This window comes from Diaphorina citri, unplaced genomic scaffold (assembly GCF_000475195.1).
Source record: "Diaphorina citri unplaced genomic scaffold, Diaci psyllid genome assembly version 1.1 scaffold634, whole genome shotgun sequence".
In the NCBI taxonomy this organism is placed as follows: domain Eukaryota; kingdom Metazoa; phylum Arthropoda; class Insecta; order Hemiptera; family Psyllidae; genus Diaphorina; species Diaphorina citri.
The window spans coordinates 26,338-85,883 of NW_007378067.1; the positions used below are offsets into that span (position 1 = coordinate 26,338).

The 59,546-nt window shown below is 37.5% G+C and overlaps 8 protein-coding genes and 1 long non-coding RNA gene across 12 annotated transcripts; 4 read left to right on the forward strand and 5 right to left on the reverse strand.

Annotated features, from left to right (window-relative positions):
- The first annotated feature begins 8,140 nt into the window (after positions 1–8,140).
- On the forward strand, positions 8,141–12,301 carry LOC103510695. Of its 2 annotated transcripts, none has more exons than XM_008475379.3 (3): positions 8,141–8,577; positions 8,926–9,225; positions 11,076–12,301. In XM_008475379.3, the coding sequence occupies exons 1-3, from the start codon at positions 8,320–8,322 to the stop codon at positions 12,267–12,269; spliced, it is 1,752 nt and encodes a 583-aa protein (XP_008473601.2). In that variant the 5' UTR covers positions 8,141–8,319; the 3' UTR covers positions 12,270–12,301. The 2 variants fall into 2 exon arrangements, with proteins under 2 accessions (XP_008473601.2, XP_026680490.1); XM_026824689.1 differs by having other exon boundaries at positions 8,440–8,625.
- Positions 12,302–13,764: 1,463 nt separating this feature from the next.
- On the reverse strand, positions 13,765–16,096 carry LOC103510696. The gene is made up of 3 exons (XM_008475380.3): positions 15,732–16,096; positions 14,920–15,116; positions 13,765–14,713 (listed from the first exon to the last, which is right to left on the reverse strand). Exons 1-3 carry the CDS (start codon positions 15,851–15,853, stop codon positions 13,770–13,772), a joined length of 1,263 nt encoding a protein of 420 aa, XP_008473602.1. The 5' UTR covers positions 15,854–16,096; the 3' UTR covers positions 13,765–13,769.
- A 4,212-nt stretch (positions 16,097–20,308) lies between these two features.
- LOC103510698 (vacuolar protein sorting-associated protein 54-like) lies at positions 20,309–21,282 on the forward strand. Its single transcript, XM_017444695.2, has 2 exons — positions 20,309–20,489; positions 20,718–21,282. Exons 1-2 carry the CDS (start codon positions 20,404–20,406, stop codon positions 20,830–20,832), a joined length of 201 nt encoding a protein of 66 aa, XP_017300184.1. The 5' UTR covers positions 20,309–20,403; the 3' UTR covers positions 20,833–21,282.
- Positions 21,283–23,158: 1,876 nt separating this feature from the next.
- On the forward strand, positions 23,159–30,093 carry LOC103510699 (protein croquemort-like). Its single transcript, XM_026824693.1, has 4 exons — positions 23,159–23,368; positions 24,721–24,892; positions 25,240–25,403; positions 29,718–30,093. The coding sequence occupies exons 2-4, from the start codon at positions 24,773–24,775 to the stop codon at positions 30,091–30,093; spliced, it is 660 nt and encodes a 219-aa protein (XP_026680494.1). The 5' UTR covers positions 23,159–23,368; positions 24,721–24,772.
- A 1,078-nt stretch (positions 30,094–31,171) lies between these two features.
- LOC103510700 (guanine nucleotide-binding protein subunit beta-5a) lies at positions 31,172–35,838 on the forward strand. The gene is made up of 8 exons (XM_008475383.3): positions 31,172–31,180; positions 31,290–31,408; positions 32,004–32,130; positions 32,586–32,729; positions 33,999–34,139; positions 34,384–34,480; positions 34,669–34,835; positions 35,583–35,838. Exons 1-8 carry the CDS (start codon positions 31,172–31,174, stop codon positions 35,592–35,594), a joined length of 816 nt encoding a protein of 271 aa, XP_008473605.1. The 3' UTR covers positions 35,595–35,838.
- A 3,130-nt stretch (positions 35,839–38,968) lies between these two features.
- On the reverse strand, positions 38,969–40,196 carry LOC103510701 (guanine nucleotide-binding protein subunit beta-2-like). Its single transcript, XM_026824694.1, has 3 exons — positions 39,969–40,196; positions 39,448–39,571; positions 38,969–39,150 (listed from the first exon to the last, which is right to left on the reverse strand). Exons 1-3 carry the CDS (start codon positions 39,972–39,974, stop codon positions 38,969–38,971), a joined length of 312 nt encoding a protein of 103 aa, XP_026680495.1. The 5' UTR covers positions 39,975–40,196.
- A 783-nt stretch (positions 40,197–40,979) lies between these two features.
- On the reverse strand, positions 40,980–45,846 carry LOC103510702 (protein croquemort; the record flags this gene model as incomplete). Its single annotated transcript, XM_026824690.1, has 7 exons — positions 40,980–41,906; positions 42,318–42,487; positions 43,180–43,253; positions 43,520–43,668; positions 44,398–44,549; positions 44,983–45,197; positions 45,460–45,846. Coding segments are annotated over 7 exons (1,263 nt in total), but the record flags the coding sequence as incomplete, so codon positions are not given.
- A 3,751-nt stretch (positions 45,847–49,597) lies between these two features.
- LOC103510703 (protein lethal(2)essential for life-like) lies at positions 49,598–53,479 on the reverse strand. Of its 3 annotated transcripts, none has more exons than XM_026824691.1 (4): positions 53,327–53,479; positions 53,008–53,155; positions 51,110–51,344; positions 49,598–49,885 (listed from the first exon to the last, which is right to left on the reverse strand). In XM_026824691.1, exons 2-4 carry the CDS (start codon positions 53,037–53,039, stop codon positions 49,613–49,615), a joined length of 540 nt encoding a protein of 179 aa, XP_026680492.1. In that variant the 5' UTR covers positions 53,040–53,155; positions 53,327–53,479; the 3' UTR covers positions 49,598–49,612. The 3 variants fall into 3 exon arrangements, with proteins under 3 accessions (XP_026680492.1, XP_017300177.1, XP_026680493.1); XM_017444688.2 differs by having other exon boundaries at positions 53,008–53,259; XM_026824692.1 differs by lacking the exon at positions 53,008–53,155 and having other exon boundaries at positions 53,327–53,478.
- Positions 53,480–54,590: 1,111 nt separating this feature from the next.
- Positions 54,591–56,415, reverse strand: LOC113468053. Its single transcript, XR_003391922.1, has 2 exons — positions 56,140–56,415; positions 54,591–54,803 (listed from the first exon to the last, which is right to left on the reverse strand). It is a non-coding gene; the product is annotated as an uncharacterized LOC113468053 (long non-coding RNA).
- Between the last annotated feature and the right edge of the window lie 3,131 nt (positions 56,416–59,546).

Consider the following 59,546-nt stretch of genomic DNA (forward strand, 5'->3'; position numbering starts at 1 on the left):
CTAGGAGCTACTTGAGACCATAATTTTATAGGAGCCTTGGAGCAGTCATGAGTCTACGTTTTATTACAAGCTCATTTATTGGATTATTGGCTACAAATTCCGGAAATGAAAACCTCAACCTAGTAGCTACTTGAGACCATAATTTTATAGGAGCCTTGGAGCAGTCATGAGTCTACGTTTTATTACAACTTATACTCCTTTTCAGTTTGAAGTGTTAAAGAGGAAGGGGGTGTTCTTTCTCTTCGTTTCCCTGTTATGAATAATCTTTTTTGAAATAATTTTGGGCTCTTGTGGTCTGCGTAACAGGATGTTACTCCTTTTCAGTTTGAAGTGTTAAAGGGGAAGGGGGTGTTCTTTCTCTTCGTTTCCCTGTTATGAATAATCTTTTTTGAAATAATTTTGGGCTCTTGTGGTCTGCGTAACAGGATAATAATCTTTCTGGTACAAGCAATCAACATTACCGTGTTCCAGTCATCACCACTTGGTTAATATGTTGCCTCCTTAACCACACGTCTCTGGTGATAGTGCTGTGGTTTGTGGTATCCTAATAGAACATCATAACCTGATGGCACTGTAATGCACGGGAACAATGCTGTGCCGAATCAAGTGTACGCTACCAAACTATGCTGGATGCTATAAATGGAATGCAAGTACAAGTATTTAAGCCTCGGAAAGCATTGTAATGCAAAGCAGGCTTCCTAATAGAACATCATAACCTGATGGCACTGTAATGCACGGGAACAATGCTGTGCCGAATCAACTGTACGCTACCAAACTATGCTGGATGCTATAAATGGAATGCAAGTACAAGTATTTAAGCCTCGGAAAGCATTGTAATGCAAAGCAGGCTTGGTGTAGTACAAGACATTCTGGGACATGAGTGTACTTTGTATTGTTTTATTTGTTACCTACTCGTATTTCTTTCTGTAACCTGTGCAGGTATTTTTTGGCCATTACAGTGTGTGGTCAAACGATTCAAACTTATTTTTAACCAAACTCGCTTTACTTGATGAATTGTTCATCATTCAATTATGTGCTTGTAAGTTGAACATCTTCCCCAAGGAGAATATTTTGAATAACTTTTGTTCCGCTTTGAATATCTTTCTTTCTAAGTAGGGTACTAGGTATGATGTGAATTGAACAATAACTTCGGAGCTTTTGTATGAGTACTATTGGCATACTTTGAAATTTTGAATTATTGTAAAGGGTTGGTTCCTTGCCTGTGCTGTTTGGTGTTTTACCTCTATTCTGATATGTGTTCTAACGTTGTTTTCTTGTTCATTTTGTTTGCAGACACACCTATAGTTTCTAAGTAGGGTACTAGGTATGATGTGAATTGAACAATAACTTCGGAGCTCTTGTATGAGTACTATTGGCATACTTTGAAATTTTGAATTATTGTAAAGGGTTGGTTCTTTGCCTGTGCTGTTTGGTGTTTTACCTCTATTCTGATATGTGTTCTAACGTTGTTTTCTTGTTCATTTTGTTTGCAGACACACCTATAACCAGCCTGGTTGACAACATGATTGGGCAGCAGCTCAGTTTGTGTTTTCTGGCGCTCAGTATTGCCACAAGCACTGCCTTAGGTAAGCTATTCCAGTTAGATGTAAGTACATAACTAGTATGGGAATTTTTTTTTTTACTGTTTGACTACAAATTTAAAAAAAAAGGTCTGAATTTTGATAGGATATCAGTAGAAGTTTAGATTAAACCAATGGAATAGGTACTTGTCAGCTTGTCACCCAGCGCTACTTTCTATTGCAAAAAATCTTGTGATGTTCACACCATTCCCTCCGTTCTTTCGTACTCTAAAACTTTATCAATTGATGTTCTCATTATTTTGGACTAATAAAAGAGATTAGATTATTTTTGAGTGAAAATGTGTGTCTATTAATTCTTCTCCCGAGAACTAGACCAGAGACCACCATGTATGTACACATATTTCAAAGTCGTTGATATAAATTCAAAACGAATAAAGAATGTGCTCATTCATTTGCATTTCTGTTTTAAGCTTTAAACTGGAAAACGATCTGAAATTAAAATGTTCGTTTTAATTCTGCTACATTTACTTTCTTCACTTAGAAAAAGTACGAAGAGCTTTGTTATTAACTTTCGATGTTGTTTTTACAAAAGTCCTGTTGTACGTATTAAGTATATTTGTTTTGAACTCATTGAGAGCACAGTTTGCCGGTGTTAACGCTCTTGCTTGTCATCAAACTGGTATGTTTTTATTTGTTTTGAACTCATTGAGAGCACAGTTTGCCGGTGTTAACGCTCTTGCTTGTCATCAAACTGGTATGTTTTTATATGTTTTGAAGATATTACTTCTGAAACACTTAGATGAGAAAGTTATCTTCAATTTTAATATTAAGTCTTTTTCTGACGTTTGTCTACAGTGTAGACTCTACATTTTACATTTATGTATATCCTTCCAGAATTACGGCCCAAATGATCCAAAATGTTCTTTTAATTTCGAGAGATTCTGATAATAATGGGTTCGTAAGTGTTTCGTAGACCTTACTCCTATAGCTCCTACTCCTAGTTTAACTCCAAGGTTCAGCCCTAATTCTCCTGACAAAGTTCCCTTCCCTTCTTCATCTTAATCAGAGTTTTATTTATTAGCTCTTCACTGGAGCAATTGAACATTACCAGCAAACAAGATTCCATTTCCCTAATGAGATGACGAGATGGGAAAAAAACAGTAAGTGTTTCCTGATCAATTTAGTCTACTGCGTTTATTGTACATATGTTGCAAGAGTGTCTATTCTGTCTCAATACGTATAATTACTGCATAATATTTATTCAAATCATTATCCAACTTTGATAAGAAAAGCTCTGACCTTTTTATCGCACATTTTGAGCTTTGTTTTTATCATTTTGACTAAAACATCATTACTACCTTGTGTTATTGGCTGGATGACTCATTTTAGATTTCGACTTTGTGGAGGTATAATCTTTATCTCGCGTGCTGTACTTTAGTTCCGACGTTACAAGAACCTCAACTTTGAAACACGTCACGAGGGTTAGTTCCTTTAGAATTCCGCCCTGAGCAAGTGTGTTTATAGTTTTACGCCGGTGATTCGATGTGTTTTGTATGTTTTGACGGTGTTGAACAATATTATCCACGAGTTTTAATCAAGTAAAGTGTTGCGGATGATATGTCAGGTCAATATGGGTGTAACGTGTAAAATTGTAGCTAAGGGCGTTTTGTACACATTTAACGATCGTTCTTTCCCCCTTTATTGAAACTCGGTTAACTGACCCAATACTTTTGCTTTTTGTTTCCCTTTAATGGTTAGAAAAAGTTGATAAAAAAGTTTTTTCCGTTCCCCAAAAATTTATGCCTTTGAAGTTTGATATCAGCAAATCAGTTAGGAAAGCAAATGGTGGAACTTTTTCGTGAATTAGTTTTTTTTTCTATACCAAGTAAAAGTGTTAAGCACTAACTTTGTTAAATAATAAACTTAAACTAATGTTTATGTACTTTTGGGAATAAAGAGGAAAACATTAATTAATTATGGGAGTTACATTGTTTATATCACGAATGGGTTCTACACAAAAAAGAGTACCCAGGATTCAAAAAAAATCTACATAGCCCACAAAATATGATATTTAATTGTTCATTGGAGATGTATCCGTTCTGCAAGATTTCTATCGAAATTATCTTGAACTTGGAGCATTTTAAATATGTACTGAGCTACTGAGTCCTCTAATACGTTATACGCTTACGCTCGTAATAACAATGGATATAAAGCTAAGAGGAATTGCATAGGGGTGGTTTTAGTTCTGGTATTGCTATGCTAGACTTAGTACACCTGAGCTTCTATTAACCTGACACTGACAGGAAATAGGAGAGGAAAATTGGAGTTTTGTTTGTGTTTTAAGTAATTGTTATATTTCATTTCTTCAGGATAGGGACATACTGTGGATGATGGTTGGTTTTCCACCAACCGCATGTTTAGGAAAGGTTCTGTATTTTCTGAACGGACTGTACAGTAAACAAAAAATTCTGTTCATTTGGCTTGTCCACTAATTTGGTCTATTGGCATTGGTGTTGTTTTTGCAAGTTGTAAATTCCATGAGTCATATGAGTTTCCCACGTATGAAAGAATATGCAAGATTTTCACGTAGATAAGAGCAAGATATCAAGATAAGCATGCAGTAGAATTTTCAAGATAAAGATTTCCTTTCCCTACATTGAAAACAGAAACCTTACCCTCATAAAGAACACTTGGAGGCACTATGCAGGATGAATTGGAGGGAGAGTTTTTCTTTCTTTTATTACTTTCCTCTGTGGTATTGAGAAGAAAAAAAACTAATAAACTTGTGTCAATATTTTCTCCTCACTTCACCTCAAGTTTTTCCTTTCATCCCGAGTAAACACGGACTATCTTCATTTTTCCTTGAGGACAGCGGTCTTCACAGAACTCTTCATATTGCTTCCTTGAAAAGGGTTTCTTTTGGTACACACTTTTGCTAGCTAAGGGGAGGGGGAGTTTTTCTTTCTTTTATTACTTTCCTCTGTGGTATTGAGAAGAAAAAAACTAATAAACTTGTGTCAATATTTTCTCCTCACTTCACCTCAAGTTTTTCTTTTCATCCCGAGTAAACACAGACTATCTTTATGTTTCCTTGAGGACAGCGGTCTTCACAGAACTCTTCATATTGCTTCCTTGAAAAGGGTTTCTTTTGGTACACACTTTTGCTAGCTAAGGACGTAATCGTACATACATGGAGGAGAAAATATCACCATTGTTTTTCACTGAGATTAAATCGGAAAATTATTCAATCTGAGAACATAAGAATCAAGTCTAATTAAAAGACATCCACACATATTGATTTTTCTGTCGAGTAGTACATGGAGGAAAAAATATCACCATTGTTTTTCACTGGGATTAAATCGGAAAATTATTCAATCTGAGAACATAAGAATCAAGTCTAATTAAAAGACATCCACACATATTGATTTTTCTGTCGAGTATAAAGAGACCAAGCCTCGGTTTCTCACATTGAAAAAGATACATATAGGTAATATCATATGTTCTTCACTTCCTTGTATTTCCTGTAGTTTATGTTTGATTCTAGAGCCCAAGATTTCTCATGTGATAATAAAACCACTCCTCACAATTCAAACAGAGCATTGAAAAAGATACATATAGGTAATATCATATGTTATTCATTTCCTTGTATTTCCTGTAGTTTATGTTTGATTCTAGAGCCCAAGATTTCTCATGTGATAATAAAACCACTCCTCACAATTCAAACAGAAAAAAGTAAAATGGGGTATTTGCCAGAAAAAAAGCCTTTAATTTAAAGTGCCCGAACCTATTACTCCTCCCCGTGCTATTCTCTTACTGCCTACGTGTACTTAGCATACAAACATCTTCACTCAATCTGCCTGGCTCTAATTGTATCGATGCATTCACTTGCTGATTTACCGTGGGTTGGGCCGTGTGATGTCACTCTTGGAACATTTCTTGCTTAGAAAAATCACAAGACACGATGTGTCTCTCGCTCGCCAAGTAAAAAACTGGGGTATTTGCCAGAAAAAAAGCCTTTAATTCAAAGTGCCCGAACCTATTACTCCTCCCCGTGCTATTCTCTTACTGCCTACATGTACTTAGCATACAAACATCTTCACCCAATCTGCCTGGGTCTAATTGTATCGATGCATTCACTTGCTGGTTTACCGTGGGTTGGGCCGTGTGATGTCACTCTTGGAACATTTCTTGCTTAGAAAAATCACAAGACACGATGTGTCTCTCGCTCGCTATGTCCTGCTGATTAATTTAGATAACCTACCAAGGCGAGAGTCGCGAGAAGGGGGATATATGATGTCTTATTTTAGAACCATTAATAAAAGAGACCACGTCTTGTAGTAGTGATATCCTGATTCCCTCATGTCACTCATTCCCAGTCGCGTTGTAACTGTGCATTAAATTGGTACTCGTTCTCCTATTATTTGTATTATTGATTTCTTGTGCAAATTATACGTTAACCGGCAATACCGGCATATAAACGCTTTGATGAATTGTTCATCATTCAATTATGTGCTTGTAATGACTATTATATTATATCATTGAACAATAGAAATAATTGGCGACATGTCCTGCCGTGGCAGACTTGAAATTGGAATGAAATAGTGCAGTGATGCGGAGTAGGGGGGATGTTGGATTGAGATACCCTGAGGGAACGATTCTTAGTCCGTCCTTCCTTTATTATTATACAATAGTAATAAAAAGGTATAAGGGACGGACTATTGTATTTATTGAGGACTTTGCTTGTAAAATGGGTTTCGGGCAGTATCATTATGATGCTGCTCGCTGGTCATTATGTTATTTGGTTGGTCCCCAGCCTAATGATCAAATCTCCAGCCTAATGAGTCCTCTTTCCCCTCTAATTATCTCAGGCTCTATCATCTCAAGATTTACTATCATGAATCATGTCCTGTTGAAGATTTGACTCAAAACGGACTGTTATTCTCATTTCTCACTGAATTCGACTAGCTTGTGTTCTCTCTATCTCGGCCTTACTTCTGTGCAGTTCTTCTCAATGACTGTGCTCGAAATATCTGGCAGTGATTTTTGACGATGCGGAAGGAAACTCTAGAACCAGAGAACCAAACAGTAGAGAGAGCAGAGTCATTAGGACTGGAAAATCATTCAGTGGAACCTCAGGTCGACTGTTTGACTACAAATTAAAAAAAAAAAGTTCTGAATTTTGATAGGATATCAGTAGAAGTTTAGATTAAACCAATGGAATAGGTACTTGTCACCAAGCGCTACTTTCTATTATTGCAAAAAATCTTGTGATGTTCACACCATTCCCTCCGTTCTTTCGTACTCTAAAACTTTATCACAACCGTAGACCTTACTCCTATAGCTCCTACTCCTAGTAATACTCCAAGGTTCAGCCCTAATTCTCCTGACAAAGTTCCCTTCCCTTCTTCATCTTAATCAGAGTTTTATTTATTAGCTCTTCACTGGAATGTGAGTAATTTTACAGTCGAACTTGTCTGCAAATTCTTATCGTTTTCATATGCATTTGGATCATATAACCTTTTATAGAAAACCATTAGTTCAGTAGACGATTGAAAGATCACATGGCGTTTCCAGTTGCCTTCTTTTGCAGCTGATATCAAAATTACCAAACTTGTCTGTGGATTGTGCTAAACACGGTTGCATTCATTGTTCATCCTCCGTTGGGTTAGATTAGATAAATCCCTACTCCCCTCAAAAGGAACTTTCAGATTGTCATCTCTATTAAACGTGACTTGGCTTCTGCGAGACTGTTAAACCGTTACTACCGGGTTTTGTAGATCGTGTGGCACAGATTTAGTGCGCAAGTGTGAACTGTGACCTCTCTGGTTGACATCTGAGAGAAGAATAGATGTGACTGACGAATAGAACAGCAAGATGAATTGGAGATGGAAGAGAAAGTCATTTAAACTGATCCGAACCAAAGTCCTCTTTTGTCATATAGTGGTGTTTCGGTTTTGGGTATACTGCAGGTGTCAGGATTTCATATTTGTTGGATTTTTGCATAGTGCATAAATCCCGATGTTTTCAGAATTCAAATACAGAACCCGAATCCCGATGTTTTCAGAACTTTTGAGCTTTTGACGGGTTTTCGCATTTTGGGAAAACAGGTATGAAGTTGTAGACGACAGAGCAAACTTCGGAAGTGAAGGGAACTTTTGTTTACGGTCAAAAAGTTTCACTGCAACGAAAGTTTAGGGGACATAGCTTTCATCTCCCTTTACCATTTCTGTGTACAATGCATGAAGAGTAACTTCTAAATCCCAAGGTATTAAGTACGTCAGGTAAAATTCGAAAACTGAAAGCGAACTGAAACTTTTCCACAATTCTTTAAGTCTTTCATTATCTTTTTTAATCTCCTTCTCCCTCGTCTACTTCTTCGTTTTTCTGATCCTCCTTTTCTTTATCTCTTCCATTTCTGCAAGGTATTAAGTACGTCAGGTAAAATTCGAAAACTGAAAGCGAACTGAAACTTTTCCACAACTCTTTGAGTCTTTCATTATCTTTTTTAATCTCCTTCTCCCTCGTCTACTTCTTCGTTTTTCTGATCCTCCTTTTCTTTATCTCTTCCATTTCTGTTTTTTTTCCGATCTGGCAACAGCGCTGACGTCACCGTAGCTACAAGGTACTACTAACACACTGGCGGGAGCTTTAATCATTCAAATTTGTGATAAATATGCTATTTTCTTTTTTTCAATAATATGAAACAAAAACAATTACTTACCTAGGTACAACAAATAGGTCTACTATCTACATTTAAAGTATTATTTTTCCTTTAAACATGGATCTGATGGATCATGATTATACGCTCAATGAGCTACCACCTGTGATTCAAGTTAATCAAGTTACTGATTCTAAGAAAAGCATCAAGGAATGGTGCTTTGTACCAATGTGCAGAAATACTGCCAGAAATTCATCAAAGTATTTCTGTAGAGTCCCCAGTGACAAGAAATCGAGAATGGCATGGTTTAAGATAGCAAGGAGAGACAATAAAGTGTCTGAAAAAACGCACCTCTTTGCTTGTGAAGACCATTTTGATGTGAGAGTTTTCATTATTACATATTAAATGATATTATACTCCAGATAGGTACATTTCTTTCTTTTTCATATGACAGCTCTCTAAACTTACCTAGGTACCTACCCATCTAGATTCTAAAAGAACACTTTGCTTCTTTATATAGTAAAGTCATTAGGTACCTAATGTTTTTAACATGTATGCCTGCTAGCTAGACATATTAATTTTACCATTCTTTAAAAAGTGTACCTACTACTGTTAAGATTCCCTCTTAAGGATTGGCAAGATGGGATTTATTTCACACAGTAACATTATTAGGTAGGTACCTATACTTACATGAGTTATTTTACCTATAAATTGAACTTTTTCCAGATTGAAAATGATTTTGAGAATCTCATTGCTGTAAGAATGGGCTATAAAAAGTACTTGGAACTGAAACCTAATATTCTACCCAAAAATTTTGACTGTCAAGTGAAGAGGCCAGTAGCTCATACATCATCTAAAGTGAGATCATTGATTAAAAAAAGAAAGCACAAAGAGCTATTAGATGCAGCTTTGGATGAGAGTGAAATAGCTCAAATAACTGAACTTACTGAGGAATCTGGGGTTGATTTATTAGAAGAAGTTGAGGAATCTGGGGTTGATTTATTAGAAGAAGTTGAGGAATCTGGGGTTGATTTACTCATAAATTGAAGTTTTTTTACAGACATTAAAAGCTACTGAATGTTTACAAGAAAAAGAAGTAATTTGTAACTTTGTTGCCTTATTAGGATAACATGGATAAGAACATACGACGAATTACACAGGCCCGGTACTATAAACTCATGTTGAAATATTGGTCTGACCTTTGAATATGCTCGATGACTGTTCGAATTCGAACTGATTTGAACATGGTTTTCGAGTACATATTTCGAACGTCATACATCTGCATAGCAGCTGATGTTATTTATGCCTTGGGTCTCTCTCGTCCTAAATTCGGAACTCTCTCCTTCTTACCCGGGACTATAAACTCATGTTGAAATATTGGTCTGACCTTTGAATATGCTCGATGACTGTCCGAATTCGAACTGATTTGAACATGGTTTTCGAGTATTTCGAACGTCATACATCTGCATAGCAGCTGATGTTATTTATGCCTTGGGTCTCTCTCGTCCTAAATTCGGAACTCTCTCCTTCTTCTCTCCTTCAAGTCTTTCTCTCTCCCAATCTAACCCCATAAAAAATGAGGCTTTATATAAATCTGAAAAATTCCTCCCCCTCTTTGTTGTCGCGTCGTCGTTCTTATAACACAGACGTCGGGTACACAATACCCAGATACACATCCAATAGGTACACCTACTGCAAACGTTGAAATGTCTGTTTCCAAAAGTGTAACGTAGGTAGTATCTACGTAATTCCATTGCCTCAGTCAGACGGTGTATAGATGTGTAGGAAGGAGACCAGTGGATTTATTACCCAGGAAAGGCTGGATGGCGCCTCTGTCGCTCTATTTCGTTCGTGTATAAGTTACTGAATGTGATTTTTAAGTATTTTGAAAGTACGAGCGCACACTGGCCCACATAACTTTGGACGCTATAGGTATAGGGAGCATTGTTTTTTCTATCCCTCGCTCCTAATCTAGCTATTTCTCTCGTTCCTCCTTCTTAGCTCTCCCTCCTTCTGGCTTCCTTTCTTTCTCGCTCTCCCTCCCCCTTCCTATGTCCCTCTCTCCATCCTTCCTTATCTCTCCCTCTTTCTTCCTTCGTTTCTATCCCTCTAGCCCTCTCCCTCCCTCCTCGGTCATTCTTTGAAAGTGTGGTTTATATCTCCTTGCCACATGGTGGAAGAGAAGGACGCAAGCAAAATGGAATATGTAGGTATAGGTGAAATTTCGAGATAGAATACCATCCTGTTGTGTGTCCTTATTGTCCTATATGAGATACGAGATGAGATACTGAATTCAGCATTGGAAAAGCATCCTGTTTCAATATTTTGATTGCCTCAGGCGACAATACCTTTAATCAAAAGCGGTAAAGCGATATAGCGACAGTATGACATTGCCTGTGGGGTTTGGCCGTTTGGCACACCAACTACATAAAACAACATGTAATAGCCGCACACTCATTTCATCTACAGCCATGTCTTATCTCAAGGGGCATTCGTTTTTCTTTCTCTTGTTCGTATCAGAACGGATAAGTGAGCGGAAGTAAAAAGGCAAAAAGACCTTGACTTTAGAGTTCAAGACTACGACAGTACTTTGCTTCCCCCTGACAGGCCAAAAGTATGATATGACGTATCGCCTAGGTGTCACGCATTTTAAACAAAAGCCTACCCAATCGATTTCGTTCTCAAATCAATTGAATAAGTGAGCGGAAGTAAAAAGGCAAAAAGACCTTGACTTTAGAGTTCAAGACTACGACAGTACGTTGCTCCCCCCTCGTAGGCCAAAAGTATGATATGACGTATCGCCTAGGTGTCACGCATTTTAAACAAAAGCCTACCCAATCGATTTCGTTCTCAAATCAATTGTTGAGGAATCTGGGGTTGATGTATTAGAAGGTAATCTACCAGAGCTTCTGGGCTCTTATAGATTAGAAACAGAAGTTAGTACACCCAATACTGAGTCAAAGTGTACTCAAACTAAGATTAAATCAAAGAACAAAAAAAGTCAGTGTGATATAAAAAAGAAATTGAAAAATAAATCTACCAACACAGATGTTCCTTCCCATATTCCAAAGAAATCAGTGTACTCTATGGTTTATAGTTCACTTTCTGAATCTTCTGAATCCTCATCTGATGAAGATTTTAACTGTGATCCTGATCTGAATATCAGTGAAGTATCATACCCTTCAGACACAGAGCTAGATGATATAAGATCAAGAGAAAATATGATGAAGAAAATCAAAGAAAAACCACTTACCTTTTTGGGGCTTCCACCAGAAAGTATGTTTGTTTGTGAGAAACTCAGCAACACTCTAAAGATAGATTTAATTTTTGTTTTCATTTGTCTTGTGAAGATAAGGTTGGACTTGTCCTTTGACATATTATCAAGCTTGTTTGCCTACAGCTCAAGTCACCTTGCTCGTATTTATAATAATAATATAAGGGGAATAGGAACACTACTCAACTCATTAGTTTATTGGCCAGACTCAGAACTAGTAAGAATACATTTACCTCTACCCTTTAGATTAAGATACAAGACTGTGTATTGTATAATAGACTGTCTAGAGATAGAAATACAAAAATCATCAGACCCACAATTTCAAGCTGCTACTTGGAGTGAATATAAGAAATGTAATACTGCTAAATACTTAATATCATGTACACCTCAAGGACTTATCAATTTTGTGTCTATTGGGTATGGAGGTAGAATAACAGACAATAAAATCATTCAAGAAAGTGGTTTTCTCAACCACTTACAATCAGGAATGTCTGTTATGGCAGACAGAGGCTTCAAAAATGTGGATGCCTTATTCTTAGAGAAAGGTTGTTCATTAGTTCGTCCTCCTTCTGTCTACGTTAATATAAAACCAACCAAAGAAGAAGTCAAGGAGACCAAGAACATAGCAAGTTTGAGGATTATTATAGAAAATGTTATTGGTAGAATAAGACACTTTAAACTTTTAGCTCCACATGCTTGTGTCCCAGTAAAAAACTTTGATCAACTTGACTATGCTGTACAGTCGGCTTGTGGACTTATTAATTTACAGAACCCTGTACGTCAAAATAATTACTGAATATAGCTAATAGACAAATTTAATTTACACACTTTTTTTCAGCTAGTTTTTACCTCTTGCTTTATAAAAAAGGTAGATTTATTTGGAACCATTAAAAAAAAAAAAAAAACATAGTTTGCTTTTTGCTAATTTGCTTTACTTTTTGCTTTTTTTTTTCTTCTCGTCTCGTTTGTTGTGAAGTTGTGATGCTTTGCTTTTTGCTTTTGCTTGACAAGTTGATCAGTGTTGCCAGATGAGCAGGAGAAACGTACGGAAATTTTTTTTGTACGGATTTTTTGATCTTTTTCATCTGGCAACGTGACTTAAGTGGCAACATTGCATCCCCCTTAATCCCCGTTCTCCACCTCGTCCCTTATCAGGTGGTTGATTGGTTTTTTGTTTCAGATTTCACAATTGTGTACGAGTCCATTACCTAGGAGAGAAATAGCTATCATGGTATCATACAATTAACAACAAATTTGGCAACAATCTGGCATAAATGAATTTCATAACTATGTTAAAAAAAGGCATTTGATCAAGCTTCCTAGTGGTCAACTGCTAGCCTGATAATCCTGTGATCATGGGTTTAAGTCTCAATCAAGGCAGTTTTATTCTCAATTTTTCTTTCCTTCCTTGTGAATATTATACCCACCCAGACAGTGGAGAGTAACTCCCAGGCATCTGACTGACTGACTGACTGAGTAGTTCACTGAAAAGAGTGGTTCTCTTTCTTAACTCACTCACTCTTTTGGCCATACTTGATACTTACAGCTCTCACTGTAGCATCCACATTCAAATGCAAACCATGAGGCCCGTTCATATGTTTCAACATGACAGCATTTGCAAAGTGTTCATAGGGTAGAATGATTTTACCATTCTCTCGGAGAATCAGCCTCCCTTGTGAGTCTAATGTTACTCTGGATGCTAACATTCTGAAATGAAAAAATTTCCAAATATGTATTTAGGTGGACATCAGAACTGTATTCCTAAGAGTGGCTTTAGAATCAGAGACAACTCAAACAACATTAGCTTGTAGCCTAGGTTGAGGTATACCATTTTCACAATTTTACAAGAGACAAAGTTGTTTAACAACTTTCAACACTAGGTATTTCAGTAAATTTAGAAAATCATTGTTGACAAAAGAAAATTACCCTGTGAAATCACATAGGACACCTTAGTAACTGGCAGTTCAGCAGATCTTTATCTAAAAAAGATGATGATCCACCCTTTGTGGTGTTGAAAGAAGAGATACGAGACTTCTGTGGTATGTACTGATTAGTTGAGTACCTACTTGACAAGTGCCTATTTACAAGTCAAATCATTCACAACTTACTGCAAATAACTTAGTAACTGGCAGTTCAGCAGATCTTTATCTAAAAAAGATGATGATCCACTCTTTGTGGTGTTGAAAGAAGAGATACAAGACTTCTGTGGTATGTACTGATTAGTTGAGTACCTACTTGACAAGTGCCTATTTACAAGTCAAATCATTCACAACTTACTGCAAATATACAAACAACTTTATTTAAGAAGATGAGGGAAAATGCACTTTTTGTAATATCTTAATACCTTGGCCTCATAATCTTCAAAAAGACTTTGACAGAAAAGTACTTCTACTAGAGTAAAAGTTTTGTTTCTTTCAAAACTAGGATCGGCTACTACAAAGTATCCTTTGGAGCGTCTCGACATAGACATTTGCAACTGAAGTTGTAATAGATATTGGTTTCCTATTTTCCCATTTCTGAGGTAATTGCCCTCAGTTTTCTTTGAAGAGGGGCACTTAATTTCAAAAACAGCCTCGTTGGTAATGCCATCAGGGGAAGCACCAAAGAGAGGGTATTTTTCATTTAAATGAATACCACTTTTCTTCAAAGTGGGGAATTTGGTTTTTAACAAATCAAACACACTCTCTTCTAGTTTACAACCTCTCTCCATGGCAGCAGTGGATTTAAATTTTTCACCCAATACTGATTTGAGAAGAGACCCATCTTCCGTCTGACACCGCGCTACATTATAAAATTTGGATGCAGTCACCCTTCCATAGTGAAGAAGGTGCCATTTAGGATTAGAAGCCTGTCCCTTGGTCACTTTCTCAATATGAGTAATTGCCCCATCTGTTAATAAGGTTTTTAATTTATTAATAAAAAAATCAAAATTATCACAGTTGTGAACAACTCGATTTATGTCCAAACTTGCCTCAATGGAGTCAGATGACAGTGCTGACAAAGTTACAGTCTTAGAACACTCTCCTAGCACTGAATTTTTAAAATCTTCAATATCCTCAGAAGAAAGTTGTCCCTGAGTTTCTTCCCCTTTTCTTGAAGAAATATCTCTCAGACGTAGTGGTTGCAGGCCTGACGTTGACAAAACAGACTTCTTCCAGTAGGAAACCACCTCGGTAGGAGATGGTTCCTCTGATCGTCTGTGCACCCACATGATGAAGGCAATTCTGTGCTTACAGCCACCTGAAAACAAGTAAACAATAAGTTACTTCATTAATAAAGTGAATACAACACTGATTAGTTTTTACTTCAATAAATAAATTATCTTGTTTTAAATTTAAATGCTGTGAACAAAGTGATTATAAAAACTTACAAACTTATTACCTCTATATATATACTTTTGGATTATGTGAAGATTTTTTTTTTAGTACAAATGAATAAGTATTTACCTTCTGATGCTGGGCAGTCTTCACACCGAGCATTTAAAATTTCTTCGTCTTGTTCATTTATCACACATATTTGACTGTATGGTGTGACCCGTAGCTTGTGTTCTGGGGTTATCTTCCCCTTTATGGTGCATAAACTGCCTTCCCGCTTTATCTGTACTTTTCCAACAGCTTTGTCCCCATAAGTGGATCTGGCAGACCTGAAAGACCAATAAAAATGAAAATGATATGAACATACCTATTTAACCCTCTTTCTACATATAACAAGTAGGTATGTAAGCTACTTTCAGTACATTACAACACAGTTTTTGTTCTTTACGTAGCTACTTACATAAAATATAGCTAGGTAAAAAATAAAAACCATGTTGTGACAAACCATGTAGTTTTTATTCTTCACCCTAATCTGTACCTAGGTGCTAAAGTGTATCCTTCCAACAAGATCATCATTTGGCAGTCCCTTCCAAATCCCAAAATAAATGAGAAACAAGTCATGTTTGAACACTTCAGTTTAATAATACCAGAAAATTTTAATCAACTAAGAAATTTTTAGGGTACTTTTTCTGTGAGATTTTTATTTACAACTCATACTGAGTAAAGACCTTTTGTTTTAATGACACAAAGTAACTTAAGCTGTTTTAAGCACAGTCATGTAGATAGGTAGATACCTATTTGGAAACATGGAGAGGTTAGTGACATTGGCACCAAAGTTCCAGTAGGTAGGTAGGTACTACTAGAATCATGGATAATGGATGTACCTAAAGTCCCCAAATGAAAAAGAATGATTTTAGGTAGGTAATAGAGGCCTTTCTTCTTACCTTTCTTCCTTAGAAGTTCCAGCTACTTCATTGTCTCTTTCTTTGAGCATATACTCATACACCATATTGACATCAACCTTGGGCAAATTTGTAGAGTTGCATTCCACGAAACCCGGCTCCATTTCAATTTAACAGCGTTTTCAAAGTTTTAAATAATAAAATGTACTTTATGCTATACTAACTTAAATCACTTGTAATATTTGGGAACAAAAGATGACTTCAAAATTAAATTCCAAAAAACAGCGAAACAAACACTTCTGGAAAACAAAATGGAATAAACTTGAACCTTGAACTCTAAGCTATCACGTCACCATAGCTACAAAATCCGCAAGAACAGTGTTGCCAAACTGCGCACTAAAAAAAAAAAATCACCGGGCTCCCTTGACACGACTTTCCTTATCCTATCGAATGATGCTTATTTGAGTGTTCTTTTACCCAAACTTTTACAATATCTCTAACCGTTTTGTCCTATAGCTGAAAACCGCCAAAAAAAACGGCCAAAAAGCGGTCAAAATACCGCCGACCGCAGCAACCATCTCAACCAAACGTTTTGTGTTGCATCCTTGTCACATTTGTGAACTACATACCAAATTTCAAGACTCTAGCTTATACTGTTCCCGAGATATTGTTAAATCACACCAAAAACCGCCAAAAAGCGGTAAAATGCCGCCAACCGTTGCACCGATCTTAATCAAAAGTTTCGTGTCGCATCCTTGTCACATTTGACATTAGATGAGGTTTTTAAATGGAAAAAATACAACTAGATGCCTGCTGTATACATATTTGTATAGTAGCAAATCAAAGGGACTGGAAAAATTTTCCCCACTTATCATTATAAAGTTTTATTTTTGTCCCCTGATTGCTTCAAACACTGTGGACACCTACCTACTAAGAAAAGGGAGAGTAGGGTGAGCCCTTTGAGCAAGATTTTTTTAATATAAGTTTCATACCTATAGGTAGATTTGTAAAGTTGATGAGGGATAATCCATTATGTTGTGTAGAATCTCTTACCTTGGGTTTTTAGGCTACTGAAAGTTGAGAGTTCCTGTGAAAGCTAGGTAAGTAGCCTGAGGGCACACAGGCAGACACACACGGACCAATGGCTGAAACTTTGGATTTAGGCTCTAGGGACCTCAAAAAAAACTGCCCCGGGCCCCGCGGGGGGCTAATCCGGTTCTGCATTATGTTGTGTAGAATCTCTTACCTTGGGTTTTTAGGCTACTGAAAGTTGAGAGTTCCTGTGAAAGCTAGGTAAGTAGCCTGAGGGAAATTGATTTCCCTAACCAGAAAAACGACTAGTGCACCTCGATCCTTTCTATGAAATATGTAAGAAATTAAAAATGTCACAAGTCACATACAGAAATCCACTAAACCGGAACTTTTAGAAAAATTTCGATATATTATAACTACATCAATATGGTTGGTTGGTTGGTTGGTTGGTATCAAATGCTGGGAATTGACTATCAGGTCATTTTCCTCCTCGCGTCCTAATATTTTGCGATGATGTTGTCTTTATCCGGAACTTTTGGAGGTTGGCAGGTTGGAGGAGGATGGAGGTTGGAGGTTGGAGGTTGGAGGATGACTGATGACTGTTTTGGTTTTGCTTTACTTTTTGCTTTTTTTTTTTCTTCTCGTTTGTTGTGATTGTTGTGAAGTTGTGATGCTTTGCTTTTTGCTTGACAAGTTGATCAGTGTTGCCAGATGAGCAGGAGAAACGTACGGAAATTTTTTTATGACTGATGACTGTTTTGGTTTTGCTTTACTTTTTGCTTTTTTTTTTTCTTCTCGTTTGTTGTGATTTCGGTTAAAGTTTGGTGATACGCACTATACCTATGTACCTATTATGTTTGTTAGAGGACGACAATAAAAATCCCATGTAATTTCACTCGTCCTCAGGGTATTTTTTTCAATGGTGGGATTTATAGCAAAATTCCCACAAAAATCTCGTCCTCAACACGCTCCCCTGTGCCAGATCCTTTCAGATTGAGATTTCAGAACTTTTAACTTTAGGTTAAGTAGGTAAAATTAAAAAATAAATTAATAAAAATGATAAAATGAAGTTCCTTGATCTTTTTTCATCTGGCAACGTGACTTAAGTGGCAACATTGCATCCCCCTTAATCCCCGTTCACCACCTCGTCCCTTATCAGGTGGTTGATTGGTTTTTTGTTTCAGATTGAGATTTCAGAACTTTTAACTTTAGGTTAAGTAGGTAAAATTAAAAAATAAATTAATAAAAATGATAAAATGAAGTTCCGTGATCAGTGAGTTTTGCGGTTGTACCTACCATTCCTTTAAGTATTATTTCTTTTCAGAAAATGAGGGGATCTTGCTCTTCTGAACTCTTATCAATACAGGGCTGCTAAATCTGCCGACTCTGTGATTTGTCCACATAGCTAATGGAAGAAATATCAAAGTTTCACATAGCTCCAGCTTGGAAGTTCTGTCAGTATTGCAGAGGCACTGAGTTCAAATATCTACACCTCTTTCTAAGGTAAAATACACAAATCCGAAAATACCTACCAAAGAAATTAACATTACCTACAACAAGTGACAACCCAGCAGGCTGTCTGTCAATTTTTTGGCATAACTTACATGGGAAAGTCAATTCAATTAAGGGGAGAAGAAATTCAAGTTTTTCTTAAGTTATTGCAGACATAACAAGTTTAGAAAAGGTCTGTAGGGATGGGTAAATATTCTCTGAGTCGATTCAAAGAGTCGAATATTTCAAAAGAATCGTGAATCGCGATTCTTAAATTCAAAGATCCGCAGTGTGCAGGGATCCACTGGAAAGCAATTTGTTTGTTCAAAGATTTCAATTGATTCATCATTTGATAGATGTCGTAGGTTTCTTTTGTTGGTGAGTCTCCCATATTTGCTCTAGATTGAATGGCTGCCTTTGAATCTGATAGAAATGAATGCCGCAGTGTGCAGGGATCCACTGGAAAGCAATTTGTTTGTTCAAAGATTTCAATTGATTTATCATTTGATAGATGTCGTAGGTTTCTTTTGTTGGTGAGTCTCCCATATTTGCTCTAGATTGAATGGCTGCCTTTGAATCTGATAGAATAATAGCTCTGGAGAAGAGATTGGTCTTGTATAGGAGTTGTTGGACGGCAATTTTTATCGCTCCCTTAACTTTTGCTACTGATGGAGCAACATCTTGTTTTCTGAAGTTGTCTTCGATGGTCAGGGAGTGGTCTATTTCAAAGCTTTCAGTTGGGTTGATGACTAGATTTAGATGTTCAATTTTGCTTGGGATATTAAAGCTATTCTTGATTTCAGCTACTTTTTGGATAAAGCCTGACTGGGTCTTTAGGGTATTTGATTTTTCGTTGTGTATCCAGGATTTTGAAGTTGGTAGTCTTGCGATTTTCTCAAACTGGATAAGTGCCTGTTCTTCAAGTGTTTTCATAATTGGTTTGGTGTTCGTAAGGGCGTACATTGCGTTTATGGGTGTTGTTTTTACCGCTCCTGTAATTAGTCTTAGCGCTTCATTCTGAACTCTTTCGTACTTGGTTTTATTTGTTTCATTTGCCGTTATCAATATCTCGCCACAATATGTGAGGGTAGGTTTTATATAAGAGTTATATGTAGTGTTGAGCGTTTTCCTTGAACACCCCCATTTTGTACCGGCCAATCTTTTAAGGAGTTTAAATCGGTTTCTAGCCTTGTGGGTTGTATTTTCAACGTGTTTATTCCAATTTATCTTTCTATCGAAAGTAATACCCAGGTATTTTGATTCGTCCGCTTCTTTTAGATATTTATTGTTATACTTTATTTTGATGGGTTCCATTTTCCTTGCTAGTGAAAAGACTTGGTACTTTGTTTTGTCTTCATTGATGATCATTAGATTTTCTGCACACCATTTTTTAAGGACCTTAAGGGCAGCTTCTATTTTGTTTTTTAGGCAACCGATTTTCTGTTTTCTTTGGGAACTCCATATAACTATATCGTCGGCAAAGGCCGCCACATTCACTCCTGTTTTCTCTAGTTTTATTAGGAGGTCGTTGATAAAGATGTTAAAAAGCGTCGTGCTGAGGACTGCGCCTTGTGGGAGACCGGCTTTAGTTTGCTTGTATCCTGAGATGACGTTTTCATATCGTGTTGCGCAGAATCTCTGCGTGATGAAATTTGTGATAGGTACATTGAAACATGTTCCCAGCAATTCCCATTTTTCTCATTTTTCAAACAATTTGCATCTCCAGATGGTATCGTAAGTGCCTTGGAAATCTACGAAAACGGCTATTATTGTCTCTTTTTTATTGAATTTGTTTTTGATGTCTTGACTTGGTCTTATCACTAGCTCTTTTGTTGATCTATATTTCCTGAAACCAGCTTGATTTGATGACAGACTATGCGAGGATTCCAAAAACCAATTTAGTCTATTTATCGATCTACCACGAAAGCCAGCGTTGATACTGTGGCAAAAAAAAAGAAGAAGAAAAAAAATGGAATTTTAGGGAACAAATCATTTCCGCATTTGTAAACATCAACATCGTATACAATACTTACCGAATTACCGATGAAAATTTAAAATATTGATATATCTCAAAAATCAACATCCCTAATCTGAAAAGGAACTTTTGTTATAGGTGATTCGTCAGAAGTTGTGCAATCTTCACGAAGCCATCAATAGTGTTCTACCCAGGAGTGAAATCCATGAGTTATACATGCAAATCCATCGCTTGGTCAAGTCTAAACTGAGAGAATTACTTGTACAAATGAATATCAAGAATGATGGAGGACCTCAGTATGGGTAAGTTAGATTTCAGAGAGCCCGCCGTTCCGAGAACAAACTCGGGCGGTAATCGAACCCGCTTATTGTCGTTTTATCTTAGGATAGAGCCACTTTGTGGGTCTCAATACTTATGGAGCTGAAAATGGTTAAATTAAATTCGATCCCCACGAATTTTGATCTCGAACTTCCTGGAATATAGGTCAAAGTGATAACCACTACTTTATTTCATGTCTCTTGTGATTACAGGCTAGTGGTACAAGAACTGCTGTTCTATCTGGAAAATTTGAAGCAAATAGACGCCCTTCCTGTGGATGAACTTAGCCTGTCATCCATGGATGATATATGGACCAATGAGAAGTAAACTGGAGCTTGCTGTTACATGTAATGTGATACACTAAAATAAAGAAAACTGTGACAAAGGGTCATACAACACAGAACACAATTGGTCTGTAACTATGTGACAAATTATGTAATAGTTATTGGAATTAGACAAATTTGATCAAATCGGTTCCACCGTGGTTAAATACAATGATATAATTTGAAAATACACTATAATAAATAAAATTAGTGTTAATAAAATCAAGCTTGCCGGGAGGCGTGTGAACGTCAAGAAATTCAAAGTGTTGTCCAGCCTATATTAACACCAAATAGAGTTTCATTATTTTTTGACATTTTCATCTCAACTTTTCCCCCACTTCCCTTCAACTTTAATCAAATTTTATATACATCACATTCTTGGTTAGACGTGAGATATCAATATCTTGCAAAACATTAGGCTAATGCAGGCCTAATAGTGTTTCGTACCTCAATTATCCAAATCCTCCCTCCACTTACTTGTAGAAAATCTAGTGGACTTTTAAAGGTTTGTAAAAAAAAAAAAAAAAAAAAAAAATAACATTAATTTTACACACACAGATAGGACCTGTGTAACATAATGTCACATAAGACAGTTAAAGTGTTAAGATTGGATGATGACAATATTGGGGGCCAAGTTGGTTTTTTAACATTATTTACCACCTAACAGGTATGTTGTTTTGTGTTCCTGAACTGGTATCTTCTATCTTCACTTAGATGACCTGTGGATTTGTTTTCCAGGCATTGTACATCTCTCAGACTCCAATTCAGCTCAATAATCATTAAAAAAAAAAAAAAAAAAAACTAGATGTCCCGAGCAAAGCTCCCTTGCAGGCAACGCATTAATGTGTTTGTGCGCATACGTTTCTGCGCAGTTCTGCTCCGCCGCTAGCGTGCTGCGTTAAGTCTGACGTCACAAATCTTTGAACTTTTTCATTATAAAAATTGAATTTTCGACCTTTTACAGTTGTTTTTTCGGAGTTTTGACCTCAGATTTGGATTTTTCCCAACTTTTTACATAGGAATCGACCATTTATTTATAATTTTTACCCACTTGCAATTCCTCCATTATACCTATTTATTCAATTAGTATTGAGTTGTTTCACAAGTAGCGAGTAGGTAATATTAAAATGTATAAATGTAAATATACCTAATTAAAAATATTGTATACTTACCTACCTATTTACTAGATATTATAAATTTGTTGATGCGATTTAAATCCTTTTTTATCTTGTCCTTTAAGTGATCTTTATAATGAAGTTTTAGTCAGCCCGTTTTGTGACCTTTGCTTGTTGGAGACAGAGGCTTCATTTTTTTAAAGATGTTTGATAGCGGTAACTGCTAAGGCTAATTTATTATCCCGAAATCAAAGAAAGAATTAAGACTGGGTAGGAGAAAGCCAGCTGGGGTAGGAGAAAGCGAAGCGCGATCCTATGCTCAACCCCGCGAAGCCCCGGGAGCGCAAAATGCGACCATATGCACAAAAAAATCCCGGAGGGACGGACCCAGCTTGTTTTGCTAGAACCAACAACGGTTTTCGACATATTTGCAAAAATAGGAGAAAGCGAAGCGCGATCCTATGCTCAACCCCGCGAAGCCCCGGGAGCGCAAAGTGCGACCATATGCACAAAAAAATCCCGGAGGGACGGACCCAGCTTGTTTTGCTAGAACCAACAACGGTTTTCGACATATTTGCAAAAAACTGAAAAAAGTCAGGAAAAATGACACGTCCTTCTAGTTCTTCTAGCCGTAAAGTTTCGCTTTGAGACTTTTGACCCCTTATTCAGGACACCATCCCTGACCTTTTGGGCAAACGAAAAATGACACTTACGTCCTTCTAGTTCTTCTAGCCGTAAAGTTTCGCTTTGAGACTTTTGACCCCTTATTCAGGACACCATCCCTGACCTTTTGGGCAAAAAATCAGAACTACGTCATTTTTGTCCCTCAAACCTTAAATTTATTTCGGGCTTCGTTACCTGGACTATAAAACTCACTTAGTGGTCCCAACCCCGCTGCCCCGCTCGCTCAGCTCTTCTGTGAGCTGAGCTCGTCATAGGTCATAGAGTGTAGAGTGTAGAGTTCACTGATCTATGTCATAAACATAACATGAAGCGGAATTTCCGTACGTGTACGGAAATAAACAGACTGTACGGAAACAGGGGTGGCCAGACTTTTTTCGTTGCGGTTCCCTTCTTAACTTTCAAAAGTGTTCGAGGTTCCCCTCCCCCATAAACAGACTGTACGGAAAAAGTAGGTAGGGATTTTATTTACATTTTTCATCTGGCAATACTGTATTATTTTACCAGTGGAAAAGAAAAGAAAGAGGGAAGGAAATAGCAAAGTACCAAAGTAGAAAATAGGTACCTAGTCAGAGTAGCAAAGTACAAAACAGCAAAACTACTGAAGTACCTACCCACTTATCACTATCAGAGTTATCAGTAACACCATTGAAATTAAGAAGTACCTACATAAGAATTTTCAGTTTCTTTTCATCTTTTCAAGCATAATCATCATCATACAGGCAAATTTGATATCAACTCCAGGTAATAATAATGTACCTTAGCTTAATCTATTATTTTTATAATAATTTGATTTCCAGCTGGATTTCAAGTAAAGATTGAATGGGTTGGGTGGGAATATTCTGATCTACGATTAGCTCTATCACCACTCATGTAGATAATCCCAAGAATGTGACTATTTTGCAACTTTCAGAACATCCAGAAAACTCTATAGGTATAAAGCAGTAAAGCTGGCAGCTGGTCAGTCACATAACATAACTAGTTATATGTCATATAAAATACACTGTGTTACAGTATTGTCACACATAAGGTTTGAATTTGCCTCCATTTGTGTAACATTAATTTTACACACAGTCATATAAAATACACTGTGTTACAGTATTGTCACACATAAGGTTTGAATTTGCCTCCATTTGTGTAACATTAATTTTACACACACAGATAGGACCTGTGTAACATAATGTCACATAAGACAGTTAAAGTGTTAAGATTGGATGATGACAATATTGGGGGCCAAGTTGGTCTTTTTAACATTATTTACCACCTAACAGGTATGTTGTTTTGTGTTCCTGAACTGGTATCTTCACTTAGATGACCTGTGGATTTGTTTTCCAGGCATTGTCCATCTCTCAGACTCCAATTCAGCTCAATAATCATTAAAAAAAAAAAAAAAAAAAAAAAAAAAAAAAACCTCCTTTGTTTTTGTCTTTATCCGTGAGTTCTGGGCATGTCTGCAGGTGGTCTGCATTCATGACAGCTTGTTGAGTGCAAAGTGGACAGGTAGGGGATTCTCTGCAGCCTCTACGGTTGAGATGTTGAGCAAAACAATCATGACCTGTCATCAGGCGGAAGGTGGCGACCGCTGCTTTTCTAGGGGTCTGAGGTATGATTTCAGGTTTGTCAACTATGTCTTTCCATTTTTTCCCCCAAACTTTCTCTTTTTAAAAATGCTTTATGTTTGTGATAGCTTTGTATTTTTATTAATCTCTTAACAGAATGGAAAGGGACGTTGACAATCATGACCTGTCATCAGGCGGAAGGTGGCGACCGCTGCTTTTCTAGGGGTCTGAGGTATGATTTCAAGTTTGTCAACTATGTCTTTCCATTTTTTCCCCCCAAACTTTCTCTTTTTAAAAATGCTTTATGTTTGTGATAGCTTTGTATTTTTATTAATCTCTTAACAGAATGGAAAGGGACGTTTCGTATAGAAGTCGCAATGATTTCTGTTCCTTTTTTGGCTAATGAGTCTGCTACTTCATTACCGTGAATTCCGTTCAAAATCCTGTCTGGGAGGATGACGAACTAGTATTATCAGTTGAGTTGAATGTTAAGGCTTAGTGATGTTACCTAATATTATCTTCCTACATTTGTTTCAGATGAACAAAGTGACCTGAAGAAAGTTGGCAAGTTAAGTTGCAAGTCAACACTATGGTTACCATAGGCTGTGTCAAAAAGACTCTGTATTTTAGTGTCTTTGTTTTGATCTCAATATGTGGTGTAATGGTAGCAATCCTATGGCCTACAGTTTTTCGAATGCTTATAGAAAAAGTAAGTTGATATCTAAGTAAAGATGTACTTAGGTAGAAATAGAATGTAAAAAAAAAAATGCAAGGTGCTTTTTTTTGTGGAATATTATCTAGATTCATGGTGTGGAGTGAACCTATGTGTTTCTAGAAGGTAGTGATCAAAGGTGAAAATTCAAACAATATTATCACTGTCACAAATACTGTAGGTATACTCACATTTCATCATTATTGTTTGGCTTTGTTTCAGGATCTGACTTTAAGGGAGAGCTCCAAGTCTTATAGAGCTTGGAAGCATACAACACTTCCATTGTATTTGGACTTCTACATGTTCAATTGGACAAACCCTATTATTGTTTGGCTTTGTTTCAGGATCTGACTCTAAGGGAGAGCTCCAAGTCTTATAGAGCTTGGAAGCATACAACACTTCCATTGTATTTGGACTTCTACATGTTCAATTGGACAAACCCCCAAGAAAGCCTAAGCAATCCAAATGTGAAACCTATTGTAGTCGAGGTGGGACCTTATGTGTTCAGGTACGTGAAGGTTTAGGTGTATTTTCCTCTCAGGATATGGTTGGAGTTGGAACTATGATTGGCTTGATTGGGATTCAAACATGCAAACTCCTAAATACCATGTGAGTCAGTTCCTGTATTCAGGGGAGGGGGGGGGCTGCCCCCCCCCCCTCTTGAGCTTCATTTTTCGCAATTACTGTTGGCCAGGCTTCAAAAATTTGGAGCCCCCCCCCCCCCATACATCACTCTTGCCTTCCTCCTCCCCCCTCTCAACAAAATCTTAGTTACAGCCCTGATGTGGTTGTTTGACCACTGAAAATTCTTGTTTGATGATATCAAGCCTCTTGGAAAAACTCAATAATCAAGGAAGTTTTGTGTGACCATAGCAAGCTACATGGGTATTTGATGATTCATCATCATCATCATCATCATCATCATCATACCTACGTAGTTTATTACAGGTTGCTGCAAGATATTCATTTCTGTAGATAATATTACTCAGGACGTGTAATATGGCACTAGTACATGCAATTTAATGCCAGTACAGGTTCTAATAGGCATACTCCACTGTTGAGTCACTCGACACACTTGTTATCAGAAAACAATACCTAGCTTATCTCTTGTAGGGCCTCTGAATTTCCCTTTTCTAAGTGATGGGTAATCTAAGCCCCAGGCAGTGTGTCAGGTCAAGTTCCAACCTTAGCACACAGTGTAAATAAGCCGTAGGTATTTTGCTATGGGACTTTTTTTCATAGTCAATATGGCTGAACCAATGAGATTCCGCTTTGGACGTCCACATTTGCTCCTCAAACCAGAATCTCACAATCTCATTGGTTCAGCCATGTTGACTATAAAAGTCACATAATGATGAAATACAGCATTACTTATTGCTACGTTTCCACCTTTGCGACACTTGCCGCGCGGCACGCTAGGCTGTAAAAGCCGCCTAAGTGGAAAGGTTCCGCGCGACACGAGTAAAATATCGTGCGGCCTTTAAAGGATTTCAACCTGCCTAAAGTCTTTTCAAATCAAAGAAATGTCGCTCAGGATTGCAAATGGAAATGTGCCACAGTTTTGAAAAAATCTGAAATATTAGTTTTGAAGGAAACTGAAATTCAGCATTGTCAGTAAATACATACGAAAAACTGGGAATGCCGTTTGAACGGATTAGAATTCTGATCTCACTTCTGGTATAGGCCGACATTTTTAAATAGAAAGTTGGCCTTATTTTTCATATTTATGTTTTTGAAGGTACGCTATCTTCATTGTCTTAATATTTGCATTATTCTTCAAAACTCACTTGATAATAAGTACAAGTATGGTTTTCCATGATACCGGAAAGACCTCCTTTTCTCTAGGCTTGCATGAGGTCCTGGGTTCAATTCCTTAGTCTTCGGTTATATTTCGGGATTCTTTCAGCCTCGTTCATTCTGAAAGTTAGAATGGGGTTAAGCATGACGATTTTTAAATTTTAGCTAATCGAAAGCGTCCTGTTAAATGGTTGTAACAAAATTATTTTCTCAAGTTTCCATAGACGCGAGATAATCTCCAATGTTACATAAACATAATATGTAATTCAGGACACGTGGGTAGGAAAAATCTATACCCAGTCAGGAAGATAATGAGTGAAGTTTTGTAACATAGCAAACTTGTACATTGTTCCATTGTTGACATGTTGGACTTTGTATCGAGAGGTACACACTGGGGTGTTGACTGGTGACCAAATATCGCTAACTGTTGACGTGAATTTTTTGATTGGTCCTTGGGAAATTAAAAAAAAAAAAGATTATTCATGTATATCTTATCCCAAGGTTATCGGTAACCGCGACCTTGGAAAAATGGAACATTTCCGCCACCTTGACTTAGAATCGTCAGTATTAGTTCATGATTTTGGCTTTAAGCGTTTAACGCCACTTGAAACTGCAAAGGTTTTGAGTCACAGGGTTTTTCAAATTCGAAATGGGGGAAAAGAAACTTTTTGAAAGTGTTAAAAAAAAGCTGACGTAACCCACCATACGATTTATTTTAGTTTTAAAATGATCTTCATTTTCTATTATAGGGAAATACGGAGGTATCTACTTCTTTAGGTAGGTACATATTTCTGAGCTTTGCCTATATTCTTTTCATTATTATTTCTTCTTCTTTTGTATCATACTTCTTCACATAGTGCCTAAATTTCGATTTATTTTACTCTCAAAATAGCTGGCCTCTTTTTTAATGTGTAGAATTCTTTAACCTAAGTTACCCTCCTATATTGTCAAAGTAAAAATGTGCCATTCATAAAAAGAAGACGGAAATTTGTAAAAGTCAAGAGTTTAGCGGTTGATATGGAAGTATTTAATGTATAGTTGATTCTTGCTAATATAGGCCGGGTGGTGCTTCGAACTCTTGACGTTCGCGCGCTTCCCGGGACGCTTGTAATCTTGACTCTAAATTGTATGTACAGAATAAATTTGTATCCTGTGTACTTAGTAATAAAATTACCTTACTGCTCTTGCAAATTTGATTTCAGGTAATAGGTAGGTTTGTGTCATCACAAAAACCCCAATCTGAGGCTTAGGTGTAGGGGATAGACAGCCCTAAAGAATGGGTTAAGCTTCTATGAAACACTGGTCTTCAAAAATCAAAATGATCTTTCAGCCTCGTTCATTCTGAAAGTTAGAATGGGGTTAAGCATGACGATTTTTAAATTTTAGCTAATCGAAAGCGTCCTGTTAAATGGTTGTAACAAAATTATTTTCTCAAGTTTCCATAGACGCGAGATAATCTCCAATGTTACATAAACATAATATGTAATTCAGGACACGTGGGTAGGAAAAATCTATACCCAGTCAGGAAGATAATGAGTGAAGTTTTGTAACATAGCAAACTTGTACATTGTTCCATTGTTGACATGTTGGACTTTGTATCGAGAGGTACACACTGGGGTGTTGACTGGTGACCAAATATCGCTAACTGTTGACGTGAATTTTTTGATTGGTCCTTGGGAAATTAAAAAAAAAAAAGATTATTCATTCAAAACTCACTTGATAATAAGTACAAGTATGGTTTTCCATGATACCGGAAAGACCTCCTTTTCTCTAGGCTTGCATGAGGTCCTGGGTTCAATTCCTTAGTCTTCGGTTATATTTCGGGATTCTTTCAGCCTCGTTCATTCTGAAAGTTAGAATGGGGTTAAGCATGACGATTTTTAAATTTTAGCTAATCGAAAGCGTCCTGTTAAATGGTTGTAACAAAATTATTTTCTCAAGTTTCCATAGACGCGAGATAATCTCCAATGTTACATAAACATAATATGTAATTCAGGACACGTGGGTAGGAAAAATCTATACCCAGTCAGGAAGATAATGAGTGAAGTTTTGTAACATAGCAAACTTGTACATTGTTCCATTGTTGACATGTTGGACTTTGTATCGAGAGGTACACACTGGGGTGTTGACTGGTGACCAAATATCGCTAACTGTTGACGTGAATTTTTTGATTGGTCCTTGGGAAATTAAAAAAAAAAAAGATTATTCATGTATATCTTATCCCAAGGTTATCGGTAACCGCGACCTTGGAAAAATGGAACATTTCCGCCACCTTGAAAGACTTTGGGTTTAAAAGCACGTGCCGTATTCGTTTTAAAAGTATAGGTACATTTCGACCGTCAGCTTTGGACCTTAGTATCTACATTGAAACAACATACTTTTTAGGAAAACAATTAGACGGAATATTTTCATAATCAATTAATTTACTAGGTAATTAATTTGTATGTGCCTTTAGGGTGTTCAAACAATGCCTCAGCGCGCCTTACAAATAATCAATCAATCAATCCTATCTCTATTGAAACAAACAAATAATGGAGGATATGAACGTCACATCCTACTATGATCTCAAGAGGAAGGCCTATCTCTATTGAAACAAACAAATAATGGAGGATATGAACGTCACATCCTACTATGATCTCAAGAGGAAGGCTAATGCCTCAGCGCGCCTTACAAATAATCAATCAATCCTATCTCTATTGAAACAAACAAATAATGGAGGATATGAACGTCACATCCTACTATGATCTCAAGAGGAAGGCAGAAGATAGGGAAGCATGGCGTACTGCAGCAAACCAGCCTTATGGCTGTTAACCAATGATGATGATCTCTATTAAGTCTGTCTTAAAACGGTAAAGAAATAATTTCCTTGGTGTATTTGCAGGGAAGGTATCACACTAGGCTTGCACTTCGAAGGTCCCAGGCTCGATTCCCGGCGGGGTCGTAAGAATGCTGTGATACCCACTTGTGAAAAGGCTCTGCTTCAACACAAATAAATTCACGATTTGATTTTGATTTTTATTTGCAGGGAAGTTCACGAGAAGTTGAATCTGACTTGGAATGCCAACAACACTGTCAGCTACTGGCAGAGACGCACCTGGTACTTTGAACCAGAACTATCCCGAGGGAGTCTCTCCGATGAAATCACCAATGTCAACGTTGTAGCCGTAACTATAGCAACCATGGCGGATCAGATCCACGTCAAGTACAGCGACTTGGTCAAGAAGATTATCAACATGTTCCTGAAGAACACAGAGAAGAAGTTGTATATTAAGAAGACAGTGAGGGAGCTATTGTTTGATGGCTATGACGATGGTGTGCTGGACTTGATGAAGAAGTTGGAGAACCTCATCAAAATCCCCGTGCAGGATAGATTTGGTTGGTTCTACCCGGTAAGTTTATGAATACATCGGTCTTCCTCTTCTTTACCTTATTGTTATTGTAGCGGCTTCAGCTGTAATGGCGATGACAGAATAAAGAAAGGATATATTTTTTTTTTTCTGCCATACATCAAAATGAAACGACCTGCGAGTTGCAAGCCAGCTTTTAATCCATTCGGGGGTTTTCGTTTATCTCTAGGTGACTGTTGAGCAATATATGAAACGACCTGCGAGTTGCAAGCCAGCTTTTAATCCATTCGGGGGTTTTCGTTTATCTCTAGGTGACTGTTGAGCAATATATTTACGTGCTGCCTTTTCCCTTGAGCCCTAATTTTTGATTACCTACCTAGGTATGTATTTTTCGAAATCGGAAAGGACACAAACGAAAATTTTAACGGTACTAACTTAAGTAAGTAAAACGCTTTTAGTTCCTCACCTAATAGGTATGTATTTTTCGAAATCGGAAAGGACACAAACGAAAATTTTAACGGTACTAACTTAAGTAAGTAAAACTAAGAATAGGATGGAGCATCATTAAGAAATCTTACCAGCTCCTAACATCTTTAGTAACAAATTGATTCTGTGTGATTCCTATAATCGGCAATTTTCCACATAAAACCATTAAAACCTACAACAACACAAGTGTTGGCTCTACTTAATTGCATGATAACATTTTAACGTACAATCGGCAATTTTCCACATAAAACCATTAAAACCTACAACAACACAAGTGTTGGCTCTACTTAATTGCATGATAACATTTTAACAGGAGGTAAATAAAGTAATTAAATTGTAATTTATCACGAAGGTATTGCGATATTGCCTCGTTTTTGGTTCCAACAGATGTTGTATCCTATGTACCTGCAGATTGCCTGACAGCGCGTACCTGCAGATTGCCTGACAGCGAAGAATTTCATAGCTTTTCTTTTCCGTGGAGTTTTCCTCATGTATTGTACATTTCTGTTCTAAAAGAACGCAACACTTTGAAATAATACACGGGTTTCTACTTTCTTTTGAATTGCACGAGTATATTAGTTGGGATTCTGCTGAGTCTAATATAAAGAATGAGTAGATCATTTATGTTCTGTTGACTTTGAGGAGCATGTTTAATGTAAGTCAACAGTCTGACGCTAGCCATTATCTCTCATAATAGCGAACAACAATGATTCCTATTGCATTAATAAGGTCCACTCTGTTCTGACTCTGGTTGTATGATTTAGGATGGTAAGATGATAATCTGGGATGGGCTTACACAGACCAAGGAGCACTCGGTCACCATGCCTGCCACCTGGGTGATGGCCTGTGCATATGCTCCCTCGGGAAGTGTGGTAGCTTCTGGGTAAGGGTGTCCTCTAACTTTTGTGTACTGTTCTCTAATGTGCATGTATTGTCCTCTAATGTGCATGTATTGTCCTCTAATGTGTATGTATTGTCCTCTAATGTGCATGTATTGTCCCCAAATGTGCATGTACCTATTGTCCTCTAATGTGCATGTTACTATTGTACCTACTGCCCTGTAAGTTGCATGTATTGTCCTCCAATGTGCATGTATTGTCCTCTAATGTGCATGTATTGTCCTCTAATGTGCATGTATTGTCCCCAAATGTGCATGTACCTATTGTCCTCTAATGTGCATGTTACTATTGTACCTACTGTTGTTCACAGAACCTCTTTATCACTGTACCTACTGTTAAAAGATATAAATAAAATAAAGCACTGTTTATACTAATACTAATAATGTATTCCTTTAGTGTTTCCAAGTGCTTAAGCCTGCTTCCAATTTCCTAACAAGCATGAGTGTACGAGTAAAGCTCCCTTTAAACGTTGGGGATAATATTCATTCTAGATTCTAGGGGATAATATTTAACACTTGTTGTACTGTACAGGACGTATTTGTATAGTTTCATATGATCATCTGTTATCTATTTTTGCAGAGGTCTCGATAACAAGGTAACAGTGTATGCTATAGCACTGGAAGATGATTCGTCTGCTAAGAAGAAGACAGTGGCTACTCACACCAGTTTCATTTCTTGCTGCATCTTCCCTAACTCCGATCAGCAGGTGAGTACTCAACTCCGTTCTTCTTCTTTTTCTTCATTTTCTTTGCCTTTCCCCGTGTGCAGACAGGGTCAGCCTTTTTCGTCAGCCTTTCAATCAGCCCTAACTAGGGTGATTGCTTTGGTCTGACATTTGGTTTTGGCTACAAATTTTACGAGTGGATGCCCCTCTCACTCAACCTTTGCAATTTCTTTAGCAAGGGAAATCCAGGCTGGTATGTTCCCTGTAGTCCCTCATACCCAACTCTACTACTAGAAAAAATTAAAATCGGAAAAATCTTTATTATTTCAGATCCTCACTGGGAGTGGTGACTGTACATGTGCCCTATGGGATGTAGAATCTAGAATTTCTTTAGCGAGGGAAATCCAGGCTGGTATGTTCCCTGTAGTCCCTCATAGCCTCATACCCAACTCTACTACTAGGAAAAATTAAAATCGGAAAAATCTTTATTATTTCAGATCCTCACTGGGAGTGGTGACTGTACATGTGCCCTATGGGATGTAGAATCTAGTCAGCTATTGCAGAGTTTTCATGGACACACTGGGGAACTTATGGACTTGGATCTAGCCCCTTCCGAGACTGGAAACACATTTGTATCCGGGGTATGTATGGGAAATTCTACAAGTGGACTGCAGAATTCACAGAGAAATAGAGGTGTTGCTGAGTCCCTCAAAAGCTCGATATAGTAGCTTCTTTTTTCATTAAAATGCTCTAAAAAATGATTTTTTGTATTTCTCTTTGTATTCATGTATTGCACCTCTTGTATTCCAGCATCACAGATGGTCTTACTCATCTGGTAATGCCTGCTCTCTGGTTTCATCAGCACACTATAATACCCGAGGACATGGCGAATGAATTGCGTCCCCTCACTGCGATCCCTACGTTTGCTTTCACTGTGGCTGTCAGTCTGTTTGTCTTTGGAGTTCTTGGTTTACTAACAGGTACGTATGCTATAAATGTATAAATTGTGGCTCAGTACTTGTCAGATTTTTTTTTTTTTTTTTGTTTTTTAATATTAAAAAATAATGTTTTGAAACTTGAAACATATCCCGATATAGTTTGCGGGTTCGATTCCCGCCCGAAGCGGATTTTACCCTAAACAGGTAAGGTTCGTTCTCGGAACGGCTGGCATTCTCCTATCCTATCTTCTCTCTTCTATACCTTTTCCCACTCAAGTGATGTCGGCGTTTTTCGCCAACCTCTTCCAGTCAGCCCTACTGTGCACTTCATCAACCGTTAAGTTCTTTTCCCGCAGATCTTGAATTACGCAATTTTTCCACCTTTTCTTCGGTCTGCTCCGTCCCCTATTTCCATTTACTATCATCCTCTCAACTCTCTTACGTACCTCTTTCAACCTCTAAAAATAAATCCATCATTTGTAGTTGTCCCCCTACAACTACCTGAAAACGGCTACTTTCCCTGTCGCGTATAATATCTCTAGTAGCGCGGTCAAACTTCGATATAGTTTGCGGGTTCGATTCCCGCCCGGGGCTAAACAGGTAAGGTTCGTTCTCGGAACGGCTGGCATTCTCCTATCCTATCTTCTCTCTTCTACACCTTTTCCCACTCAAGTGATGTCGGCGTTTTTCGCCAGCCTCTTCCAGTCAGCCCTACTGTGCACTTCATCCCCCATTAAGTTCTTTTCCCGCAGATCTTTAATTACGCAATTTTTCCACCTTTTCTTCGGTCTGCTCCGTCCCCTATTTCCATCTACTATCATCCTCTCAACTCTCTTACGTACCTCTTTCAACCTCTAAAAATAAATAAATAAATAATCTGATTACAGAGTAGTGACAAGCTGGTGAACATCTGGGATATGAGAACTGGCTACTGCGTGCAATCCTTCGAGGGTCACCATAATCTGATTACAGAGTAGTGACAAGCTGGTGAACATCTGGGATATGAGAACTGGCTACTGCGTGCAATCCTTCGAGGGTCACCAGAGTGATGTGAACAGTGTTAAGTTTCATCCTAGTGGAGATGCAGTAGCTACTGGCTCTGATGATGCTACGGTAAGTCTGCCGGGGTTCGAACCAGCGACGTTAGATTTTTATGTGGAAGGTAACTCCTAGGCTAGGTAATATAGCAAACATAGTTGGCTCCGAAAATATCACAGTGGCTCCATTTTAAGATGGCTGAAAAAAAAAAAAAAAAAAAAAAGGAAGAAACCATTCACCATAGAATTCTGAGGGTGCGATTTGTTGTGTTTCATTCAAGATATTTTAACTAATTATTGGTTCTGTTTCATTCTTGCAGTGTCGTCTGTTTGACCTCCGAGCAGATAAAGAAGTTGCTTGTTATAAGAAGGATAGCATCTTGTTTGGTGCAACCTCCGTGGATTTCTCCGTCAGTGGTAAATGTGCTCTTCAACAGGTTGGATAGAGGGAATTGTAGCAACAGAGGTCTTATCGTCCCGAAATCAAAGATAAATAGGTAGGATTAGAAAAGGCAGACGCGCTATCAAACAAGCTAACTAGGCTGGCTAGCTTCTTAAAATGCAGCCTGTCACAGTACTCCAAATTTGACTTTGCTTTTTCTCAGGTCGTCTACTGTTCGCCGGCTACAATGATTATACTATCAACGTATGGGACTCTCTCAAATGCTGCCGAGTGAATCATCTAATGGGCCATGAGAATCGAGTCTCCTGCTTGCAGGTGTCGCCTGATGGCACCGCCTTCTCGTCAGGCAGCTGGGATACTACGCTACGGGTAAGAAAGGTCGAGGGTTCGAAACCCCTGTGAAACCCGGAAAATATAAGAGCATTATTTATCTGATGAAGTTTTTCGTACATCGAAGTGTTTACCCCTTCATGTGAGGTTTACATTACAGTTTTAATTTCCCAAAGTAGCCTCCGTAGCGGAGTGGATATCACACTAGGCTTGTACTCCTTCGGTCCTGGGTTCGATTCCCGGCGGGGTCGAAGTTTTTTCGACTCTGTGCTTGGAGTTCAGGGTGCACTCAGCCTTGTAAGGGCACATCGAAGTGTTTACCCCTTCATGTGAGGTTTACATTACAGTTTTAATTTCCCAAAGTAGCCTCCGTAGCGGAGTGGGTATCACACTAGGCTTGTATTCCTTCGGTCCTGGGTTCGATTCCCGGCGGGGTCGAAGTTTTTTCGACTCTGTGCTTGGAGTTCAGGGTGCACTCAGCCTTGTAAGGGAAAGTTAATATTGTAAAGGTACATCGAGAATTAGAGGTATGTCTGAATCGGAACATTTCATCTGGTAATTTTTTATCCTCAAATTAATACAAGTGTCCGAATTTCTTTTTGTCCTCAAATTATGTAATAGATTTCTGGATCTGGCTTTCTGTTTCAGATTATCGAGAATTAGAGGTATGTCTGAATCGGAACATTTCATCTGGTAATCTTTTATCCTCAAATTAATACAAGTGTCCGAATTTCTTTTTGTCCTCAAATTATGTAATAGATTTCTGGATCTGGCTTTCTGTTTCAGATATGGGCTTAATCTGGTCGACGAAACGTTAATTCCTTGCTAAGATACATTTCCAGAGTGAGTATTAAGAAGTTCCTTGCCCTGGTCTTCCTCAAGGAAGAGAACAGGAAGTTTGCATTTCTCCCTCTGTAGAACGTCAGTGTAGTCTCCCACGTCCCCTAATGTAAGTTTTATTTTAATTTAATTTTAAGTTAATTAATATTAAAATACTTTCCTCCCTATAGGATGAGGAAAGTAAAAATAGGTATGTGCAGTATTTGCTGAGGTCCAGGATTACCAAGCCAACTCAGGGATTGACTGTTTACTTCCAGGATCGAGGTAAATGTCTATTGAATTGACTCAATTTCGAGTTTACTCGATTTGATGCAGTATTTGCTGAGGTCCAGGATAACCAAGCCAACTCAGGGATTGACTGTTTACTTCCAGGATCGAGGTAAATGTCTATTGAATTGACTCAATTTCGAGTTTACTCGATTTGGTTATCTCTATGTCTCTGATTATTTATTGGATTCTTTTCAAAATCATTCCAGCTTTGTTATTCAATTTTTTCCATCTATGATATCAAGTACACAATAAAATTATTCAAGAATAACCGTAGTTATCCATAAAAAAGTGGGTAGCCATAATTTTAACGTTCAATCAATTATGGTCTAGTAACTAGTATTCAGTTTTTGTAACACATTACTAATATCTTTGTTTTGTTAAAACTTGACACTCGTTTGTTGAAATTATGCTATCATTTCTTTTGCGAATTCTTGAAAATTTCATATTTTTATCGGAAATGGAAGATAAAGAATAAGTATATGAAATGTTCTAGTACTCCTGAAATACATTCATCACAATATTCTTCCAACCCATGATGCCAATGCCACTGAATGAAACCTGTTCTGTTTCACCCTGTATTACTTTTGTTTTGTTAAAACTTGACACTCGTTTGTTGAAATTATGCTATCATTTCTTTTGTAAATTCTTGAAAATTTCATATTTTTATCGGAAATGGAAGATAAAGAATAGGTATATGAAATGTTCTAGGACTCCTGAAATACATTCATCACAATATTCTTCCAACCCATGATGCCAATGCCACTGAATGAAACCTGTTCTGTTTCACCCTGTATTACCATGCCCCCGAGGTTTGGTATCAGACGAACGAAAACTCCTGTTGTTTCTGTGAGGTAAAGGGACTCTGTACAGTGGCGAAATTCATTTTGATCGGTGATTTGTACTTCAAATAGGTAACACGAATGATGCACATTAAAATCTAGACCCACAAATGAAATTTAGAAGCGATCCATCTTTACCCCCCTGAGACCGTCAGAATTGAAAATTTAATTTAAGAGAGAAAAAGTAAAATCTTGTACTCACTCTTTTGGGTGCGGTGATGGTTAGTACTCCTGAAATACATTCATCACAATATTCTTCCAACCCACGATGCCAATGCCACTGAATGAAACCTGTTCTGTTTCACCCTGTATTACTATTATTTCAATGATTACTTTATTTACATAGCTAGATGTATTTATATTTATCCCGTAGCCCTCATGTGTTTTAATTATTAATATTTTATTGTTTGTTTAACGTTACCCTGTTTCCATATTTTATTGTTGAATATCTATTTTAATTTTAAGGTAGAAGCATTTAATAATTCCTCGTTCTATTTACTTATGCTAAGAAAATAAATGATTAGTCTCAAAAGAATTAATAGTAAATTGTATCTTTGTATGATTATTTTATCCTACACTTGTGATTAGGATTTCAATCGAACATATTGCTTCAGGTGTATTGCAGTAGAAAAATCATTTTATGACTAGGAGCTGCTAATAGGGCACGATAAAAAGTCATAATTGTAGCGCTATTTCAGATTAAAGAATTTATAGGTTCAATTTGTGTAGATTGTAGGGCTAATTAAGATTATGCTGCTGTAGATTGAATGGATCAATCAGAAGACAGATGTTCCATATAGGTTGTAGGATGAGCGAATCCCTCAGTTCTGTGTGATCTATTGTTTGGACATACTATTAATTAAACAAGATTCAGCAGCTGCCTTGCAGTGAATTATTCAAAGATACAATAGTTATAGATTTATATGCTTGTAACACGGATACATGGCCTCTGCTCACTGGTTCAAGTGTTTATAGCAATGGAAACTAGAGAAAATGAGTACAATCGGCAATTTTCCACATAAAACCATTAAAACCTACAACAACACAAGTGTTGGCTCTACTTAATTGCATGATAACATTTTAACAGGAGGTAAATAAAGTAATTAAATTGTAATTTATCACGAAGGTATTGCGATATTGCCTCGTTTTTGGTTCCAACAGATGTTGTATCCTATGTACCTGCAGATTGCCTGACAGCGAAGAGTTTCACAGCTTTTCTTTTCCGTGGAGTTTTCCTCATGTATTGTACATTTCTGTTCTAAAAGAACGCAACACTTTGAAATAATACACGGGTTTCTCTAGAAATAGATCATTCCATCACCATCATAAATAATTATTATTTACAAATCCCATGCCCCATAAATTAGAAACCTTATGAATGTCACCTTAAACCAAATAGTGCAAAAAAATTACAGGTCAACTTAAAAAAAAAGGCCTGTTGGAAAATCTTTACCTGTGAGCAGGACACCAAATGTCTCTTATCAGGTGACCAATCAGAACATAGGACCTTGGTACCTGGAGATATAAAAAGTGAAGCCAAGTTTAGGCCCGGCCCAGGAGAAAATTTCGACGTTCTGAGGAACTTTTTTTTTTATTAGGTAACAATATTAACATTTATTAAAGTGTGTCTGAGGAACTAAAAGCGTTTTACTTACTTAAGTTAGTACCGTTAAAATTTTCGTTTGTGTCCTTTCCGATTTCGAAAAATACATACCTATTAGGTAGGTAGGTATCTAGGTAATCAAAAATTAGGGCTCAAGGGAAAAGGCAGCACGTAAATATATTGCTCAACAGTCACCTAGAGATAAACGAAAACCCCCGAATAAATTCTTTAATCTGAAATAGCGCTACAATTATGACTTTTTATCGTGCCCTATTAGCAGCTCCTAGTCATAAAATGATTTTTCTACTGCAATACACCTGAAGCAATATGTTCGATTGAAATCCTAATCACAAGTGTAGGATAAAATAATCATACAAAGATACAATTTACTATTAATTCTTTTGAGACTAATCATTTATTTTCTTAGCATAAGTAAATAGAACGAGGAATTATTAAATGCTTCTACCTTAAATTAAAATAGATATTCAACAATAAAATATGGAAACAGGGTAACGTTAAACAAACAATAAAATATTAATAATTAAAACACATGAGGGATTAAAATAGATATTCAACAATAAAATATGGAAACAGGGTAACGTTAAACAAACAATAAAATATTAATAATTAAAACACATGAGGGAGGCCTGTTGGAAAATCTTTACCTGTGAGCAGGACACCAAATGTCTCTTATCAGGTGACCAATCAGAACATAGGACCTTGGACACATGGCCTTTCAGAGTTTTCCTGGTTTTGATGTTGATGAATGTGATCGTCTCAAGTCTATCAGCAACAGTTGCCACTAAAACAAAAATTTTAAAATATATATACTATAACTTGAAAGTCAGTTTTGGATGGGGGTGAGGGGGACTTTTTTTTCCTCTGATTTAAAATTTCAATTTGCTAAGCTTTTTATGGGAGTCAATTGGGCTCCAGTTCAAATGGATTCAAATAAGAAAGCTTCTTTTTGTGTTTAACCTAACCCTATAGGTAACGGTTGTGTAGCAATTTTCCATTGATGTGACTTCTGAACAAGTAGGTACCAAATCAAAGAATGATGTCCACACTGAAAAGTCCACAAATTCATAAATAAACTTACATGTGACATCATTCAATTTCTGTCGTTCTTCTTCCAGTTTATGTTTCAAAGATTCTGCTTCTCGTGTCAGGGCCTCTATGGATTCGGACTTCATACTGGTTCCTTCTTGAGACATGTCAATCTTCTACAATCATATAAGAAAGGGTACAGACTGTATCACAAGTACTTTTTCATGACCTGTTTTACTTGTGTGTAATTTGGTATAGCTACTTTACAGTAAGTACATACATACCCTTGTGACATGGAGGGGGGCTAATCTCAGCCTTTAGTCTCAGACATGATGTCAGGGTATCACTTTAATCAAAATTTAGGTAGGTACTACTAGTATTTTTCAAATCATTTTATCAAAGGATCTAGAAGTCATAAAAGCAAGTTCCATAATTTTTTCAGCTCTTGAAAACATCAACTAAATAAGTGCATAGGCTGCATAATGTCTGGGTACATAATACAAATAAACCTCAGCATCTCAGCAAAGTCAGTGGAAGTTATTTGATAAAGGTAAGACAGATTCATTTACTTACACCCATACAGACAATGAGGTGGGGGGTTGACTGAGAAAATCAATGGAGCTCTGGCTAGGAAACTATGCCATTATCTATATGAGGATCCCTTGGACTGGTGATAGCACATCTTCTTGATTTTATAATTTTTATATGATAGTTATGGCAACGAAATGATCGTGATTTAATTATCTTAAAACGAACAAGAACAAACCATTGAACTTCAATTTTTTTTTCCACTTTTTTTTTTTTTTTTTAAAAAAAAAAGAAATTTTAAAAAATTCCTTTTTTTTTTAAAACATTATCTATATGAGGATCCCTTGGACTGGTGATAGCACATCTTCTTGATTTTATAATTTTTATATGATAGTTATGGCAACGAAATGATCGTGATATAATTATCTTAAAACGAACAAACCATTGAACTTCAATTTTTTTTCCACTTTTTTTTTTTAAAAAAAAGGGAAATTTTAAAAAATTCGCGCCTTCGCGGCCTTCGTTTTTTTCTCAAGGAGGTTTGAGAAGAAAGGATATAATGTAGGTACCTGGAGATATAAAAAGTGAAGCCAAGTTTAGGCCCGGCCCAGGAGAATATTTCGACGTTCTGAGGAACTTTTTTTTTTATTAGGTAACAATATTAACATTTATTAAAGTGTGTCTGAGGAACTAAAAGCGTTTTACTTACTTAAGTTAGTACCGTTAAAATTTTCGTTTGTGTCCTTTCCGATTTCGAAAAATACATACCTATTAGGTAGGTAGGTAATCAAAAATTAGGGCTCAAGGGAAAAGGCAGCACGTAAATATATTGCTCAACAGTCACCTAGAGATAAACGAAAACCCCCGAATGGATTAAAAGCTGGCTTGCAACTCGCAGGTCGTTTCATTTTGATTTTTGAAGACCAGTGTTTCATAGAAGCTTAACCCATTCTTTAGGGCTGTCTATCCCCTACACCTAAGCCTCAGATTGGGGTTTTTGTGATGACACAAACCTACCTATTACCTGAAATCAAATTTGCAAGAGCAGTAAGGTAATTTTATTACTAAGTACACAGGATACAAATTTATTCTGTACATACAATTTAGAGTCAAGATTACAAGCGTCCCGGGAAGCGCGCGAACGTCAAGAGTTCGAAGCACCACCCGGCCTATATTAGCAAGAATCAACTATACATTAAATACTTCCATATCAACCGCTAAACTCTTGACTTTTACAAATTTCCGTCTTCTTTTTATGAATGGCACATTTTTACTTTGACAATATAGGAGGGTAACTTAGGTTAAAGAATTCTACACATTAAAAAAGAGGCCAGCTATTTTGAGAGTAAAATAAATCGAAATTTAGGCACTATGTGAAGAAGTATGATACAAAAGAAGAAGAAATAATAATGAAAAGAATATAGGCAAAGCTCAGAAATATGTACCTACCTAAAGAAGTAGATACCTCCGTATTTCCCTATAATAGAAAATGAAGATCATTTTAAAACTAAAATAAATCGTATGGTGGGTTACGTCAGCTTTTTTTTAACACTTTCAAAAAGTTTCTTTTCCCCCATTTCGAATTTGAAAAACCCTGTGACTCAAAACCTTTGCAGTTTCAAGTGGCGTTAAACGCTTAAAGCCAAAATCATGAACTAATACTGACGATTCTAACAAAAATTTAACGTAAAACTATTGTTACAGCGTAGAAATTTTACTATCGTCATGTTCCATGTAAATACCAATGTGAAAGTGACTGCAATATCGACTGTAAAATGTCTGATGCTATAAAATCAATGCTGCTGTGATGTTATAACATTGATGTCCGATGGTATAAAATCAATGGTGTGATGTTCAATAACATAGACTAGGGTGAGGCCTGTGGCTGACTATTGGGTTCTGCCCTGGTATCATCCAGCAGAGGAGGTTCCTGCGTTTCTTGAAGTCCATTCCCAAGGTACCCCTTCTTGACACATAATAGACCTAGAAACAAAAGAAGGGGAATTGATAGGGCTGAGAACGGGCCTCCAGGTTCTATCATAATGAACCTAGACTGTCTATTTAGTTTTGGAAAATGCTGAGTAAAATGAAAAGTTGTTACCCTGTTGACAGAAAGATTTCGATTGAATTTATTTGGTAAATCCAGTGATATTTACATTTGAATTTATTTTTAAACCTATAAATTTAACCCTAGAAAGGTACACTGTTTTTTGAGGTAGACGTAATGTTCACTCACTCTTTTAAAAAGAGCAATTTTTAGCGACTATATAAGATCCAGAATATGAAATAGATATGTTTCAAGTTTCAAAACATTATTTTTTAATATTAAAAAACAAGAAAAAAAAAAATCTGACAAGTACTGAGCCACAATTTATACATTTATAGCATACGTACCTGTTAGTAAACCAAGAACTCCAAAGACAAACAGACTGACAGCCACAGTGAAAGCAAACGTAGGGATCGCAGTGAGGGGACGCAATTCATTCGCCATGTCCTCGGGTATTATAGTGTGCTGATGAAACCAGAGAGCAGGCATTACCAGATGAGTAAGACCATCTGTGATGCTGGAATACAAGAGGTGCAATACATGAATACAAAGAGAAATACAAAAAATCATTTTTTAGAGCATTTTAATGAAAAAAGAAGCTAGCCTAGTTAGCTTAGTTGGTAGTACGTCTGCCTTGTAAGCGCTAGGCCGCGGGTTCGATTCCCGCCCGGGGCGGATTTTATCCTGATGGGATAATGTTCGTTCTCGGAACGGCTGGCTTTCTCCTATCCTGTCTTCCTTCTCTCTCCGATTTCGGGACGATAAGACCCTAGAGTTACAGTTCCCTCTGTCAAACCTCTTAAAAAAAAAAAAAAAAAAAAAAAAAAAAAAAAAAAAAAAAAAAAACAAAAAAACAAAACTCTTTTTCTTTACTAAATTTTTCGCTGTCACAGTCCAACCAAATTTTGTTTCGCAAATTTTCTTTGGCAGTTAGTTGCTCTCTAACTTTTTACGGTACTTTTTACTCCAATTATTTTTTTACTTAAATTACTTTCCGCTTATTTTTTTCCAAACTAAAATTTTTCTTTCATTTAAACACGAAACAGAGTTCTGAGATTTTTCGGTATACGGAACTGTCTTCCTAAAATTCTCATCTTCTCAAATTTTGAGAGAGAAGGACAACAGAACAGGAGAAAGCCAGCCGTTCCGAGAACCTTGTCTGTTTAGAATGAAGTTCGAATAAGAAGGAAAAAAAATATTCTTACTTACTCTAAATCCTTGATTTTTCTCAGAAGGATATTGATCTGAAGTCTTGCATTCACTTGTAGAGGTATTCCGGTGTTCTGCAATAGAAAACATAAAAACCGACAAGAATCAGATTTTGGCAAGTCTCGCACTTATTGTTTTTTGTGTTCCACTTTAGAGCTGAAAGTCTTTTTCCCTCCCTCATACTTTTTATACAAGGGGGGAAAGAAGTAAAAAAAGAGCACTGTCACTTGACCCATTGATATATTACCTAGGAAGGAAAGTAATGTATTCGGACAATTTTTTCCCCTCAAGTTTAAAAATACTTTACGTCCTACCTACTTTAGTAAAAGTTCAGTTTTACCTTCTCGAGAACGATGGAAAACTCATGTTGCGATTTGTTAGGGCTCAGACCTCGTACTGCGTTGGAATATGAAGGGTCCCCTTGGTAGAAGTGGGGGAAAGAGAGGTAAGCGGGGGCTCCATGCTTACAGGGGGACAGATCTCGAATCCCTGAGGGAAGAGGAGAATAAATAAGACTTTTATTTCAAGATATTCAAGCCTTCATGTTAACCTGTTCAAAAGATAAGGTTCATAGGAAAAGCTTGTAGTATGTCATATAAGGATCGGTCACACTCGAGCCACCCACAGCTTCCTCTTTAAAAGAGCTCCTCTTCCATCTTGGCGCTGTGGCGATCCTCTTACCGTCCTCCACATCCTGTCCTGTCATCTGCATAACATCCTCTGGCACTGACTGACAGTCTGGAGAGTAATGACTCCCTAATCAGTTACCTGAAAGCTATCAAGGTATACAACACACTCTAATCCACCTGAGGAGTGCGCCTCCCTACCTACCCCTCTGGCATTGACTGACAGTCTGGAGAGTAATGACTCCCTAATCAGTTACCTGAAAGCTATCAAGGTATACAACACACTCTAATCCACCTGAGGAGTCGGCGCGAGCGACCTACCTGCTAGAGTTGAAGCGCCTTTTGGAAAAAAGTTAAGGATGAGGATCTTTATGTACACGCTATACGTTAATATTCACCTGCGTTTTAAGACATATTAGCAAGAAGGGCCAGTTTTTGCTAGAGTTGAAGCGCCTTTTGGAAAAAGTTAAGGATGAGGATCTTTATGTACACGCTATACGTTAATATTCACCTGCGTTTTAAGACATATTAGCAAGAAGGGCCAGTTTTAATAAATAGTAATTTAGGCCAGTTTTAACTGATAGTAATTTACCTGAAGGTTGAGAGCAGATGTTGTTTGGACAATAGCAAGAAGAATCTGGACATTGGGTTCCGTTATCAAACACGCTTTTATCCGCCACAAACAATGTCCCAGATAAATCGTGCACCATGCTCTCAGAGTTGGTCGATTTCACATTGATACCACTGTAATAGAAATTATATTTATTTATTTAAATTTATATAAAAAAACACCAAATTTTCTCCCCTCCGGTAAAGACCCTAGGATGCATGCAGCGTTTCCTCTCTGGATGGCCAGACCAATCTTTTGAGCAAAAAAATGCTTGGAACGGGTGATATCAAACGGGTGATGCTCCCGTGATATCAAACAATTTCTTGCCCAAATGGTCCAGCCAAACCTTGGAGTAGAGGGAACTGTAACTGCTAAGGTCTTATCGTCCCGAAATCGAAGAGAGAAGGAAGACACGATAGGAGAAAGCCAGCCGTTCGGAGAGCGAACCTTATCTGTTCAGGATAAAATCCGCCCTGGGCGGGAATCGAACCCGTGGCCTAGCGCTTACAAGGCAGACGCGCTACCAACCAAGCTAACTAGGCTGACTCTACAAGAGGAAAGACTCACCTGCAGATGTCAGTCGCGTAGATCGAGAAGGCATCTTCGCTGGCTATAGCAGGCGGGTATAGATCTCCCGCACTGCCCTGTACCTTGCCACAGTTCCCAGTGTAGTAGGGTGTCTGGTTCATGTAGTTCCAAGCACCCATCATACCCAACTCAGTGAGGTCATCCACCCCGGTGTGTATGTTCACCAGACCATCGTATGTGTCTGAAGTGTTACGCTGCAAACATGAATAAGAACTTAGGAAAAGGAAATTTAACTTCTGTCCTAGAGACCATCACCCCGGTGTATGGCAGAAAAAAAAAAATATATCCTTTCTTTATTCTGTCATCGCCATTACAGCTGAAGCCGCTACAATAACAATAAGGTAAAGAAGAGGAAGACCTATATCCTTTCTTTATTCTGTCATCGCCATTACAGCTGAAGCCGCTACAATAACAATAAGGTAAAGAAGAGGAAGACCGATGTATTCATAAACTTACCGGGTAGAACCAACCAAATCTATCCTGCACGGGGATTTTGATGAGGTTCTCCAACTTCTTCATCAAGTCCAGCACACCATCGTCATAGCCATCAAACAATAGCTCCCTCACTGTCTTCTTAATATACAACTTCTTCTCTGTGTTCTTCAGGAACATGTTGATAATCTTCTTGACCAAGTCGCTGTACTTGACGTGGATCTGATCCGCCATGGTTGCTATAGTTACGGCTACAACGTTGACATTGGTGATTTCATCGGAGAGACTCCCTCGGGATAGTTCTGGTTCAAAGTACCAGGTGCGTCTCTGCCAGTAGCTGACAGTGTTGTTGGCATTCCAAGTCAGATTCAACTTCTCGTGAACTTCCCTGCAAATAAAAATCAAAATCAAATCGTGAATTTATTTGTGTTGAAGCAGAGCCTTTTCACAAGTGGGTATCACAGCATTCTTACGACCCCGCCGGGAATCGAGCCTGGGACCTTCGAAGTGCAAGCCTAGTGTGATACCTTCCCTGCAAATACACCAAGGAAATTATTTCTTTACCGTTTTAAGACAGACTTAATAGAGATCATCATCATTGGTTAACAGCCATAAGGCTGGTTTGCTGCAGTACGCCATGCTTCCCTATCTTCTGCCTTCCTCTTGAGATCATAGTAGGATGTGACGTTCATATCCTCCATTATTTGTTTGTTTCAATAGAGATAGGATTGATTGATTATTTGTAAGGCGCGCTGAGGCATTGTTTGAACACCCTAAAGGCACATACAAATTAATTACCTAGTAAATTAATTGATTATGAAAATATTCCGTCTAATTGTTTTCCTAAAAAGTATGTTGTTTCAATGTAGATACTAAGGTCCAAAGCTGACGGTCGAAATGTACCTATACTTTTAAAACGAATACGGCACGTGCTTTTAAACCCAAAGTCTTTCAAGGTGGCGGAAATGTTCCATTTTTCCAAGGTCGCGGTTACCGATAACCTTGGGATAAGATATACATGAATAATCTTTTTTTTTTTAATTTCCCAAGGACCAATCAAAAAATTCACGTCAACAGTTAGCGATATTTGGTCACCAGTCAACACCCCAGTGTGTACCTCTCGATACAAAGTCCAACATGTCAACAATGGAACAATGTACAAGTTTGCTATGTTACAAAACTTCACTCATTATCTTCCTGACTGGGTATAGATTTTTCCTACCCACGTGTCCTGAATTACATATTATGTTTATGTAACATTGGAGATTATCTCGCGTCTATGGAAACTTGAGAAAATAATTTTGTTACAACCATTTAACAGGACGCTTTCGATTAGCTAAAATTTAAAAATCGTCATGCTTAACCCCATTCTAACTTTCAGAATGAACGAGGCTGAAAGAATCCCGAAATATAACCGAAGACTAAGGAATTGAACCCAGGACCTCATGCAAGCCTAGAGAAAAGGAGGTCTTTCCGGTATCATGGAAAACCATACTTGTACTTATTATCAAGTGAGTTTTGAAGAATAATGCAAATATTAAGACAATGAAGATAGCGTACCTTCAAAAACATAAATATGAAAAATAAGGCCAACTTTCTATTTAAAAATGTCGGCCTATACCAGAAGTGAGATCAGAATTCTAATCCGTTCAAACGGCATTCCCAGTTTTTCGTATGTATTTACTGACAATGCTGAATTTCAGTTTCCTTCAAAACTAATATTTCAGATTTTTTCAAAACTGTGGCACATTTCCATTTGCAATCCTGAGCGACATTTCTTTGATTTGAAAAGACTTTAGGCAGGTTGAAATCCTTTAAAGGCCGCACGATATTTTACTCGTGTCGCGCGGAACCTTTCCACTTAGGCGGCTTTTACAGCCTAGCGTGCCGCGCGGCAAGTGTCGCAAAGGTGGAAACGTAGCAATAAGTAATGCTGTATTTCATCATTATGTGACTTTTATAGTCAACATGGCTGAACCAATGAGATTGTGCAAAGGTGGAAACGTAGCAATAAGTAATGCTGTATTTCATCATTATGTGACTTTTATAGTCAACATGGCTGAACCAATGAGATTGTGAGATTCTGGTTTGAGGAGCAAATGTGGACGTCCAAAGCGGAATCTCATTGGTTCAGCCATATTGACTATGAAAAAAAGTCCCATAGCAAAATACCTACGGCTTATTTACACTGTGTGCTAAGGTTGGAACTTGACCTGACACACTGCCTGGGGCTTAGATTACCCATCACTTAGAAAAGGGAAATTCAGAGGCCCTACAAGAGATAAGCTAGGTATTGTTTTCTGATAACAAGTGTGTCGAGTGACTCAACAGTGGAGTATGCCTATTAGAACCTGTACTGGCATTAAATTGCATGTACTAGTGCCATATTACACGTCCTGAGTAATATTATCTACAGAAATGAATATCTTGCAGCAACCTGTAATAAACTACGTAGGTATGATGATGATGATGATGATGATGATGATGATGATGATGATGATGATGATGAATCATCAAATACCCATGTAGCTTGCTATGGTCACACAAAACTTCCTTGATTATTGAGTTTTTCCAAGAGGCTTGATATCATCAAACAAGAATTTTCAGTGGTCAAACAACCACATCAGGGCTGTAACTAAGATTTTGTTGAGAGGGGGGAGGAGGAAGGCAAGAGTGATGTATGGGGGGGGGGGTGCTCCAAATTTTTGGAGGGACGAAGGAGGACAGGACAGGATAAAGCCAGCCGTTCCGACAACGAACCTTATCCGTTCAGGATAAAATCCGCCCCGCGCGGGAATCGAACCCCGACCTAGCGCTTACAAGGCAGACGCGTTATCCGCCAAGCTAACTAGGCTAGCAATTTATTTATCTTTTTTACAGTGTTTATTCTCTTATTTTTTTATTCAAAATTTCATCAAAATCAGACCAACCGTTTGAGAGTTATTGCAGAACAACCAGACAAAAATCGTCCAGTTAAAGCTTACTCGTAGAACTCACATCGAACTCGCAACCTCTGGTTCGAAATTCAGTGGCATTAACCACTCGACCGCGAAAATACATAACAAGAAAATTACGCCTCCGTAATTTTGTGAGAAAAAAACTTATGAACACAGATTCGTCATCCCTCATGTGTATTATAATTATAATCTTTGTACCAGAACATTCCTTAGGGAAGATCTAGAAAATCCATAGAAGACCCCCAGAAAATTCAAAGACTAACCTAGCTAGTGCCCAGTTTGGTAAACTGTAGAACAAAAGCCGGATTGTTAACCTCCTCTCTTTAAATAAAACACAAAAAAAGGTCTCCTTCTCTCTTCAATTTCGGGACGAAGGACAGGATAAAACCAGCCGTTCCGACAACGAACCTTATCCGTTCAGGATAAAATCCGCCCCGCGCGGGAATCGAACCCCGACCTAGCGCTTACAAGGCAGACGCGTTATCCGCCAAGCTAACTAGGCTAGCAATTTATTTATCTTCTTTATAGTGTTTATTCTCTTATTTTTTTATTCAAAATTTCATCAAAATCAGACCAACCGTTTGAGAGTTATTGCAGAAGAACCAGACAAAAATCGTCCAGTTAAAGCTTACTCGTAGAACTCACATCGTTCTATCATTCGAACTCGCAACCTCTGGTTCGAAATTCAGTGGCATTAACCACTCGACCGCGAAAATACATATGACTCACTATTTCCCTACAACCTACAAACGGTAATATGTCGCATGTCTATAAAGCATGGATCAATTTTCGTCTCAGCAGCACTGAACATAAAAAATACATATGAGTCACTATTTCCCTACAACCTACAAACGGTAATATGTCGCATGTCTATAAAGCATGGATCAATTTTCGTCTCAGCAGCACTGATTTGGTATCAGACGAACGAAAACTCCTGTTGTTTCTATGAGGTAAAGGGACTCTGTACAGTGGCGAAATTCATTTTGATCGGTGATTTGTACTTCAAATAGGTAACACGAATGATGCACATGCACGTTTGGTATCAGACGAACGAAAACTCCTGTTGTTTCTGTAAGGTAAAGGGACTCTGTACAGTGGCGAAATTCATTTTGATCGGTGATTTGTACTTCAAATAGGTAACACGAATGATGCACATGCACATTAAAATCTAGACCCACAAATGAAATTTAGAAGCGATCCATCTTTACCCCCTGAGACCGTCAGAATTGAAAATTTAATTTAAGAGAGAAAAAGTAAAATCTTGTACTCACTCTTTTGGGTGCGGTGATGGTTAGAACTCCATCGGAAGATAGACTGGATGTAACCTTCTCAATTTCCACATCCTTAGGGAGGAGATATCTCCTCTTGAACTGACGGGATATGAATCCATGCTCATCCTCCTTCTCCTCATGCTTCCCCTCCACCAAGATGAACCCGTCCACGGTTTTGATGGAGATCTCGTTGGGTGAGAATTGTTGAACGTCCAGAATCACCTGTAATATTTTGTTGTTGTTTTAGCGACCAACCTCAGTGGTGTAGTGGTTAGCAACCCATGCTCATCCTCCTTCTCCTCATGCTTCCCCTCCACCAAGATGAACCCGTCCACGGTTTTGATGGAGATCTCATTGGGTGAGAATTGTTGAACGTCCAGAATCACCTGTAATATTTTGTTGTTGTTTTAGCGACCAACCTCAGTGGTGTAGTGGTTAGCCCGGTGGACTTTGGATTTGGAGGTTAGTGGTTCGAGTCCAAGTCAAGTCATGAAATTTAGCGGAGTGTATTAAGCGGGGAATGACATTTGTGACAAGCAATTATGCTTAACACAATTAAAATGTCTTTGTTGAGTGTATTAAGCGGGGAATGACATTTGTGACAAGCAATTATGCTTAACACAATTAAAATGTCTTTGTTGTTTTAGCTTTCGCCGAATGGGGACGGCAGAATAAGGAAAAGATCGTCCTGAACCGCAGTCTACCATCATGAGGACTTGTGCTTGTTCTTTAAAGTGGAGAGAACCCTTTGAAAAACTGCCAGCTAGCTAGGCTGGTTAGGGTTAGCTGTTCTCCTCCCTGTTTATAGTCCCACAGCTATAACCTCAGTGGTGTAGTGATTAGCGCGGTGGACTTTGGATTTGGAGGTTAGTGGTTCAAGTCCAAATCAAGTCATGAAATTTAGCGGAGTGTATTAAGCGGGGAATGACATTTGTGACAAGCAATTATGCTTAACACAATTAAAATGTCTTTGTTGTTTTAGTGGTTTTAGCTTTCGCCGAATGGGGACGGCAGAATAAGGAAAAGATATCTTTTGTTATTTATGATGGTCTCTAGAGCTATGTTTAATTGGCTCGTCCTGAACCGCAGTCTGCCATCATGAGGACTTGTGCTTGTTCTTAAAAGTGGAGAGAACCCTTTGAAAAACTGCCAGCTAGCTAGGCTGGTTAGGGTTAGCTGTTCTCCTCCCTGTTTATAGTCCCACAGCTACGGTTTTAGCTTTCGCCGAATGGGGACGGCAGAATAAGGAAAAGATATCTTTTGTTATTTATGATGGTCTCTATAGCTATGTTTAATTGGCTCGTCCTGAACCGCAGTCTGCCATCATGAGGACTTGTGCTTGTTCTTTAAAGTGGAGAGAAACCTTTGAAAAACTGCCAGCTAGCTAGGCTGGTTAGGGTTAGCTGTTCTCCTCCCTGTTTATAGTCCCACAGCTAGACAACTTACTTGAACTTTGTTTTCCTCGTTGGTGATATTGGACACGCCACTGTTGGACCTGGCTAGGGACCGCCAGGGTCGGAGGTAGCCCGCACCAATGGGGCGTGCAGACTGAGCCAAACTGGACCAGTTGGACAGCAGGTCATCCCGTCTCAGTCCCAGACCGAAATGTTGATCCAACAGTCTGGAAGGACGGTCGAAATCATCCCACCAATCGCGGAACAGTAGGGGGACCAGAGACATTCTGAAATAGAAGTCATTCATTTCAAAACGATAGATTTCTTGTCATAAATTCACTTGTAAATAGAGTTATGTTACATTGAAAAAAAAGTAATTTCTATAGTAATCTTATTTCTACAAGGTTTCATGTGATAATGGCTGTATTCACAAATATTCCAAATGTTGTTCAAGTGTTCAGTCTGAGGATGGATTTAAATTCATTTCCCTGTGAAACCTGAGCAAGTCCTATGGCTGTAGAGTAAGTATAATAGGTAATTTCTAACTTTTGAGTCAAACTGAGAATCAGGCAAACACTCCTGCACATTCATATTTGTTGAAGATATAAATACAGCTGTAGATAAATATTTGTACCTCTGCCTGTCTCTCAACATAATTTTGCCCCTTTTCAAACTAGCTTTGATATACATAGGTAGGTTAAGAAAAATGTGAAAAATCTGGATTTAGAAAATAAATATCACGGGATTACCACTTTACCTGCCCCACTTTGACTGAGTAAATAAATCACCATAGTTACGAATTTACGTTATGTAATATGTAGGTATATCTATTTATTATAGGTAAACAATCTAGGTTCAATTGCCGATATTGGCATCGCATTACTATGCGCTTAGCTTAGCAAAGTCATTTCTAACTTTTGAGTCAAACTGAGAATCAGGCAAACACTCCTGCACATTGATATTAATTTGTTGAAGGTATAAATACAGCTGTAGATAAATATTTGTACCTCTGCCTGTCTCTCAACATAATTTTGCCCCTCTTCAAACTGGCTTTGATATACATAGGTAGGTTAAGAAAAATGTGAAAAATCTGGATTTAGAAAATAAATATCACGGGATTACCACTTTACCTGCCCCACTTAGACTAAGTAAATAAATCACCATAGTTACGAATTTACGTTATGTAATAATTATGTATAGGTATATCTATTTATTATAGGTAAACAATCTAGGTTCAATTGCCGATATTGGCATCGCATTACTATGCGCTTAGCTTAGCAATACATATCAGCTTTCCGTAACTTCAATAATGTCAGAAATATTAGAAGCAACAAATAATAATCTCAACAGAAATCTCACTCAGAAGACAAATTCTTGGACTTTTTGTTGTCTTTATCTGTTTTGTAAGCCCTCTTGTGGGCCACTTTATTTTAATTTTCCATAGGTATCTGTTTGTGATAGCTCCTTTTTGTAGCAATTTTCCATTGACGTAACTTCTGAACATGTACCTACCATATGTACCTACCAAAAATCAAAATTCACTTGAGAGCCATGTCCAAAGTTTTTTTTTTCCCCTTAATTTATCCATATCAGTACCAAAGTAAATGAGTCCACTGTTACAGTTCCCTCTATTAAAACATTTTTTATTTTTTTATTTTTATTTTATCCAAATTGGATTTTTTGATGATCACTTTTTGATAAGAGGTAGATATTTATATTACCACCAGTAAAAAAAAAAAAAAAAAAAAAAAAATTATGTAATAATTATGTAGGTATATCTATTTATTATAGGTAAACAATCTAGGTTCAATTGCCGATATTGGCATCGCATTACTATGCGCTTAGCTTAGCAATACAAGTAATTTTGCACATCAAGGATTTTTTAAACAACTCGGACAAAATTTTGTCAAACTGAAAATCAGGCAAACACTCCTGCACTCAAAAACTAACCTGTCGAATCGATCATCAATATGCGAAACCATTTTGTAAAACGCTCTGCAAAACTATGTACTATTCCAAAAAACTTACTATTCCAAAAAGTTCAAAGTTGTTATTTTATGTTTATGTACAGGGTGGATGTAGGTAATTCAAATTGCGACTAGAGGCTTTATTTAAATGTTATTTTTGAAAATATGGCAACACAGGATATAAAGGCAAAATAAAAGAAGAGTGAAAAGGAATTCGGACGGATATAGCATTTACCTTGGCGTAGATATAAAGGCAAAATAAAAGAAGAGTGAAAAGGAATTCGGACGGATATAGCATTTACCTTGGCGTACGAGAGAAGGTAATTTGATAAAATTAATTAAGAAACACTTTTCTACCGAAACTGTTGTGTCTGTGTTCGAGTGTTTTACTGATGTGTTTTGGCTTTTTCGTGGATTGTTGTTGTATTTTATTTTGAGAAGCAAGATGAGATTTACTTCCCAAAATAAAATCTCGTTGTTTTTGGAACCGGGTTCACATATTTACGCGCAGTGACGTTTCTCTTATGTTGGGTGGAAGAGTATTGCGCCGTGCTTCCTCCAGGGGCCTATTTCCTAAAACGAATGTTGGGGAAATCTTGAAATTCCCACCCTATTAGTCTGTAAAATGCAACATTTTTCCTTCCAGGAATGAACCTTGATGCATGAATGTCGAAATGTCTTCCAGTACAATCAAAGTTCTTTTGCTCATGTTCTCAAAGAAAAAAAAAAAAAAGTTGCCAATCCTCAAAGAAGCAGATCACGGATCATATACGTATACATATTTGATTGGTGATAAATCACATAATAACATTTTAAAAGTGTGTCCACAGATAGTCGACCGGCCATTTATCGATGTCAACTGAACCGTCCATACTGCCTCGACAACATAGGTTCACCACGTCGATAGACGGCCGGTCAACTATGTTTGGACATACCTTTAGGTATATTATTGACTTCAAAAATACTATCAAACTGAAGGCGATAGATTTGAGGAAGTAACAAGAAAATATATTGTACCTACTGTTGTTCACAGAACCTCTTTATCACTGTACCTATTTATCAATTTATCACACCTCTTTATCACAGAACCTCTTTATCACTGTACCAGCTGTACCTATTTATCACTATTGTACCTACTGTTAAAAGATATAAATAAAATAAAGCACTGTTTATACTAATACTAATAATGTATTCCTTTAGTGTTTCCAAGTGCTTATCTTTCTTTTGAATTGCACGAGTATATTAGTTGGGATTCTGCTGAGTCTAATATAAAGAATGAGTAGATCATTAATTTATGTTCTGTTGACTTTGAGGAGCATGTTTAATGTAAGTCAACAGTCTGACGCTAGCCATTATCTCTCATAATAGCGAACAACAAACTTCAACCGCACATTTGATATTTCTTCCCTCATCATTGTTAAGTCATTGACTGTCGTACAGTCCAATTACTGTTAGCGTCTGGTGTAACTGTTCGTAAGTTTTTTTTCATGTGGCAGAACATTGTTCAGGTTTAGACTTTGGAATCATCTGGATTATCTTGGTGTGAGCTACCGTATATCGATATAATCATGTGGCAGAACATTGTTCAGGTTTAGACTTTGGAATCATCTGGATTATCTTGGTGTAAGCTACCGTATATCGATATAATTTTGGACCAAACAATGGCGACTTCTATGTAAGCGATCTATGAAGAGAACCTCCATACTGCTATTATTTTAAATTTTATTCAATTTCTAGTGCTGTCCATGAAAACTTGATGAAACCCAGACGGTCTGAAATCTAACGAAGAAATGTGAAAGTCAATCTCAGTTAAAAATCCTCGAGATAACTTTTACAGATGCCAGCAATGGCGACAGAACATAAAAGACAGGTATCGAGGTCAGCGAGAAAATCAATGGGGCTTATGAATTGTTGAGAACACCCCCTCATTATCGGAAGAAAAAGAACCGTTCAGATTCAAGCCTCAGAACTGAATGAAAATGAGATATCAGGTGTGATAAACTGATAGCTATTGATATGTTTTTTATTAGGACATTACTCAACTCTTGACGTCTTTAACTACATATAGGTATTATTTGATCTGTTTTTATTATTCTCCCCAATTAATAATTATTGTAATTTGTATGGAAGTCTGATTATATTCTAGCCTCAGAACTGAATGAAAAATGAGATATCAGGTGTGATAGACTGATAGCTATTGATATGTTTTTTATTAGGACATTACTCAACTCTTGACTTCTTTAACTACATATAGGTATTATTTGATCTGTTTTTATTATTCTCCCCAATTAATAATTATTGTAATTTGTATGGAAGTCTGATTATTTTCAAGCCTCAGAACTGAATGAAAATGAGATATCAGGTGTGATAAACTGATAGCGATTGATATGTTATTTATTAGGACATTACTCATCAACTCTTGACTTCTTTAACTACATATAGGTATTATTTGATCTGTTTTTATTATTTTCCCTAATTAATAATTATTGTAATTTGTATGGAAGTCTGATTATGGTTCCGCGTGTGTTAGGTGTTACATCTGTTATGAGTCGTCCACTGACAGTCAGTAACAATACTCGTGCATCGTTTTTGCTGAAGTCATTTTTTTCTGTTCCGCTAAAACCTGTTTGCCTCCAAAATTTGCTGCTTACGTCTTCATAAACAGCTGTTTAGAGAAATTACATTTCTGTTCCGCTAAAACCTGTCCGTCTCCAAAATTTGCTGCTTACGTCTTCATAAACAGCTGTTTAGAGAAATTACATGGGTGCGAAACACCAAGTTGAGTGTTATACAGCAGACTGAAACTTGGGATTATGCGTCTAACTTTGATGTTACCTACTACCGTTAGGAGTGCACAAGGTTGACTTGCAAGTGCATCATACCTACTGGGACTAGTGCAGTATTACTTGAAGAAATATCACTTTCAAAATCCCATATCCATGCTCTGTTCTCTTTTTCCCTTGCGCCCTGAAAAATATTAATGTGAAAGGAGCTTTCCAATTGAAAAGAAAAGTGTTTGAACTTACCTGAAGTGTGGTGCTTATTTATTATTCGCCCTGAAAAATATTAATGTGAATGGAGCTTTCCAATTGAAAAGAAAAGTGTTTGAACTTACCTGAAGTGTGGTGCTTATTTATTATTCACGAGAATTTGCCGTGGCAGTTCAAGCATTTGAATTTTCTAGGTAGTGCTTAGAGGGGCTCCTCATCAATTATGAATCTTTGTATCGAACTTTTCTGACACTTGAAAACTCTAAGCGACCTAGAAAATTATTTGACACTACTCACCTCTAGTGTCGGTGTCATTTTCTCTTCGAGTTTCCAAGTCATTGTTAAGATTATTCAGTGTTATTTGATTACTAATGATTTTAAACCAGCATGTTTCTTGTTTATTTGTGTAGGTATATGTACTCATGTACATCGATATCACAGAAGAGCTGATTGACTGGAATTCTTATAACTGGTGAATGACAAGGATCACAAGGTTGACTTGCAAGTGCATCATACCTACTGGGACTAGTGCAGTATTACTTGAAGAAATATCACTTTTAAAATCCCATATCCATGCTCTATTCTCTTTTTCCCTTGTGCCCTGAAAAATATTAATGTGAAAGGAGCTTTCCAATTGAAAAGAAAAGTGTTTGAACTTACCTGAAGTGTGGTGCTTATTTATTATTCACGAGAATTTGCCGTGGCAGTTCAAGCAGTTGAATTTTCCAGGTAGTGCTTAGAGAGGCTCCTCATCAATTATGAATCTTTGTATCGAACTTTTCTGACACTTGAAAACTCTAACCGACCTAGAAAATTATTTGACACTACTTACTCTAGTGTCGGTGTCATTTCCTATTCGAGTTTCCAAGTCATTGTTAAGATTATTCAGTGTTATTTGATTACTAATGATTTTAAACCATCATGTTTCTTGCTTATTTGTGTAGGTATATGTACTCATGTACATCGATATCACAGAAGAGCTGATTGACTGGAATTCTTATAACTGGTGAATGACAAGGATCTCCCATTATATTGAACATGTATTTTACTACATTTTAGCGTCAGCAATGTCAGCATTCAACCAATGTGTAACGCCAGCACGAAATAAGTCTATGGGGAACAAGTAACAAGTACAATGTACATATGGTGTGGGATTTCAACGGAAAACCATTCAGTTAAGGTGGGCCTGGGCCCGTGGGCCAGATACTCATGTTTCCTACAGACCTTCGCCCACTTTACATTTTATTCCGTTTGCTAATTCCCCCTCCCCCTCATGTACATATGGTGTGGGATTTCAACGGAAAACCATTCAGTTAAGGTGGGCCTGGGCCCGTGGGCCAGATACTATGGTGTGGGATTTCAACGGAAAACCATTCAGTTAAGGTGGACCTGGGCCCGTGGGCCAGATACTCATGTTTCCTACAGACCTTCGCCCACTTTACATTTTATTCCGTTTGCTAATTCCCCCTCCCCCTCCAACTTCTGTAACTTCTAAGAAAGAAAAGAAAGAGAGGAAAAATTTGTTGGTATAAAAATATTAAATATTTGGTTCTTATAACAAATATAATAAACAAAATTACAACAATAGTATAGGTAGGGTTCTACTAGGGCCGATGATATCTATCTGGGTATAGTTGTATACCACTCAAAATGCTCTTAAGAAGCTGGCAGTAAAACACTGCACTACTAATAATGGATTTAAAGGAAAGAAGAGTTAAGCAAGTTGACGCAATGCTCCTGAATAAAAGGTCAAAGGAGTTAAGGCGCCTGAAAAAAAAAAGAAAAAAAATCGAAGGGTAAGAAGCCTATACTATGGAGCAGAGACATTCTTTCGTGAATTCTTCATTGGAGGGGAAAAACAGATTTTCTGTGCTGTGTCTTTCCACGATTGTAAGTCATTGAAAAATGAAAAGATAGCACTGAAATGCAAGAATACTACTACTAAATATTTTGTACAAAAGAGATATCAATGGGTTTCTGTTGTCATCACAAGGTTTCGAGCTGTCGTTGGGATCATGATCGTTAATATTTTGTACAAAAGAGATATCAATGGGTTTCTGTTGTCATCACAAGGTTTCGAGCTGTCGTTGGGATCATGATCGTTGTTGCCAATCCTCAAAGAAGCAGATCACGGATCATATAGGTATACATACGAGTATTTGATTGGTGATAAATCACATAATAACATTTTAAAAGTGTGTCCACAGATAGTCGACCGGCCATTGATCGATGTCAACTGAACCGTCCATACTGCCTCGACAACATAGGTTCACCACGTCGATAGACGGCCGGTCAACTATGTTTGGACATACCTTTAGGTATATTATTGACTTCAAAAATACTATCAAACTGAAGGCGATAGATTTGAGGAAGTAACAAGAAAATTACGCCTCCGTAATTTTGTGAGAAAAAACTTATGAACACAGATTCGTCATCCCTCATGTGTATTATAATTATAATCTTTGTACCAGAACATTCCTTAGGGAAGATCTAGAGAAATATGAGTCACTATTTCCCTACAACCTACAAACGGTAATATGTCGCATGTCTATAAAGCATGGATCAATTTTCGGCTCAGCAGCACTGAACATAATATATTTTACTATTTATAGATATGTTTGGTAGGTAATGTATTGAAGTAAGGTCTTTATACTGTCTCTAGCCATGTTGTTTGTTGATCTACATAACGGAACTGTGAAGTTATGAACTGTGCAGTTACCAGAACAAACAGTAAGCACACCCAATTAGAACATGAACAATTGAATCATTCCCAAGAAGAACGGCCTATGTGATTTTTGCTACTTTTCAGGAGAGACATTTTAATACAGTGATGTGGAAATTTATCATGCTCGTACCAATACCAAGTGTACCTACTATGAATATTATGAATACATACTATCTACTATGATTCCCTGTATTGACTCAAGTCATTCTAGAATCTATGTAGATCTAGAGGTTTTGCCCATTCTAGAATTTTGGACTCTAGTCTAATCTACATAACGGAACTGTGAAGTTATGAACTGTGCAGTTACCAGAACAAACAGTAAGCACACCCAATTAGAACATGAACAATTGAATCATTCCGCTCGTGCCAATACCAAGTGTACCTACTATGAATATTATGAATACATACTATCTACTATGATCTATGATTCCCTGTATTGACTCAAGTCATTCTAGAATCTATGTAGATCTAGAGGTTTTGCCCATTCTAGAATTTTGGACTCTAGTCTATAAATTCCCACGTTTATCACAAGACAAGCCATCACAATACATGTAGTCCCACTGGTGCAGAGGGATTCCATAACCAAGGGAACTCTGGTTTGAACCCCACTAGCGACATCAAATAATCGAGTCAGAAGATGGGAGACCATTTGTAAGATTGAGTTCTACCAAACTCCCTTGGGCATCACAGAAATGAAAATGTTCCTCCGATTCATATTTCAATGCTTGAAGGGACCTTACAAGATCAATATCATTCATATGCCAATGACCGTCAAACTTGACAGTTAAGATTTAAAATCAAGGAGGC

Coding starts and splice junctions, on each gene's coding strand:
- LOC103510695 (XM_008475379.3), top strand. CDS start 8,320: ATGGATCTGATGGATCATGATTATACGCTCAATGAGCTACCACCTGTG. Junction 8,578..8,925: donor CTTGTGAAGACCATTTTGAT/GTGAGAGTTTTC, acceptor AACTTTTTCCAG/ATTGAAAATGATTTTGAGAA. Junction 9,226..11,075: donor AAGAAGTTGAGGAATCTGGG/GTTGATTTACTC, acceptor GAGGAATCTGGG/GTTGATGTATTAGAAGGTAA.
- LOC103510696 (XM_008475380.3), bottom strand. CDS start 15,853: ATGGAGCCGGGTTTCGTGGAATGCAACTCTACAAATTTGCCCAAGGTT. Junction 15,117..15,731: donor GGAACTTCTAAGGAAGAAAG/GTAAGAAGAAAG, acceptor TTGGTCTTTCAG/GTCTGCCAGATCCACTTATG. Junction 14,714..14,919: donor AGACTGCCCAGCATCAGAAG/GTAAATACTTAT, acceptor ACTTGTTTTCAG/GTGGCTGTAAGCACAGAATT.
- LOC103510698 (XM_017444695.2), top strand. CDS start 20,404: ATGCAAATCCATCGCTTGGTCAAGTCTAAACTGAGAGAATTACTTGTA. Junction 20,490..20,717: donor GATGGAGGACCTCAGTATGG/GTAAGTTAGATT, acceptor TTGTGATTACAG/GCTAGTGGTACAAGAACTGC.
- LOC103510699 (XM_026824693.1), top strand. CDS start 24,773: ATGGTTACCATAGGCTGTGTCAAAAAGACTCTGTATTTTAGTGTCTTT. Junction 24,893..25,239: donor TTCGAATGCTTATAGAAAAA/GTAAGTTGATAT, acceptor GCTTTGTTTCAG/GATCTGACTCTAAGGGAGAG. Junction 25,404..29,717: donor GTGGGACCTTATGTGTTCAG/GTACGTGAAGGT, acceptor TTTTATTTGCAG/GGAAGTTCACGAGAAGTTGA.
- LOC103510700 (XM_008475383.3), top strand. Junction 32,131..32,585: donor TCCCTAACTCCGATCAGCAG/GTGAGTACTCAA, acceptor TTATTATTTCAG/ATCCTCACTGGGAGTGGTGA. Junction 34,140..34,383: donor CTGGCTCTGATGATGCTACG/GTAAGTCTGCCG, acceptor TCATTCTTGCAG/TGTCGTCTGTTTGACCTCCG.
- LOC103510701 (XM_026824694.1), bottom strand. Junction 39,151..39,447: donor GAAATTGAATGATGTCACAT/GTAAGTTTATTT, acceptor TTTTTGTTTTAG/TGGCAACTGTTGCTGATAGA.
- LOC103510703 (XM_026824691.1), bottom strand. CDS start 53,039: ATGGTTTCGCATATTGATGATCGATTCGACAG. Junction 51,345..53,007: donor ATTGATGATCGATTCGACAG/GTTAGTTTTTGA, acceptor CTTCTATTTCAG/AATGTCTCTGGTCCCCCTAC. Junction 49,886..51,109: donor ACGAGGAAAACAAAGTTCAA/GTAAGTTGTCTA, acceptor AAAATATTACAG/GTGATTCTGGACGTTCAACA.